The following is a 70,716-nucleotide window of genomic DNA, read 5'->3' on the forward strand; positions in this document are numbered from 1 at the left end:
GATGTATGTAAGCCCCTTTGGTCTGGCACCACATTTCATGTTGTGGAATCTTGTTTAAGTTGGTTCCTTATGCATGTCTCGCTAGAGCCGCCCTGGCCAGAGATATAGGCATCCAGAGCTCAACCTCGACTGAAGCCTTAACTGAAATAATTTTTAAATCTCATCTCCCAACACTAATATTCAGTGATGTCCAAACTCGATGGAGACTCTGGCTCTCACTGTTCTAGTGATTCCATGACCTTCATTCATCCTCATAAGGAAGTGGGGTGTGTTGACTCTACTTGATAGATGAGGAGGTGTACCTTCCAGATTCTGTGACGTGACTTAATCCTGCAGTGAAGGTGACAGTGCTCAGCCTAGCATGAGACGTGACAATCAGTGTATTGACCCTGAATTGATGGTCAGACGAATGTCAGTTCTGTACAAACCATTTGTCTATCGCATGTGTGCAACCTAGCACTCCAGTTTCCAAGAACTAATTATTTGGTTTCTCCCCAGGTGCCTGCTGTCCCCCTTGAACAACCTGTCAATAACCAACTGCTGGCTGACAAAATCAGACTCGACCCACCATTCCCAGAGCCCAAACATCAGTCAGCTAAAGGCCTGGACCTGAGTGGGGTCACCGTGACTGACTTTAGACCTGAGGTCCTCCACATTCTGCTGGAGAAAGTTGCAGCCACCCTGCAGGACTGACTGCACTTAGGTCTGTGTGGGATCAAGGACTCCCGGGTGGAGGCCATCTTGTCTGCCCTGAGCCAATGCTCCCAGCTCAGGCACTTCAGTCTGGGCAGGAAACCTCCTGTCCAGGCTGTCATGGAGAAGCTGGTCCAATACCCCACTGGGCTGCCCGGTTTAATGCAAGAGCATCATCCTGCCCCTCAGGAGAGTGACAGACCTCAGGGTATTTTCCTGGAAGCGAGACTTGCCGAGCTACGGGCTCAGCTGTTGGAGATACTGAGAGCCTCAGGATGTCCCAGGGCCTGTGGCTTAGCTTCAGCCCCGTCCTCCCTGTGGTGAGGATATCACGTGGTGCCCATTTTACACAGGTATACTGCCCCTGCCTAGAGCACTGGCTCCATCAGGAGCTTTCTTCTGTGTGCTTGGAAACTGAAATCTAAAACATGGGGATATCGTGGAGGGAAAACAGCATGGTTTCAGACATGTGCTCAATGTGGATGTGAAAAGGAACAGCGATCCTCGGGGACGGGGGTTGCTGTGGAAATGTAGACTCTGGAAGGGGTCGGACTGGCATGGACATGTGCTTCTAGAATCTATTATGACACCTGGATACGTGCTGGACACCCACATGTTGCAATTATCCTTGGGAAGATAGTTGTAAAGAAACTGTCAGGAAGAAAGTTATCTTCTTGGTGATCTAAACAGGAAGGAAATCTAAAACGAGAGTGGATAAACAGATCGATATGACTTATTTCGTTGTTAAGCAACAAACTAACATGACATTGTAATGCAAATCTACTCAATAAAAATGAATTAAAAGATAAGTAAATAAAGAGATGCTCATGGAAAACCAACTGCTGTCCTCCATGATATATTGTTCTGTGTGCGTGTGTGCATGCGTGCTTAGTCATTCCATTGTGTCCAACTCTTTAAGACCCATAAAGAGTAGCCTCTTCTGTTCATGGGATTCTCCAGAGAAGAATATTGGAATGGGTAACGATTGCCTTCTCCAGGGGACCTTCCCGATCCAGGGCTTGAACCCCAGTCTCCTGCACTATAGGTAGATTCTTTGCCATCTGAGCCACCATGTAATGTAAGCCTCCTGGGGCCAACTCTTACCTCCTTGCTTATTTCTTTGGCTGTTCAGTGGATTAATACACACAGAGGGTAACACAGCATCTGATGAACTATTGGAATGAAGACGTCTCTGCAGGGCTCTCCCTGCTGACTCAGGCCATGACCTTGGGCATGGGTATTCTTCATGCTTCTATCAGTCGGTGTATAAGTCACAGTTTCTTGCCTTTTTGGGTCCTTCACTCTCAAAGGCAAGGTCCTCAGTTCTGTTAAATTTTGCACACTGCCAACAAGATTGAGACTGGTTCTCACCGCTCCATGCCTGTCAGGGAGGAGGAGTTATAATCTATATAATCAATTATAGGAGTGATATATAGAAGTGATATAGGAGTGATTATAGGAATGATATAGGAGGAGATATAATTGAGTTGTGACCAGACATTCAAAGTCTTTTTAGTAAAATGCTAAAATGTAAAAAAAAAAAACTTGACATGGATTTTATTTCCACACCACATTCTAGATTTATATCAGTTTGGGTGGTTGATCATATCAGAATAGGTTGATAGTTTCTATTACAGTTCCAATCTCTCCCTATTAGGAAAGTCAAAGGTAGCTTGTCTGGACATCAGAATGTTCAAATGTAAAATAAATATATGTTATGTATTACATATAACACAGTCAGCTCTCCCTATCCTCTGTTCATCATCCCCAGATTCAGTCAACTACATATGATTTTTTAACTACTGTTAAAAAAATAAATCTTTGTCTAAGTTACCCTGAGCAGTTGAACCATGTGTTGTTCAAGATTCACCTTGTACAGACACATACATAGTTTCAGAAGAAGCTGACATGATTACAGACTCTATAGTCCCACTGTGGTGTTGAAGACTCTGGAGAGTCCCTTGGACTGCAAGGAGATCCACCAGTCCATTTAAAGGAGATCAGTCCTGAATATTCATTGAAAGGACTGATGCTCAAGCTGAAGCTCCAATACTTTGGCCACTGATGCACAGAACTGACACCTTGGAAAAGACCCTGATGGTGTGAAAGATTGAAGGCAGGAGGAGAAGGGAATAACAGAAGATGAGATGGTTGGATCAAATCAGCAACTCGATGGACATTAAGTGAGTAGGTTCTGGGAGTTGATGATGGACAGGGAAGCCTGGCGTGCAGCAGTCCATGGAGTTTCAAAGAACTGGACACGACTGAGTGACTGAACTGAACTCACAGTCCCACCATCTTCTATCTGTTGCCTAGAGAACTAGAAAAGGCTGTGGTATAATTCAGACCTAATCTTAGTGGTATTCACTTCAGTTCAGTTCAGTCACTCAGTCGTGTCCAACTCTTTGCGACCCCATAAATGACAGCACACCAGACCTCCCTGTCCATCACCAACTCCCGGATTTCACTCAGACTCATGTCCATGAAGTCAGTGATGCCATCCAGCCATCTCATCCTCTGTTGTCCCCTTCTCCTCCTGCCCTCAATCCCTCCCAGCATCAGAGTCTTTTCCAATGAGTCAGCTCTTCGCATGAGGTGGCCAAAGTACTGGAGTTTCAGCTTCAGCATCATTCCTTCCAAAGAAATCCCAGGGCTGATCTCCTTCAGAATGGACTGGTTGGATCTCCTTGCAGTCCAAGAGACTTGCAAGGGTCTTCTCCAACACCACAGTTCAAAAGCATCAATTCTTTGGCACTCAGCTTTCTTCACAGTCCAACTCTACATCCATACACGACCACAGGAAAAACCATAGCCTTGACTAGATGGACCTTTGTTGGCAAAGAAATGTCTCTGATTTGAATATTCTATCTAGGTTGGTCATAACTTTCCTTCCAAGGAGTAAGCGTCTTTTAATTTCATGGCTGCGGTCACCATCTGCAGTGATTTTGGAGCCCCTCAAGATAACGTCTGACACTGTTTCCACTGTTTCCCCATCTATTTCCCATGAAGTGATGGGACCGGATGCCATCATCTTCGTTTTCTGAATGTTGAGCTTTAAGCCAACTTTTTCACTCTCCACTTTCACTTTCATCAAGAGGCTTTTGAGTTCCTCTTCACTTTCTGCCATAAGGGTGGTGTTATCTGTATGTCTGAGGTTATTGATATTTCTCCTGGCAATCTTGATTCCAGCTTGTGTTTCTTCCAGTCCAGCGTTTCTCATGATGTACTCTGCATAGAAATTAAATAAGCAGGGTGACAATATACAGCCTTGACATACTCCTTTTCCTATTTGGAACCAGTCTGTTGTTCCATGTCCAGTTTTAACTGTTGCTTCTTGACCTGCATACAGATTTCTCAAGAGGTGGGTTATGTGGTCAGGTATCCCCATCTCTTTCAGAATTGTCCACAGTTTACTGTGATCCACACAGTCAAAAGCTTTGGCATAGTCAATAAAGCAGAAATAGATGTTTTTCTGGAACTCTCTTGCTTTTTCCATGATCCAGCGGATGTTGGCAATTTGGTCTCTGGTTCCTCTGCCTTTTCTAAAACGAGGAGTATCTCCTCACCGTCGCCCCTCCTGACCTTGACGTGGTATAGCTCCTCTAGGCCCTCCTGGGCCCGCGCGGCCGGCCACCGCTCCTTGGACGTGGGGTTGTTCCTCCCACCCGCCGCCCGTGGTCTTGGGCATGGGGGTAGCTCCTCCCTGCCGCCGCCCCTGGCCTCGTGCAGCTGTAGCTCCTCTCCACTTTTGCGATGTCGCAGCTTGGCATTCTTGGCTGCCGCCCCTGACCTCGGACTTGGGGTAGCTCCTCCAGGCCGCCGCCCCTGACCTCGGACGTGAGGTAGCTCCTCTCGGCCACGCTCTGTGCGCCACTGCAGCCGCCCGCACTCTGTTCTTAATGGTATCCTGCTACTGCTGCTAAGTCGATTCAGTCGTGTCCGACTCTGTGCGACCCCATAGACGGCAGCCCACTAGGCTTCCCCGTCCCTGGGATTCTCCAGGCAAGAACACTGGAGTGGGTTGCCATTTCCTTCTCCAATGCACGAAAGTGAAAAGTGAAAGTGAAGTCGCTCAGTTGTGTCCGACTCTTAGCGACCCCATGGATTGCAGCCTACCAGGCTCCTCCGTCCATGGGATTTTCTAGGCAAAAGTACTGGAGTGGGGTGCCATTGCCTTCTCTGACTTAATGGTATAATTCAGACCTAATCTTAAGGTTGAAAAGCAATGGAAGTGATGATGTAGCTCTAAGTCAAAACTAAAGATCTGAGAACCAGGGAGCCACTTGTGTATGTACTGGAGTTTCCAGGTTCAGGAGCTAGAAGCTCCAGTATTTATAGCCAAGAAGAGAGAGAAGGCGAACAATTGCCTTTGTTCCATCCAAGCCCCCAGATGATAAAGTGATGCCCACCCACACTGGTGAGGGCTGATGTCTTGACTCAATTACTGATTTCGATGCTAATCTCTCCCAGGAGTTCCCTTGCAGATTCTCCTAGTGTTAATCTTTGACCTGTGATCTGGTCATCTCAACTCACAGTGAAGTTGACACATGAATTTAACCCTCACAGTGTGTCTAAACTAATGGAGACAAATAAAAAGTTTCCTTGCTAAGGATTCAGAGGCTGCAATTGTTTCTGATCTGATGGAAGGGAATATAGGGCTTAGAGGACCTTAGGCAGATCTTTGGTTCCCCCACAGTGAATATAATGATGCACGTACAGTTTATGGGATTTTTAGTAGGATCCAACGAGATATTTGCTCTCGATTTGGCAGCACTATACTGAAATTGTAACAATACAGAGAAGTTTGTCATGGCCCCTGCACAAGGATGACACACAAATTCATGAAGCATTCCATATTTTTTAGGCTTCCCTGGAGCCTCAGCTGGTAAATAATCCATCTGCAATTCAGATGGGTTCAATCCCTGGGTTGGGAAGATCCCCTGGAGAACAGAAAGGCTAACCTCTCCAGTATTCTGCCCTGAAGAATTCCGTGGACTGTATAGTGCATGGGGTCACAAAGAGTCAGACATGACTGAATGACTTTCACAAAATGAGATATTGCCTGTTGAGAGCTGGGCTCTGGAGTTTTTGAACAAGAGCTCATTATTATGTAAGCACTTCACAATTTTTTTTTTTTTTTTAGTCTTCTCCCTCCTCATGAATAGCATGAGTCTTCATCCCTTGAACTCAACCACTGTTGTTTACAACAGAGGAAAGAAAAACCTGGATGCTGAAACTGGACTCACATATTACATGTGCTTACCAATGAGTCAGGATTCATCCAGACTGTTCCAGTAGCCAGTGCGGGGGTGGGGGTGAGGGTGGGGACTGGGGATGGGAGGGAGTAGGAGAGACTGGATTTATCTTCAGTGATAGACATTCTGAGCCTCAGGTCTCTAGGCCAGCTGCTTGTAGATCAGACCAGAGTGCAGGGGTTAATAGTCAGCCACCTGTTGCTCTGGCTAAGCCATGAGAAAAACCCCATGGGAAAAGAATAAAAGCAAAATATAGCAATGGGAGATGTGATCGGGGACACAGGACTGATTGAATCATAGCACAACAGACACTTTCTGTGTGCCAAGACACTAAAAAAAAGTGACCTGGCCCCAAAGAACAGGGCTCTTGATCCAAGAAGTCTTGAGTCCCCCCAGTTCCATCTTTGAAACTTTAATTCTGTCTCTAGTTTCTTTTTCCCAAAATGTGCATCAACCACTTTCAATCCCTACCTGCTTCCCTGGCCACAGCACCTCACAATAAAAATCCGTTTTGTAACCAGGACTGTATACTTTAGAATTTTCAATAAACCTTGCTGTCCTGGAACTTCCCTGGTGATCCAGTGGGCCCTGGTTCAATCTCTGGTCAAGAAACTAGATTTCATATCCTGAAACTAAGTATTTGCATGCCACAGCTGAATGATCCCTCTGATTCCCCAGGTGGCCCAGTGGCAAAGAATCTGCCTGCCAATGCAGGAGATAGAGAAGACATGGGTTCTATCCCTGGGTTGGGAAGAACCCCTGGAGAAGGAAATGACACCCTACTCCAGTACTCCTGCCTAGAAAATTCCATGGACAGAGGAGCCTGGTGGGCTACAGTCCATGGGGTCACAAAGAGTTGGAGCAAACTGAACATATACAGGCACACACACACACAATACCCACACACAGGGTCACAAGGAAGATCAAAGATTCTGTGTGCATGACTAAGACCCAGGGCAGCCAAAGAATTAAATAAATAAACATTTAAAAAACTGTGTCTTCCGGTAATATCATTGAGTATAAATATTTGCATAGTGCTTTATATAGAAAACACTCTAAAGTTAATTGAGGCAATATACTATTTTTAAGAAGTCATGTGGGTAATTTAAAAATATTGTACTTGCTTAGATGACTCAGAAAACAAATGTGATTTATAAACTGATTTTAACCATAAATGAACAAGAATTGTTTCTTTAAAAAATATGTAGATCAATAAAATTTTGAGTCGAAAGATTTCCAAGGATATTTTTAATAGTTCAGTTCAGTTCAGTTGCTCAGTCGTGTCCAACCCTTTGTGACCCCATGGCCTGCAGCACACCAGGCCTCCCTGTCTATCACTAACTCCCGGAGATTCCTCAAACTCATGTCTGTTGAGTCGGTGATGCCATCCAACCATCTCATCCTCTGTCGTCCCCTTCTACTGCCTTCAGTCTTTCCCAGCATCAGGGTCTTTTCAAATGAGTCAGTTCTTCGCATCAGGTGGCCCAAGTATTAGAGTTTCAGCCTCAGCATCAGTCCTTCGAATGAATATTCAGGACTGATTTCCTTTAGGATGTAGACATTATATTTAGAGCATTTTTTTTGTTCACAATATTATTGAATAGAAGGTATAGAAAGTTTTGTGAAATGAAGACATCTCTTGCCATTTCAATAAACAAGAAATGACACAGTCACCAGAGATTTCTGGCGTCCAAATGTGAATGAGGGATCACAGACCTCCAATCCAACAGATGTCACTGCTCCCCATGGTGATCTCTGAGGAGCTCAGGGAGTGAAAGAAGCAGCCATCTGGGGCATCTACCACTCCTTAAGTTGAACAAGGGAACAGGATTTGGCCCCAGAGAGCTGAGGTGCATATGAAAGGAATGAATTCAGTGAGCCCAGAGGCTTGCATCTTCCCATATGCAGTATGCTAAATTCCTTCACTTGAAATATGATTTTTCTTACAGCAGCCCCTGGAATTGCAAAGTCAGACTGAGTGACTGAACCACAACCATCTTTGATGTTCAGACTGCCTTCTCCCTTTTTACAAATATTATCACATGACTCCCCCTCCTGCCTTCTTGGAGCAGTTTTCTCAGAGCAACTGAGATTCTGTCTCCTGGGCTTGGGTCCTAAACACTGCTACCAAATAAAATCTCTCTCTACTTTCAGGGGGTGGCTAATGTTTTCATTGGCAGTTTCCATGTAACTCCTGGAACTCAGGTGAGTGGGGCCAGGACATGTGCGTTGGGAAAAGGTCTCAGAAGAGCATATCAAATGACAAATACACAACCTAAAAGGTGAGAAGTATGTTTTATTTGGTGACTACAGAGTATAGGCAGAAAGGTGGCTTCTCAGATAGCTCTAAGGAACTGTTCAAAAGTTATAAGGAGGAAAAAAAAATTATAAGGAGAGCCCGATGGGTCGCACAGAGTCGGACATGACTGAAGTGACTTACCTTACCTTACAGTATATAAGATCATTTGGTGTTAAAAAAAAAATCAGAAAATATCAAAGAATTATTGCACATGATAAAAATGATACATCTCACTAAGTTTCATGCACTTTAAATTTTATTTATTGATTTCTCTAATTTTTAAAATTTACTTATTTTGGCTGTTCCGGGTCTTACTTGCAAAGCACAGCCTTTCTCTTGTTGTGGCCAGGAAGGGCCACTCTCTAGTAGAAATGCACTGGTTTCTCATTTTGGTGGCTTCTCTCATTGCAGAGCATGGCGCCAGGGTGTGTGTGCTTCAGTAGTCACGGCTCCCAGGCCCCAGTCCGGTGCTTGTGGGGCTTGGGCTTAGTTGCTCTGCAGCCCGTGGGAGTTTCCCAGTCCAGGGATCTAACCTGTATCCCTTGCACTGAGTGGTGGATTCTTAATCACTGGACCACCCGGGAATTTTTTCTTTTTTCTTTTTCTCTGTATGGAAAGAGGCAGGAGTCTGGTCTTATTAAAGTCATCCATGTGACGTTCATGGTGCCACCTCAGGACACTGACTTCTTCTCCTCCTTGAACTGCCCTCAGGGCACACTGTCTGGGGCTGCAGTGGATGACGGCCTTTGGGCTGCAATAACCTTTGTTTACTGACATGGCAAGTGAAATAATTGTCTCCAAAGGAAAGTGTAGGAGAATACGGCAAGTGGAACCGAGGGAGAATGTCTACCGAGTCCCCGCTAGATGCGCCTGCTCGCTGGGTTACACAAGTGAGGCAGGGAAAGCATTGTTTCACCAAAATTTATTCAGGCTCGTGATCCTTCTCCTCAAATTATCAGACGGCTTCCTTGTAAAATCCAGTTTGAATAATAATTCTAAGTCAGTTCAGCAAAAGAACCCACTCTTGATATCTGTATAATCATAAAGGATTTGATTTAGGTCATACCTGAATGGTCTAGTGGTTTTCCCTACTTTCCTCAATTTAAGTCTGAATTTGGCAATAAGGAGTTCACGGTCTGAGCCACAGTCAGCTCCTGGTCTTGTTTTTGCTGACTGTATAGAGCTTCTCCATCTTTGGCTGCAAAGAATATAATCAATCTGATTTCGGTGTTGACCATCTGGTGATGTCCATATATAGAGTCTTTTCTTGTGTTGTTGGAAGAGGGTGTTTGTTATGACCAGTGCATTTTCTTGACAAAACTCTATTAGTCTTTGCCCTGCTTCATTGTGTATTCCAAGGCCAAATTTGCCTGTTACTCCAGGTGTTTCTTGACTTCCTACTTTTGCATTCCAGTCCACTATAATGAAAAGGACATCTTTTTTGGATGTTAGTTCTATGGTTTTTCCTGTGGTCATGTATGGATATGAGAGTTGGACTGTGAAGAAGGCTGAGGGCCGAAGAATTGATGCTTTTGAACTGTGGTGTTGGAGAAGACTCTTGAGAGTCCCTTGGACTGCAAGAAGATCCAACCAGTCCATTCTGAAGGAGATCAGCCCTGGGATTTCTTTGGAAAGACTGATGCTAAAGCTGAAACTCCAGTACTTTGGCCACCTCATGCGAAGAGTTGACTCATTGGAAGACTCTGATCCTGGGAGGGAGGCAAGAGGAGAAGGGGACGACAGAGGATGAGATGGCTGGGTGGCATCACTGACTCAATGGACGTGAGTCTGAGTGAACTCCGGGAGTTGGTGATGGACAAGGACCTGGCGTGCTGCAATACATGGGGTCGCAAAGAGTCGGACACGACTGAGCGACTGATCTGATCTGATCTGATCTTGATATCTGGTCTCCCCAAGAATCTGATCAAACTTCCTCACTGCCCACTATTAGTATCCAGTTCATCTGGGCTGCCCTCAGCAAAAAATCTACTTGTTTGGTTCAGCCAAGATCCTTTGCAGACCTGATTCCTCCTCATAGGAAATTACCAGCCAAGAAACACACTGCTTCTGAATTGTGAGTCCCTATCACCTGTATCTGTTGAAGCTGGATGACCTGAGATGCTAGGGTATCCTTATCTGTATTATCATTGTCCTAAATAAAATTTGATGTAGCCACTTACACCTGTGTCTATTTCTTATTTTCCTTGGAAACAACTCCCTCAGCTGAATACTGCTCAGGCAGGAAGCGTTCTACAAGTATCCCCCAGATTTCCACATACTCAAGGATGACCAGTTTGGAGTCTGACCAGATTTTTAGCTTCCATAACAGGCCTCGAGTTATTTTCAGAAAATTCATTTCAACTTTAAAACATTCTTCTTTTTGATCTCATAGTAACTGTGATCCCAGAGGAACATCAGCACCTTGAATTTTGAAATTTCCACATTTCCACTAACATCACAGCCTTTTCCAACACTTATGTGATCTGACAATTGAAGGAGTCCTTCTCATCCCTTCAGCTATGACAGGAATGGGCGAATTTAATTCAGATGACCATTATATCTACTACTATGGGAAAGAATCTCTTTGAAGAAATGTAGTAGCCTTCATAGTCAACGAAAGAGTCTGAAATGCAGTACTTGGGTATAGTCTCAAAAATGACAGAATGATCTCGGCTCTTTTCCAAGGCAAACCATTCAACATTAAAGTAATCCAAGCCTATGCCCCAACCATGGACATGTCCAATGATTGACATAAGTTTGAGAAAGCTCCAGGGGTTGGTCATGGACAGGGAAACTTGGCTGCAGTCCCTGGGGTCACAAAGAGTCAGACATGACTGAGTGACGGAACTGAATTGATGCCCCAACCGCTAACGCTGAAAACTGAAGTTGAACGGTTCTATGAAGACCTATGTGACCTTCTAGAGCTAAAAACAACAAAAAAAGATGACCTTTTCATCATAGGGGGGTAGAATGAAAATGTAGGAAGTCAAGAGTAACAGACAAGTTTGACCTTGCAGTACAAAATGAAGCAGGCAGAGGCTAACAGAGTGTTGTGAAAAGAACACACCTGTCATAGCAAACACCCTTTCCATTAACCCAAGAGAAGACTCTACACATGGATATCACCAGATGGTCAATACCAAAACAGGTTGATTATATTCCTTGTAGTCAAAAATGGAGAAACTCTATATAGCTAGCAAAAACAAGTGTGGGAGTTTACTGTGGCCAGATCATGAACTTCTTGCCGAATTCAGACTCAAATTGAAGGATGTAGGGAAAACCACTAGGCCATTCAGGTCTAACCTAAATCAAAAACGTGAAAGTCACTCAGTTGCGTCCGATTCTTTGAGACCCATGGACAATACAGTCAATGGAATTGTCCAGGCCAGAATAATGGAGTGAGGAGCCTTTCACTTCTCCAGGGTATCTTCCCAACACAGAGATCAAGCCCAGATCTTCCACATTTCAAGTAATTTCTTTACCAGCTGAGCCACAAGGGAAGCCCAAGAACACTGGAGTGGATAGCCCATCCCTTCTCTAGTGGATCTTCCTGACCCAGGAATGGAACTGGGTCTCCTGCATTGCATACAGACTCTTTACTAACTGAGCTATCAGGGAAGACTCATGATTATACAGTGGAAGTGACAAATAGATTCAAGGGAATAGATCTGATAGATAAAGTGCTTGAAGAACTGTGGACAGAGGTTTGTAACATTGTACAGGAGGTGGTGATCAAAACCATCCCCAAGAAAAGAAATGCTAAAAGGCAAAATGGTTGTCTGAGGAGGCCTTAAAAGTAGCTGGAAAAAAAAAAAAAAGAGAGAGAGAGAGAAGTGAAAGGCAAAGGAGAAAAGGAAAAATATATCCATCTGAATGCCGAGTTCCAGAAAAAACAGCAAGGAGAGATAAGAAATCCATTTTAAGTGAAAAACGCAAAGAAATAGAGGAAAATAATAGGGCATGAGAGACTAGAGATCTCTTCAAGAAAATTAGAAATACCAAGGGAGCATTTCATGCAAACTAATGTCTCTGCTTTTTAATATGCTGTCTAGGTTGGTCATAACTTTTCTTCTAAGGAGTAAGCATCTTTTTATTTCAGTGGCCATATTAACAAAACTCAATCAATTTTATGTAGTGAATCACTGAATAAGTCCTAGATTCCCCCTCCCCCAATTCTTTTTCTTTCATGAATGATGATCTAACTCAATCAATTCATCTGGAGACTGGCAGTAACCCAATCAGGATGAACCTGAGGGATGCTCTGGAATCCAATCAGGTAATGCCTACTGATTGGAAGTTAGCAGTTGAAAGTAGAAAAGATGTGGTTAAAAAGTTCCATAAAATGTCCCAGCACCAAAGAATAGACGCAGAAACTTCTCGCTCTGGAGTCACTCCTTGTGTTCTCCACCAAATCTGAGGTCTGAGCAGCACCCCAACCCCGACCACATTAGACCTGGTGAGTTAACCTCAGTGAGGGATGTTCTGCCAATGGCCAGCATGCAATGAATGGTATAATGCAGTTTGACATGGCATGGAGAGTTTACTTTTTTCTCTTCTTTAGGTTAAATTTAAATCTATCTTTCTGCCTCAAGGTATACTTTTGCTTCCATTCTAAACATTTTGATTTGTGCTTTGGTTTATAGCATTTAAAAGTCCTAACCAGCAGTTTTTCTTTTTAAAGACATCTGTTTGACATGCTGTTTCTTGACATTTAAGGTTTTTACTCTATACACAAATGGCATTCCCTTTACAAGTATCTCCTTAATCTTTCCCAGCTAAGTTGACTTTGGGAACTGAGGATGGAAGCTGTGTTCTACATGAACTCCTGTCCCCATAGTTTGGGCTTTAAGCAATAGTTCTTTTTTTTTTCACCATATAAACAAAGAGAGTCAGCTTTTTCAGTCTTCTGGTGCAGATGTGCAAGAGGGACATGCATTAAGGAAAGCAGTGGATGGAAACAGATGAGCCTCCATTTGGCTTTCTTCCTTCCTGCAACTTGTTAGATTCTTGCTCTAGTGGCAGGATGGGGAGAGCTCTGGCCTTAGGGACACAAACCCAGACTGGAATCCAGACACACCGAAGTCTTCCATTCTGATTCATCATTGCCAGAGCAATGACTGTGGGCCTGATTTGATTTCTCTGAAGTGTGGGGAGAGAGACTACCCTGATGGTTATGATTGTTCTGAGAAGGATGTCTTGTCTCTTTGCAGTTTCCCAGGATTCAATTCAGAAAAGAGTCAGGATGAGTGTTCACAACCCTCCCAGACTTGTGATCTTGGCAGCAATTGGCCTGCTGAGAGATGAGCCCTTAGCCATCTCTACTTTGGAGTTTCTGCCCACAGAGCTGTACCCACCACTCTTCATGGCTGCCATCTTTGGCCGACACAGGGAGACCCTGAAGGCTATGGTGCCAGCCTGGCCCTTTGTCCGCCTACCTCTGGGAAGCCTGATGCAAAAGCCTCACCAAGGAACCTTACAAGCAGTTCTGGAAGGCCTTGATGTCCTGCTTGCCCAGAAGGTTCACCCCAGGTGAGTCAGATCCAGGGAGCCTGGCAGGGTCTTGGATTCCTGGAAGAGACACATGGTGCCAGGCAGAGTGGATGACCAAGTGGTGACCAGAGGCTTCTGAAAAAGCTTAGAGGCTTTTTCAGAAGAATTGCTGAGATCACTTTGGGAAATCCCTTACAAATATATAATAGGAAGGATGGAAGAGGAAAAAGAGCTGGGGGAGAGGGAGCAAGAAAGGAAAGAACAGCAGGTGAGAGCAGGACTGTGAAGTCAGAGCACACATGGGGAGATGGAATGTTGCCTGAACATTCCATCCAGGCTGTGGGTTCATTCAGTGTGGATTTTGAATAATCTCACCCCACCCATCTGCTGTTTCCCCACAGGAGGGGCAAGCTGCGGGTGCTGGACTTAAGGAATACCGGCCAGGACTTCTGGAACATGTGGTCTGGAGGCAAGGGCCACATGCCCTCCAGCTCACTGCTGGTTCCAGTGGCTGAGGACATGTCCAGGAAAAGGCACCCCTTGACTCCCTTAGAAGTGTACATAGAACTTTGTCTTACAAAAAAGCCCCTGGAGAAATTCCTTACCTACCTCTTCAGGTGGGTGGAGCAGAGAAAAGCCTCCATACACCTGTGCTGTAAGAAGATGAAGATTATTTCAATGTCCAAGGAAAATATGAAGACAGTTTTCAGAATGGTGAAGCTGGACTGTGTACAGATGGTGAAACTGAGTTTCACCCAGAAGCTGTCCACTCTGGCCCAGTTTGCTCCTCTCCTAGGTCAGATGAGCAATGTTCAGTGTCTCATTCTCTCCCGCATTCGTGGGTCTGCTGTGGAGGAGCAGGACCATCAGGATCTTCTGCAATTGACCTCTCAGATCCTCCAGCTGCGGAACCTCCGGGACCTCCGCATGGAAGCTCCATTCTTCCTTGAAGGCCGTCTGGACCAAATGCTCAGGTGAGGCTCTGCCAGTAGCTGATTAACAGTGGACACAATGGTAGAATATCAAGGGAAGTGTCTCATCTGCTGCTCCACCATGAAACGCAGTATTACAGAAGCACAGCAATCCAGGTGGGGGGAATCGGTTAAAGCAGCTCTGAAAAGGGACACCATGTTGGGAACCACAAGTTAGGGGGCCTAGAGCTAGTGCAAGTGTGTATGTGATTTCTTCTTGGGGGAGAGATTTCTGTGTTCTGAAGATTTATGTATAGGTAAGCAAAGGGGGCATTGAAGAGGGAAAATCACATCAGCCTGAGCATTGTGAAAAGAAACTCTGTGGTCACTAACCTGTGACCACAAGGAGCCTGTTTTAAAGTCCAAGTCAGTAACAGGTGGCCTTTTGCTGCATATAAGGTAATTAATATATGGGAAATGCATGGTTCTGGACATGATGGTAGCAAAGCAGAGCCAAAAGAATGTAAAAAGTGATAGAAAGTTTGTAGATGTCATATGGCTGGGGGTCCCTAAAGACCGGCAGCCCCTTTCTGCATGTATGCCAAGAGCCTCACCTGGCCAGAGGTATATGACCATCAGCTCACCCACAGAGTGGCAATCTAAATGAAAAGCATTTTTTACCTCATCTCCCAGAACTAACACTCAGTGATGTCCACCCTGGTGGACACTTTGTGTCATGCTCTCCTCTGATCATGTTCTAGTGCATTCCATTATGTCTATTCATCCTGCTAAGGAAATAGAGTGTACTGTACTCTGCTTGACAGATGAGGAAAGACGGCTTTCAAGATCATGTGAATGTGATCCAGTCACACTAAGAAAATGGCAGGACTCAGCCTAGAATGAGACTGGACATTCTGGAATTTGAACTGTATCAGCTTTGGGCCAATCATTGAGTTCTCCTCTGGAACTCAACTGCTACTTTGCTTTCCCTCATCTAATTGCTTCTTCCCCCCCTCCACCCCAGGTGCTTGAAGACCCCCTTGGACAACATCTCAATCACCAACTGCCTGCTTACAGAATCAGACCTGACCCATCTGTCCTGGTGTCCAAAAATCTGTCAGCTGAAGGGCCTGAATTTTAGTGGCGTCACCCTCACCGACTTTAATCCCAAGCTCCTTCAAGTTCTACTGGAGAAAGTTGCAGGCACTCTGGAAGAACTGGACTTAAACCTGTGTGGGATCACGGACGTCCACCTCATGGGCTTTCTGCCTGCCCTGAGCTGCTGCTCCCAGCTTAGAGTCCTCACCATGTGTGGAAACCTCATCTCCATGGTTGTCCTGGAGAGTGTCCTGCGTCATACTGACAGGCTCCCTGATTTAAATCTAGAGCTTTATCCAGCCCCTCGGGAGAGTTACAGCTCTCTGGGTGTCCTTCACCGGGAAAGATTTGCTCAGATAAAGGCTAAGCTGAGGGTGATCCTTACATACTTAGAACGTCCCAGGAAGATTTGGGTTAGCCCCAGCCCCTGTCCTTACTGTGGTGATGACATGTGTGGTCATCTGAGTCCCAACACATAATTCTGTAATACACTGTGTAGTCGGTTGCTTCTATCAGAAGCTTTCTTCTGGACACTTGAAAACTGAAATCTAGGTCATATATCCATTATGAAGGGAAAACACAGCCCTGGTTTCTGATATAAGCTCAGTGTGATTGAAAAACCTGATCCAGCAGGGGTGCAGGATTCGAAAAGGGAGTGTTGACTTGAGGAATTGATGTGACTTTTTTAGATATGTGTTTATAGAGTCAAATATGAAACTGAGTTCCTGGAAGATTCAGTCTGAGACACACATGTTCCATTTATTTCTGTATGCACACTTATAGAAATGATCAGAAATAAAGAGAACTTCAGTGTAAATGATAAATGCCATCCATGATATTATTCTGCTTTCTGTATTTACATCTCATGGATCTCCAGTTCCTGGTGGAGTGGAAGCCCTCTGTTGTGTATGATCTGAAACTCCATCATTCCCTAGTTATCTTTTTTCTTCATGGTTTCCTTACTTAGTTCTGGCAGTTAATACAAATAGCAAAGGAAATACACTCAGTGGTCCTCAATAGCACATCCTGTCAAGAGTGGGTACTTACATGCATATTCCTATGAGAAAAATACTAAAATCATACAGGCATGAAATATGGTTTTGTTATGTTTATACCAGAAGTATATTTCAGAAGCATGTCTTTTGAAGCCTAGGTCATGTCAATAAGAGTTTTATTTTATTCCCATGCCTACTATTGTTCTTCCCTATCGAGGAAGACTAGTAGAGCATGTTTTGACATCAGCATATCAAGATGTATAATAAAATGTCTTTACACCATATAACTTATAGTTGGCCATTTTTATTCTCGGCTCCCTACTGTCTCCCTCAATCAGCTGCAGATTCATTATAAAATATTTCTTATGATTCTCTGGATCTCCTGTCTTACTAGTCTATAATGATGCAGAAAATATTTTTCCCTGTTCCCTCTTCTAGATATGTACTATTACAAATATTCTCTATGTGGTTTTAAATGTGATTGATAGCCTCAAGATATTTAACTATGTTAGAAGCCTGGGTTCCCCTTGGGTAGTGCAGGAGACACTATTTTATAAAGTAGATGGGCTATAAGGTATATAGCTCATTACATTTATAAATTCATAATACAGCGAAGAGAGATACAAGACATAAACCATTTGAAAACAAGTTAGAACAAATTAAATAATGATTAGTGAAAATCAATTGTGGTCTGGTGGCAGTAATTCATCAAGTCCACAGGGGAGCTAGAGAAGCCAAATTCTGGAGGAATGTCAAAAGAAGCCCATTTGGCAGTCTATTGTCATCATGCTGAATAAAATTTGTCTTCAACACTTAACCCCGTGTCTGTCTCTGATTTTCTTTGGCACAATGATGACAGCTCAGGCAGGAAAGGTCCTTCTGCATATCCCCCAGATTCCCGCATACCCGAGAATGACCAACTTGGAATCTGGCCACTGTGGCAGAGCTCCATATCAGCCCATGAGCTTTCTTCAGAGACTAATTTTCTGATTGATTGATTGATTTTGTTCTGGCTGTGCTAGGTCTTCCTTGCTGCATAGCTTTCTCTAGCTGTGGTGCACACAGCTGGTCTTCATCGCAGGGCTCGGGCTTCTCCTTGTGGTGGCGTCTCTCGTTTTGGAGCACAGGCTCCAGTCCACAGGCTTAACTTGTTGCTACACATGGGCCCATGGTTGCTGCTCATGGGCTTAGTTGCCCTGTGGCATGAGACATATTCCTGGGCCAGGGATTGAACTGGCATCCCCTGCACTGTAAGATAGATTCTTAAACTCTGGACCACCTCAGAAGTCCCAGGTTTTTTTTAAAAAAAGTTTTTACTGAAGTATAGTTAAATCATTGTGTTTTTACTTAAACACACAATTAAAAATAAACACAATTTAAACACACAATTGAAAATAATTTTAGTTAAATTATTGTGTCTCATCTTAACTGTAGGGCAAAGTGACTCAGTTACACACACATATATATTTTTTTCATCATGTTTATGTTTAAAATGTCATGAGTAGAATCCATTTTAATGCTTTTTAAGTAAAGGTCATGAGAGAAATATGGTGAAAGCAATCTTCCCCAAAGTGACTCAGCCAGAGAACACCCTTCAGGGAGTCTTCACCTTGGTGGTCAGAGGTGTATAAGAATTGTTCAGGCATCAAAAAACTGGGGTGCGTGAGAGGCATGGAAAATTCTTATAGATGGAGAAAAGGTCTCCCTTTGCATGTGACATTCAACTTCAAAGAAATCCTTGTATGATGTGTCTCAAAGTGGGAGTCATCCCTGAACGAGGTAGTATGCTAACACCATAAGAGCTTCGGTATTAAGTGCAGAAAAGATGTTGGTATTTATGAAGAGAAATAGCAGAATTTTATTTCTGGGCCTAACGATGTCAACTTGATCAGAATCTGTGTGGATTTAGCTAGGTCTGAGGAAACAATAATCATCTAAATGCAGTAGAAAAGTGGCCAGTGAAATTATGATTTATTTGACCTCTAAGACGCCTGAAAAATGGAGGGAGAAACAGCCATCTGGAAAGTGTCCTCAGTGAGAACAACAACAACAACAAAAAAACACAACTTAAAGAAAACCTCTGGACGGCAGGGTTACTGATGGCAGGATTATTGGGGACTGAAGCAGGTTCATTTCTTCTCTGATTCCAAGTTCCCAAAGAGCCCGCAGTGCCCACCCTCAGTGTGCTGTGCTGATCTCAACTCTCTGGGAAAGAACAGCCTCTAAGGTAACAGTGTCTCCTCTGAGCCTCTCTCTTTTCCTTGAAATTTACTGCATTTCTTTTTGTGGCCTTGGGTCTTCACTGTTGTTCCTGCTTTTCTCTAGCTGGGGCAAGGGGCTTGCTCTCTAGTCATGGTGTGCAGGCTTCTCATGGAGATGGCTTCTCACGGAGGTGGCTTCTCTTGTTGCAGAGCAAACTCTAGAGTGCTTGACTTTCAGTAGTTTCAGCTCCCAGGATTTAGAGCACAGACTCAACAGTTGTGACAAGCGGGTTTATATGCCTCATGTCATGCGGGATCGTCCCAGATCAGGGATCAAACCCATGTCTCCTGCATTGGCAATCAGATTTTTTACAACTAAATCAAAGGGAAGCCCAATTTTGCTATCTTAATATCACCCAGAGTAATGTATTTAAATTTACCTGTTTCTCAAAATAGAAATATGAAAAGGAAACTTTTACTTTCCATTGTTGGGATCATTTATGATGTCCCTTTAGGAATGCTCAGCTCCAAACTGTCCAGAACCACTCTTTCACTCACTGAGGTTTTGACCTGTCCACCTTCAGAGAAGGCTTGGCTTAGGCCTAGAAAACCAATCACATCCCCTAAAGCTCTTCCCTTGCTGCCCAAATAGGCTTAAAATCTCCTGTGTTTCCTACATAACACCTGAGTGAAAATCTCATACAAGAATGAGTGTATTTTGGTTTCTTTGATGACAACACTACTGCTTTCATGAGCTGTTTTAACTCAAGGACATTTTGCTAATTTTGACTTGACCAAAATTCCCCCAACAATGATTCTGTCAACTTTTGTTCTTTCTTGGCCAAGGGCAGGAATCAATAATCCCTTTCATGCTTGATCCACAAGAATATAACTGTCCATATTAGTAGAATACAGTAAATATTTGTGAAGTGAATCAGTGAACAGATCCTTGATTACCTGACTACTCCATCAGTCTCTGTTTGGTGATGTGTATATGATTCAATCAACTAATCTAGAGAAGTACGATGATCCAATCAGGGTCAATCCAATGGTCCCTCTGTAATCTAATCAGATATACTGTTCTGGTTGGGTTAGCAGTGGGACAGAGGGATGATAGAACAAAAAGACTTATAAAAGTCTTAAGCACTGGAGAAGAGGTGCAGAATTTCCTGGCTCTGGAGACATCAGAGGGGTTCTCACAGGGTTTGAATTGTGAGCACCCCACCAGGCACATTAGAGCAGTAAGTTTCCACCCTCATATAAGGATGCTCTTCTCTTACTAGTGGTGGTGGTTTAGTCGCCAAGTGGTGTCCGACTCTTGCGATCCCATGGACTGTAGCCTGTCAGGCTCCTCTATCCATGGGATTCTCCAGACAAGAATGCTAGAGTGGGTTGCCATTTCCTTCTCCAGGGGATCATCCTGACCCAGGAATCGAACCCGGGCCTCCTGCATTGCAGGCAGATGATTTACCAACTGAGCTATGAAGGAAGCCTTCTCTTCTCTTACTAGTGGTTAGCTAATCTTGAAGGGTGCCATGTATCCCTAGTGAAGGAAGAGTTGTTAAAAAAGTCAGTTCTTTCCAATTAACACGTTTCAGGTTTAATTTTGCCTCTCAGTGTAGTTTTGCCTGAACTCAAACATTTTAATTAGTGCTTTAACTTCTATCATTTAAAAATATCTTGTAAAGACATGTAACATATGTATTTAAAATATCTTTTTGGAGTTGTGTTTCATGAGTTTCACCTACACAGTTCTGACACACATGGCATTCATGTTAGGGGTAACTGAGGATGGAGGCTGCGTTGGTCCACATGACCTTCCTCGTATTGATTTAGGGCTCTAAATGATGCTCTGACGTCATTCCCTCATAAAGACTGGAGTGGGTTTTCAGAATTCCTGCTGCCCACTTCCAGGTGGGACTTGGATTAATCCAAGCACTGTATGAACTGAATGGGCTGGTGGTTGCCCTTCCTCCGGATTGGTACTTGTGAGAGGCTTGTTCTGAATCTAGTAGGGAAAGAGCTATATCATTGTGCCCTTGAGGCCTGAATGGCATGTGGCCTAACAGGCACGTCCACCCCTGCCAGAGCAGTGCTTAGTCCTGAGTAGATTCCTCTGAAGGGTTGGGAGATTGTCTTAGGTCTGCTCCTGCTTGGCCTGAGATGGATGATATGCTCACTGGCATTTTCCACAGGATTCCTCCTGAAGCAGAGTCAGGATGAGTGTTCAGAACCCCCGTAGGCTCCTGGACCTGGAGAGAATGCACCTGCTCAGGGAAGATGCCTTGGTCTATTCTTATCTGGAGTTTCTGCCCAGGGAGCTCTTCCCACCCCTCTTCATGGATGCAACCCATGGTAGACACATCAAGACCTTGGGATCACGGTGCAAGCCTGTCCCTTTGTCTGCCTCCCTCTGGAGGGCCTCATTGCCCTGCCTCATGTGGGTCCCTTATGAGCAGGGCTGGAAGCACTTGACGTCCTGCTGGCCCAGAAGGTTCACTCCAGGGGAACAAGATCCAGGTAGCTTGATAGGGTCCTGGGCATCCCAGAAGAGATTTCTAGGGTGGGCCAATTCGGCGACCCATGGACAGACCCGAGGGCTCTGAGGGTGGCAATGGAGAGGCTTAGAGGCCTTGGCTCAGTGTGAGAAATGCCTTCCTGATATGTAAGGGTGCCTAAGATGCAAGGGAGGTTGAGAGAATATGCCCCATCCCTTTCCCATGAGGCCTAATCCTACTAGAAGTGGAGACCTGGGGAGGAAAGGGGGAGAAAGGGAGCTGGAGAACAGAGAGGCACCGAGGGGAGCCAGTGAGGAAGCAGGTGACGAGAGAGACATGAAGAAAATGCAGAGGGCAGTCTGTGGTCTATTTCTGAGTCTGTGGCTGCAGTCTGTGTGGATAGTAATGCATCCCTGTCAATCTCCTGGTCCTCATAGGAGGTGCAAACTGCAGGTGCTAGATTCATGGAATACTGGCCAGAATTTCTGGAGCGTGTGGTCTGGAGCCAGCAGTCAAGGGGGCTCACACTCAGGAATGGCACCAGTGGTGGAGCAGAGCCCAAGGACACAGCAGGCCTTGGCTCCCTTAAAGGATACACAGACCTTTGTCTAAGTAAAAGGACCCTGGATAACTTCCTCTCCTACCTCCCTAGGTGGGTGGCACAGAGAAAAGCCTGAACACACATGTACTGTAAGAGGCAGATGATCTCTGCAGTGCCCCTGGACAGTATCACAAAGGTCCTGGATATGGTGCAGCTGGACTGTATCCAGGAGGTGCAAGTCACCTGGATCTGGCATCTGTCCATCCTGGCCACGTTTGCTCCTCTCCTGGGTCAGACGAGCAACGTGCAGAAACCCCGTCTCTCCCGCATTCACAGTCTGCCCGTGAGGAGCAGCAGGAAGTTTTTTGATTCCCCACTCAGTTTCTAAGCGGCACCATCTCCAGTCTGTCTATCTGGATTCTCCCTCCTTGTCTGAACCTGCCTGGACCAGATGCTCACGTGAGGGTGGACCACTGCCTGGGAAACAGTGAACACAACACTGGCATGTCAAGCACACTGGGTCCTTTGTGTTTCTATCCTGAGCTGTAGTATCACTTCACCTCGGAAATCAAGGGGGAGGAACAGAGACAACACACTAGAAATCTCTGGATGGGGCAGCTTGGATCCAATGAGGGAAGGCATGGGTTCTTCCTTAGGAAGGGAAAGCTATGTCAGATGACTAAGAAAATAGGTAAGTGAAGAGGGCATTAAAGAAGGGACACCACCTCAGACCCGAGCTATTTGCAAGACAAGGTCTGAGGAATTCCCTGGTGGTCCACTGGTTAGGACTCTTCTCTTTTGGGGCTGAAAGTCCAGGTTTGACCCCTGGTGGGGGAAGTAAATTTCACAACCTGTGCAGTATGGCCAGTAAAGAAAAATGAAAACAGAAAGTTCGGGAAAGAGACAGAGAGAAAAGCTCTGTGCTTACCAGATTCCTGAACACGATGAACTTGTCTGAAATCACTGGTCCCTAAAAGATTGCCTTTTGCTCCCAGTAAGTTAGTTAATATTTAAGAAATGCATAATTCTGAGAGGATCGTAGTGGAGCAGGAGCCAGAGATCATACAAACTGCAGGTGGTTTGCAGGTGATGCAGAGAGGTAGTGCCAGGCCAAAATGAGACAGGTCATTCTGGGTACTGACCTTCAGGAGGTGGTCAGTAGGACCTTGTCTTTGGGCAAATCACTTATCTCACAACTTTAGCTCAGCTGCCACCCTGATTTCTCAGACCTAATTGCTTGCTTTCTCCCCAGATGCCTGAGGACCCCCTTGGCCCACCCGGCAGTAACTAACTGGCAGCTTACAGAGTCAGACTTGCCCCATCTGTCCCAGAGCCCAAACTTGCATCAGCTCAAAGGCCTGGATCTGAGTGGGGTCACTACGATGGACTTTAGTCCTGAGATTCTCCATGTTCTTTTGGAACAAGTTGTTCTTTGGAACAAGCCACACTCTAGGAACTGAACCTAAATTGGTATTAGATCACAGAGTCCCAATGTGACTCCATCTTGTCTGCCCTTCAAGCTTGGGGCCTGTGTCTGTGTGGTAATCTCCTTTCTGGCCATCCTGGAGAAGCTTCTGAGTCACACCACTGGGCTGAGCACCTTAAGTGATGAGTTTGGTCCTTCCCCTCAGGAGAGCTGTAGCCTCATGGAGCCCTCCACCTCGGCTGACTCGTCCAACATCAAGATAAACTCATTGAAATTATGTGGGATTTAGGATATCCAAGCTCCATCTGGCTTAGCTCCAGCCTGTATCCTCACTAGGGCATTAAGGCATTCTATCCCGAGGAGCCTTTTCTGTACCACTGTTACCCTCCTCCTAGCTGGATGCATCTGTCAAAGTTTACTTCGGGTCACCTGCAAACTAAAATCTTGGCAGTAGATACATCAGGAATGGAAAACCAATCCGTGGTTTCAAACATCAGCTCAACGTGAATGGGAAAGGGAAAGATGATCCTATGGGGGTGCTGGATTGCAAGGGGAAATGTAGATTCTGGGAGGTGTTGGAACTTTTGGGGATATGTATTATACAATCATATATAAACCTCAATGTTTAGAGCTGCATGTGGGTTTGAGACGCACATGTTGGAATTTTCCCTGGGTAGATGTTTGTAAAGCAACTGTCAGAAATAAAGAAACTCTCGCTGAAAACCAACTGCTGCCTTCCATGGTCTTTTCCTCTCCTTTTCAGCTTATTCCTCAGCAATCTCCAGTTACTGATTCAAAAAAGAGCACTGAGTTGTCTATGATCCAATACCTTACCATTTCTGCACATTCTTTCTTCTGTTAAGAGCATCTCTTAACCCTTTGCTTATTTCTTTGGCTTTCCTATTCCTCACCATCTCCTGGAGTTTGTCAATTTCATGTCCATTCCATTGATACCATCCAGCCATCTCATCCTTTCATGCCTTCTTTTCCTACTGCCCTCAATATTTCCCAGCATCAGGGACTTTTCCAATAAGTCGGCTGTTTGCATAAGATGACCAAAATACTAGAGCTTCAGTGTCAGCATCAGTCCTTCCAATGAGAATTCAGGGTTGATTCCTTTTCAGATTGACTGGCTTGATCTCCTTGCAGTCCAAGGGATTTTCAGGAGTCTTTTCCAGCATCACAGTTTGAAGGCATCAGTTCTTTGGTGCTGCTTTCTTTACCGTCCAGCTCTCACACACACAGGTGATGACTGACAAGACCATAGCTTTGACTATGCAGGCCTTTGTCAGCAGAGTAATGCCTCTGATCCTCAACAAAATGTTTAAGGTTAGTCATAGAGCTTTCCTGACGAAAAGTAGTTGTCTTTTGCTATCATGGCTTGAGTCACCATCTGCAGAGATTTTAGAGTCCAAGAAGAGGAAATCTGTCACTACCTCAACCTTTTCCTCTTCTATCGGCCAGGAGATATTCTATTATGCAAGGAGAACCACTACACATGCTTGACAAGAGACTGGGCTCATCTGCAGTGTGGATGATGCTTCTAGGATGGAGGGTCTTGATGTGTGTAGTGAAGCCCTTTCCCAGCACAGAAAGGTCAGGGACTGGGACCTATGGTCCCACCAGGAGAACCCTGAGGACAGCTCACATACAGGGTCATGGGTACCCTAACGTAGGGCTCTTCGCTCCAATGACTCCTTGGCCATTGAGTATGTTCCCCTTGCTGTGTGTGCAGTAAGCCACTGAACAGCCACCGCAGTAAGCTAGGAGGTAGCGGATGTCTGAGACAGAATAGAGAACTAGTGGGAATAGTGGGATTTCTGAGCATAAACAATCCTGTGTGTTTGCTTTCATCACTACTTGGAGATTCCTGAGGTGAAAACAGACAAACACGATAATGTATCATGAACGGCACTGGATACAAATACAATGCAGGTTTCTTTATTTGTGACCATTTATTTCCAATCCCCACCCAAGGGTAATGCCACATGTGCATACAAGATTTCCTTCCGGAAATTAATTCATGTTTGTCATGCTATAAACCCATGTCTCTGAAGGTCCCATCACCAACCAGAGTCTGCATTTCCCCTTGCAGTCCTGCACCCCTGCAGTATCATTTTTCCTTTCCATTCGCGTTGAACTGATGTCTGAAACCATGGATTGGTTTTCCATTCCTGATGCATGGACTCACTCAGGATGGACTCATATTGGGACTCTGTGATCCAACACCACTCTAAGTTAAGTTCCTGGAGGGTGGCTGCAACTTGTTCCAAAAGAACGTGGAGGATCTCAGGACTAAAGTCCATAATGGTGACCCCACTCAGATCCAGGCCTTTGAGCTGATGCAAGCTTGGGCTCTTAGACAGATGGGGCAAGTTTGACTCTGTAAGCTGCCAGTTAGTTACTGCTGGGTGGGCCAAGGGGGTCCTCAGGCATCTGGGGAGAAAGCAAGCAATTAGGCCTGAGAAATCAGGGTGGCAGCTGAGCTAAAGTTGTGAGATAAGTGATTTGCCCAAAGACAAGGTCCTACTAACTACCTCCTGAAGGTCACCCGTCTCATTTTGGCCTGGCACTACCTCTTTGCATCACCTTCAAACTCCCTACAGCTTTGTATGATCTCTGGCTCCTGCTCCACTACGATCCTCTCAGAATTATGCATTTCTTGAATATTAACTAGCTTACTGGGAGCAAAAGGCAATCTTTTAGGGACCAGTGATTTCAGACAAGTTCATTGTGTTCAAGCATCTGGTAAGCACAGAACTTTTCTCTCTGTCTCTTTCCCAAACTTTCTGTTTTCATTTTTCTTTACTGGCCACACTGCACAGGTTGTGAAATTTACTTCCCGCACCAGGGATCAAACCTGGACTTTCAGCCCCAAAAGAGAAGACTCCTAACCACTGGATCACCAGGGATTTCCTCAGACCTTGTCTTGCAAATAGCTCGGGTCTGAGGTGGTGTCCCTTCTTTAATGCCCTCTTCACTTACCTATTGTCTTAGTCATCTGACATAGCTTTCTCTTCCTATGGAAGAACCCATGTCTGCCCTCACTGGATCCAAACGCCCCATCCATAGATTTCTAGCGTGTTGTCTGCTCCTCCCCCTTGATTTCCGAGGTGAAGTGATTCCACAGCTCAGGATAGAAACACAAAGGACCCAGTGTGCTTGACGTGCCAGTGTTGTGTTCACTGTTTCCCAGGCAGCGGTCCACCCTCTCGTGAGCGTCTGGTCCAGGCAGGTTCAGACAAGGAGGGAGAATCCAGATAGATAGACTGGAGATGGTGTCACTTAGAAACTGAGTGGGGAATCCAACAACTTCCTGCTGCTGCTCCTCACGGGCAGACCATGAATGCGGGAGAGACAGGGTTTCTGCACATTGCTCGTCTGACCCAGGAGAGGAGCAAACGTGGCCAGGATGGACAGATGCCAGATCCAGGTCACTTGCATCTCCTGGGTGCAGTCCCGCTGCACCATATTCAGGACCTTTGTGATACTGTCCAGGGCCATTGTAGAGATCATGAGCTTCTTACAGCACATGGGTGTGCAGGCTTTTCTCTAGTGAAAGCGGTGGTTTTTCCAGTAGTCATGTATGGATGTGAGAGTTGGATCATAAAGAAGGTTGAGCACTGAAGAACCGATGCTTTCAAACTGTGGTGTTGTGAAGACTCCTGAGAGTCCCTTGAACTGCAAGGAGATCAAACCAATCAATCCTTAAGGAAGTCAACTGTGAATATTCATTGCAAGCACTGATGCTGAAGCTGAAACGCCAGTACTTTGGCCACCTGATTGGAAAAGCTGACTCATCGTAAAAGACCCTGATCTCTGTGAAGGAAAGTTGCACAGCTCAAAATAGCCTGGAATTAAAACTCCCCTCCACGTCCTCTCCACCATTCTATGCAAAGCAAAGAACTCTCTCACCCAAAGAAAAAAATGGACACTAGGCCCAGCTCCCAGCCCATCCAGCCTCTGGCTGATCTCCAGAATTCCTTGCCCCAGCCTTTTAAGAGATAACTACTCTGAACAACCTTGGAGAACAGGCCCCCTTAAGACAGTAGCTTTCCACATCCATGCCTATATATACTTATTCTTTTCTTATGTTAGTGAAGCAGCTCACTAATCTGACTGCTGCCCCTTCTCACCTTATTAAAGGTGATTTGTTCCTGTAAAGTGCCGGTCTCGTTCTTTTTCTGAACCTCGCTTTCCTTAACTCCGTACATTACACCCTGTACACCCATGGCTGATTCAAAAAACAAAACAAAACAAAAAACCTGATCCTGGGAAAGATTGAGGCCAGGAGGAGAAGGGGACCAAAAAGGATGAGATGGTTGGATGGCATCACCGACACAATGGACATGAATTTGAGCAAACTGTGGGAGATGGTGAAGGACAGAGAAGCCTGGCATGCTGCATTCCATGGGGTCACAAAGAGACACACACGACAGAGCAACTGAGCAACAACTCAGTTCCAAACAGGACTTCAATAAGCCCAGACTCTTGCCTCTTTTCATAGAGAAAATCATGAAAAGGAACTTCCCTGGGGTTCCTGTGGTTAAGAATTCACTGGTCAGAGACAGGGATACAGGTTGGATCCCTGTCTAGGAAGACCCCACAGACTGTGGAGCAACTAAGCCCAAGCACCATAACTACTGAGCACCCGACGAGAGCCTGGGGGCCATGACCACTGATGACCACCCCCCGATCCCACACTCTGAGAGGAGACGCCGCCAAAAGGAGAAGTCAACACATTTCAACTCGAGAGTAGCCCCTGCTCACCACAACCAGAAAAGGCTGCACTCAGTCAGCAAAAGAGACCCAGCACAGCTAAAATAAGCAAACAAATAAATAAGATTATAAAAATAAATAAATAACGATTGTTTAAAAGCATGAAAATCATTAATTTGAGATGTATCATGATCATCATCCACAGTAATCTTTTGATGCTTTCTGAATGTTTTTTCAGCCCCTGACCATTTGTATTTTGGCTCCCCTTATAACTTTTGAACAGTTCCTCAGAGCCACATAAGAAGACACTTTTCTGGCTACGATCTTCTGTAAAATCACTGAATAAAGCATATGTGCCATGTTTTAGTTTGTTCATTTTTTTGTCATTTGACCTGCTCTTCCAATACCTTTTCCCAGCCCACAGTGTCTTGTCCCCACTCACCTGAGTTCCAGGGATTAGATGGAAACTCTCAACTCAAACAGGAGTCACCACCTGAAAGTAAAGTCATTTTACTTCTTGGGAGTATTTAAGAGCCAAGCCTGGGCTTCCTCGGTGGTTCGAGGGTAAAGAATCTTCCTGGAATGCAGGAGATCTGGGTTTGATCCCTGGGATGGGAAGATCTCCTAGAGGAGGAAATGGCAGCCTGAGAATCCTGAGAGGTGAGACCCTGACCCCTGCTTTCTTCCTGCTGCTGCCCCGCACCTGTCCTTCTACAGTGAAGGGATCAGAAGTGCAGGCTGGGCAGGTTCTGGGAAGGAAGGTCTAATGACGTGGAGCAGCCGGGTCCCACAGCTAAAGAGGCAGAAGTATCTCTGGGGTTGAGTTCTAGACTCCTGGCTTCAATTTCATTTCTAGAATAAAAGGGAGATGCTGTCTGGCAGGCAGTGAGCAGTGCTTCCTGCTTTCCTCCCTGAGTCTTTTCAACCAAAAATCTGTTTAGATTTTCCTAGAGGAAAGAAACCCACTTAACATTTTGTGGATGTGAATGAACTGTGAACAAGTCATTTTGGAAGCACTAAATCTTGTTCTTAAATTAGATCCTATAAGACTGGAGGTTTATTCCCAGTTCATGTATAGGTGAAGCAACAGATAAAAAGATATTTTAGTATTTTAACCAATGTTGTATTCTTCTATTAGAAAATTCAGAATTTTAGCCTATATTCATCTCATGTGTGTAATTTCCTGCCTGTTTCTTTAAACAGTTTTTATTTTGTATTGCAGTATAGACAGTTATAATTCTGTGGTAGGTCTTCCCTGTTGGTCCAATGGTTAAGAATCTGCCTTCCCATGCAGGGGACATGGGTTTGATTCCTGGTCCTAGAAGATCTCACAACTCTGGAGCACTAAAGCCCACGTGTCACAACTACTGAGCCACTGCTCTAGGGCCCTGCTCCAAACCCAGGGAAACCACCTCAGGGAGGAGCCCAAGCACTGAGTTGCCCCAGCTCCCCCTAACTGGAAACGTGTCCTGCACTGCAAGAAGACCAAGCTCCATGAAAAATAAGTAAATTAATCTGTGAAAAGAGAGAGAGAGAAGTTTTAATATTGTGGTAATTTCAGGTAAAGAGCAAAGGGGCTTGGCCATGAATATACCTGTGCCCATCCTTCCCCACACTTCCCTCCCATCCTGGCTGCCACACAAAATTGAGCAGAGTTCCATGTGCTCTACAGTAGTTCCCCAACTGTATATTCATGAGGAATAAAATGCCCCATTAAGACATCATGGATGAAGAGGAAGTCTCCAAATTCAACACTTTTCATATACAAGAACAATACTTGTATGATACTAATTGTCCATGAGAATGAAAAATGAAAATAGCCAGGAAAGTTTAGGAAAAAAAGTTTAATGAGATGGCATTAGATTTAAATACATTTTCAAATACATCAATAAACCAAAATAATAAAAATGTGTCATAGTGATAAATGAATTCCCAAAGAGTTTAGTATCTGTGAATTAAAATACTGACACTCAAACCATACAAGTCATAACATAATACAATTTGAGTGTATGGTAAAAACATGATTCACTTGTAACCTAGAGCAGGAGGAAGGGGTTGGGGCAGAAACCTGTAGAAATTCAGACATGGCCTGAAAACTCAGGGCACTGGGTCAAAAGAGGCTGGTTTTAAGGAAAACCTAATTCAGGTGGAGGGGTTACACATTTTTAATTTTGAGATTTTGATCATTGACAAAATCTCATGGACAGTTAACAGGGATGCACACACACATGGAAATGCTGCTGCCCACGTGCTGGCCCCACTTCCAAGGAAAGGAAGAGCCAGCTCCTTAGCTCAGAGAGAAGGGCCAGAGACATCAGGGCCTGACAGCTTTCTTTAAGGCAAGTCTCCCACTTCAGTCAATCAGATCTTCCCTCCCCAGATCACTGCCTGAGTCCTGAGGGACAGGGTCACAGAGAAGGGGCTCACCGACCCCTGGAGCCCCTAAAACTTCTGGCAGGCAGAGGGTGAGGAGAGCAAGCCTTTCCAGTTCAGGGAGCTCAGTCTAGTCCAGGGGGCCCCACAGCCCAGTCAGCTCAGGGTTTATTCCACGAGGCGTCATTGCATTGACTTTCTCTCAGGGTGAACATGGAGTGGATGGAAAAGCTAGAAATTACAGCTCAAGATGCCTTCTTTCCAAGAGGTCCAACTTTGTATGAAGAGGGAGGGAAAGAAGGAAGGCAATGAAAAAGCATGGAGAGACGAGCCCATGGACTTTTGCTGAAAGTTCTGTCCCTCCAGGTTGTGAACTAAACTCAGTTGGAATCCGAGTCAGAGGAGTCCCCTGAGGACGATGAGCTGGACCCGTGGTCCTCCGGCTCAGAATGTCCATCTTCATCCTCACTGCTGGGGGCTGAGGAGCGGCTGCCTTCCTCCTCTTCCTCATTTTCCTCTGATCTCCCTGAGGCAGGAGAATATTCGCTAATAATGTCTGATGATGCTAACTCTGCAGCCTGAAGCCCTGGGTCCTCTCTAAGCCTTCCTTGCAGATTCCCTGATGATGGGGACTGCAGACCCATCCTTCTAATCTTGGGGTTCGGGCCCCCCGTCACGCTCATGTTCTTACGCTTAGCACAGGTCGCCTCTCTGTAAGCAGCATATTCTTCAGGAGACAGAGTCCTGAGCCAGAGATCAAGGTCCACCTTGTACTGTGTCTGCAGTCCCTCCGCCTGCTTCTTATAAAGCTCCTTCTGGTCCTGGGGGACCCGCTGCCAGCGTCTACTGATCTCCACCATGCGCTCCCTCGGGGGCACCACTTTCAGCTCCCTGCTCGACCAGAGATCCTGGTGGAACTTGTGATAGCCATTCATCGGGGGCTTCTTGGGCTCTCCGTGGAATTTCCACTGCATGGGTAAACTCTTTTCTAGGGGAGACTTCACTTTTTGAACATTCTCCTGAAGCTTCTCTGGCACTTTCATTTCACTTCTTCGAGGGACACCAGATTTCTCAGGGTTTGGGACTAGATCAGGGTGCTGTGCTCTGAACAGAGCTATTTTCTCCCTAATATCCTTTGTCTCTTTCTCAAGATCCTGACTGTGTTTCACCCTCAGCTGCTCAGGCACCTTCCTGTGTTCCTCAGACAGAACCTTGGTCAGCTCCTGGTTGCTTATCTTGGGGTGTTTTTGGATATACTGGGGTCGCATCACTTGGGAAATGTGCCGGTAAGCTGTCAGGGACTTCTGGAACAAATAAGCATGTTTCTTATGTTTTCTGCTGTTTTCTTGTGTTTTCTTGTGTTTTTTGGAAGGATTGCTAACATTTTCCTTAGCTTCCAGGACTAATTCTTTCAGCGTGCGAAACTTTCTCACCTTATGGGAAACTTCTAACCATTTGAGTTTGCACATTTCCCCAGAAAAATCTTTAAAAGCTACTTTTTCCCAGTCCATCACTGACTGGGTTGTTTTGAACATGTGCCCGTCACTGGATGGAATGCTTTTCTCCATACTTTCCAGTAACTGCACAATGTCTTCCTTGGACCAGTCATCTTGGCGTTTAGGCATTGCCATTTCTAGGTCTTTGGGACACTTATGTGATCCCAGCAGTTCAGACACCTCAGTAGAATCTTCAGCTTCTTCACTCTCAAGATTCAGCAGGTGAGTTATTTCTGAAGTCCTGCAGTGTGTGCGATCCTCTGTTTCTGTGGAGAAAGAAAAGGAAAGTTACTCTTCTATGTGACACAGGAGAGAGCACAGCCTGCTTGAGATATGTCCCTTTTGTAATTTCATTTAGCCTCAAGAATGTAAATGAAAACCAGCCCAGCCTGTGAGTTGAGAGTCCTGTTGAGCATTATGAAGCTTCTTTTCACAATTAAAAATCCTCTGGCCTGAACCCAACTTGCCTTTCAGTCTAACCATGGTGAGTTTTACATAGAAATGAACAAGAGCCTGGGGATTGACTCAAGGGACAAAGGATGAGAGAGAAGGAAGGGAAGTTAAAAATAAAAATACCTGACAAGCAAGAGGGCTTTAAAATACCAATGAGATACCACAGCACATGGACAAGAATGGTCAAAATCCCAAAGAAGGACCAAGTACTGAGAGGGTGGAATATCAGGCAATTTGATTCATTTCGTAAGGCAATGAAAAACAGTACAAGCCTTCTGAAAGACAATAAGGCAAATTGTTACTAAACTAAATATCCTCCTACCACGTAAGTCAGGACTCATGCTCCTTTGTATTTGCCCAAATCATTTAAAAACCTGTATCCATAAAAAAGAAAAAAAGACCTGCAATGGGATTTTATAGCCACTTTGGTCTTAATCACAAAACATGAAAACAACCATAATGAATGGATAAAGCAACTCTGGTACATTAAGACCACGAAATAGTACTCAGTTCTAAAAAGAAATGAGTGATCAAGCCAGTAAGAGACATGGGGTATTCTTTTATTCATATCTCTAAGTGAATGAATCTAAGCTGAAAAACATACATATTTCATGAGTCCAACTATAATACATTCCAGGAAAAAGGAATATATGGAAAAAAAGAGAAATATATGAGGACAGTGAAATAAACCTTGCTTCCCAGCAGTTAGGATGATGGGACTGATGAATAGGTGATCACAAATGACTTTCAGCAGTCTAACCCTTCTGGATATTATAAAGCTGGATACCTGTCACTGTATATCAGTGAAAACTAACAGAATGCACAACACCAAGAGTGAACAGTAATGTGCATCCATAGACTTTGGGTGATAATGAAGTGTCAGTGGAGGTTCCTAAATCATAATAAACACACCACTCTGAGACATAATGTGATAACAGGGGGAAACGCCTGCTTATTCTGGGAGCACAGGATGTAGACAAGAATTCTGTACTTTCTGCTCAATGTTATTGTGAATGCAATCTTCTCTAGAACACTAACACTCCTTAGGATCCTGAGCATAGCTCCCTCCTAAGAAAAGTCCAGATGGCCATAGACTGAATGTGCAGTTGAGATGATAACTGATATAATTAATCTAAGAAAGCTGTAATAGATATAATTCATCTAAGAAACATGTCATAGAAGTACAAAGGGAAGATGAAGAGGGGAGAAGGGTAAACATGTGTATGTAAGGATTGAAAAAGAGTTTAAGTGGTCAATATTTCATTTCTGGGGAGGTCAATAGACATTATAATAAGGCATATTAAATACAACTGTATACAAGAAGACCCTTTCCTTTTGACTCAGCTGGTAAAGGATCCGCCTGCAATGTGGAAGACCTGGGTTTGATCCCTGGGTTGGGAAGATCCCCTGGAGAAGGGAAAAGCTACCAACTCCAGTATATGGCCTAAAGAAGTCCATCCACTGGATAGCCCATGTGGTCGCAAAGAGTTGGACACAACTGAGAGACTTTCACTTCACCACTTCACAATAAGCTAGGGACTCTCTGTTTTAGCTGAGATATAAAGATGACAAAACATGTCTCATCAGAAGCTCATAGAAATGAACACATAGGAACACTGACCTGTGAAGGAGGCGCAGGTACTTCAGGCACTGACAGGGGAAGCACGTGTCTCCTGCACTCACACAAGAAGAGTCTTCTGACTGCCTCTGACAGAGCAACCTGAGAAACAATGACACATCACACACAGTGTATCACACACAGTTATCTACACTAAACAAAGGTACTTACGTTCAGTGTTCTATTTTATTCTGTTAAAACTCAGTCCCTTCTATCTCTAATAAAAATGACTCTTAAGCATAACGTTAATTTTTGTTTAACTACAACTTTCAGTTCTGAGAACTCTAACAATTGAAGTTTCTCTTCTCTTTGACAATGTCACTGTTCAATTTAGGTGACCTTAATGTAAGGGGAATCCATTTCTTTGATCAGCACATCAACATACTCCCAATCATATCAGATTTGTTCTACTATCAGAAAAGTTTTCCCGTTTGGAAACATACAAATTCCGGGTTACAATAAGATCAGTTCTGGGACTTCCTTGGAGGTGCAGTATCTAAGACTCCATGCTACCAGTGGACGGGACCAGCATTTGGTCCTTCGTCAGGGAATGAGAGCCCACATTCCACAGAAAAGTGTTCACCTGCCAAGACACAGAGTGCCCGTGTGGGGACTAAGAGTTTGCATGTCCCATCTAAAGGTCCCTCAAGGTGCAAGAAAGATCTGGTGCAGCCAAATTCATCAAATCCATCAATCAATTAATACACAGTTCCTTCTAATATTGTAGTTGTTTAATCCCTGAGGCCTGTGGGACTCTTCTGCAGCCCTTGGACTGTAGCCCACCAGGCTCCTGTCCATGGGATTTTCCAGGCAAGAATACTGGAGTGGGTTGACATTGCCTTCTCCAGGGGCCCTTGAGACCCACAGATTGAACTTGTGTCTCCTGCATTAGCAGGCAGTTTCTTACCCCTGAGCCACCAGGGAAGCCAGCCATCTAATATATTGTGCTTCAAAATCAATGACTGAAGTTAATAAAAGTTTTCACTTCTATATCAGAGTGAGTGCAGACTTTCTTTTTCTTTCAGGTATTTGGTGTGTTACCAATGTTGTTTTCACAGCCATCATCAGGTCTGGGTTGCTATTGGACAATTTAAAGGCAGAAACTCCAAATTTTCCTTACAAATATATTACTCTTCATGTTCTACAGCACAGTTTCTCATTCAAATTTTAGGTATCATGCTAAATGGAAAAACTGTCTAGGACTTCCCATCAAGAAATTCATATTTTCCTTTTATATCATGGAATCATAAGTTCATAGAATTACTCATGTTCACTCACAAATTCCAATGATTTGAAGGTAAGTCTATAGTATCAGAGTGACATTCTAAGTAATAACATAATTCTTATGAACTAGATTTTTCATTTTCTTAAGAAATTCTTAAGCCTACTACTGCTGAATTAAAATTATTTTTTTTAATTTTTGAGGGAAAGAAATATGAAGCCATCTCCTCAGAACAATTTACTCACCAGAAAGTTGTAGATTTGGTCTCCTCAATGCTGGTGTGAAAATCAGTCCCATCCAGTCAGGAGTTCTGTGTTCTCTGGATGGGTCAGCAGCTGTAACTTTCAGAGCTGTCCACGGTCCAGCCACTCAGAACAACTCTGAACAGAAGAAACAGTGCATCTGAGATCCCACTATCAGGACCCTTGAGGCCCCTTCCTGATTAGATTACCACAGTCCCCTTGGACAAACCCAATCAACACTGTTGCTGCTGCTGCTGGTAAGTCACTCATAGTCGGCAGCCCACCAGGCTCCCCTGTCCCTGGGATTCTCCAAGCAAGAACACTGGAGTGGGTTGCCATTTCCTTCTCCAGTGCATGAAAGTGAAAAGTGAAAGTGAAGTGGTTCAGTCGTGTCCCACTCCTAGCGACCCCATGGACTGCAGCCTACCAGGTTCCTCCATCCATGGGATTTGCCAGGCAAGAGTACTCGTGTGGGTTGCCATTGCCTTCTCTGCCAATCAACACTAACTACACTAAATCTCTCTCTAATCTCTATATGTTAATAAAATCTACAACTGAAGTCCTAGTCCTCATCACTGATTTTATATTGAATACCCATTCCTCTCTGATTTTAAGGATCTTGCATTCTCCTTAAATTCCCTCCATATTTGATTTTAGTTTATTAAGACATTTGAATATGTATCCTTCCATGTTTTGATCATTTCTGACCTTTATTCACAAGCTCTAGGGTTTAACAACATATCAAATTTACAGTGGTCATTAAAACCCTTTCAGTTCTATATATTCTATCTATAGAATAGATAAAAATATGAATAATTATTGTAGATTAGTTTGGGAATTTGAGAAAAGAGGCTCCAAACTCTGGCATCCAAGATTGATCTAATTCTGATTTTAGAGTGATTAAACAGGAACATTGCATTTTACAAAATACAGTTGTTTGTTGAGAACAATTTGATTCACCCAACATGGTCAAAAGTATATCTAGCTTGAAATGACTAGTTATTAGACCAATAACAGATTTCATAACAGTCTTGAAATTGATTTCTTCTATTTCCTAAATTATATATAAATATACTTTTAAACTAGTACTTGTGAAACATGTAAGAGTAAGATATAATTTGGAAAACCTAAATCAGTGAAATATTTTGATACATAGCTTCAAATAATGGTAAATAACTGGCATCATTGTGGGTATATACTTTTACTTATGAATGTGCACAGGCAAAGCTGAAATCATATATCAAAATATACACTGGATTGCTAAAATTTTTAGAGGATTCATGGTAGTTAGTAGACGGGATTTGCTAAAAATAAATGTTTCATCTCTATACATATAATTCATAGATTTTGATGAACTGCTCTTGAAAAATCACAGTGATTTTTATTACATATATGGCATTCACATAAACAGTTTGCAGAGGTCAGTAGTTCTAATTAGTTTAAATATAATATTTTATCATCATAAAAATTAAGGGAGTCAATTAATGGTGCATTGTTTATAACACAAAATTAAGATTAAATATTAGCAGATTCACTATTAGAGAAAATAAAAACTTCTAAAACGTTCAGGTTCCAAAGAGGGAACGGAGCACATGAAAGCTGTATACTGTCACCCTGATTATTTAACTTCTATGCAGATTACATCATGAGGAACGCTGTGCTAGATGAAGCACAAGCTGGAACCAAGATTGCTGGGAGAAATATCAATAACCTCAGATACCCAGATGACACCACCCTTATGGCAGAAAGCAAAGAACTAAAGAGCCTCTTGATGAAAGTGAAAGAGGAGAGTAAAAAAGTTGGCTTAAACTCAACATTCAAAAAACAAAGTTCATGGCATCTGGTCCCATCACTTCATGGCAAATAGATGGGGAAACAGTGACAGACTTTACTTTTCTAGGCTCCGAAATCACTGCCGATGGTGACCCCAGCCGTGAAATTAAAAGACGCTTACTCCTTGGAAGAAAAGTTACGACCAACCTAGACTGCATATTAAAAAGTAGAGACACTACTTTGCCAACAAAGGTCCATCTAGTCAGAATGATGGTTTTTCCAGTTCGTGGAATCACTCATGTTCGTAGAATCACTCATGTTCATAGAATTACTCATGTTCATTCACAAATTCCAATGATTTGAAGGTAAGTCTATAGTTTCAGAGTGAATTCTAAGTAATAACATAATTCTTATGAACTAGATTTTTCATTTGCTTAAGAAATTCTTAAGCCTGCTACTGCTGAATTAAAATTATTCTTTTTAATTTTTGAGGGAAAGAAATATGAATCCATCTCCTCAGAACCATTTACTCACCAGAAAGTTGTAGATTTGGTCTCCTCAATGCTGGTATGAAAATCAGTCCCATCCAGTCAGGAGTTCTGTGTTCTCTGGATGGGTCAGCAGCTGTAACTTTCAGAGCTGTCCATGGTCCAGCCAACTCAGAACACCTCTGAACAGAAGAAACAGTGCATCTGAAATCGACTATCAGGACCCTTGAAGCCCCTTCCTGATTAGATTACCACAGTTCCCTTGGATAAACCCAATCAGCACTAACTGCACTAACTCTCTCTAATCTCTATATGTTAATAGAAATCCACAGCTGAAGTCCCAGTCCTCATCACTGATTTTATATTGAACACCCATTTCTCTCTGATTTTAAGGATCCTGTGTTCTCCTTAAATTCAGTTTTTCCAGTAGTCATGTATGGATGTGAGAGTTGGACAGTGAAGAAAGCTGAATGCTGAAGAATTGATGCTTTTGAACTGTGGTGTAGGAGAAGACTCTTTAGACTTCCTTTGATTGCAAGGAGATCCAACCAGCAAATGGACTTTACAATGTTTTGTATATATGCATTCAAATCCTTAAAAAGTATATTTGTCTTTGACCCAGTAATTCTAACCTTGATAAAACTTCAAAGGAATTCATTGGACAAAACCTCACAAATCTGAAACTTTGCTTTAACTATTTCTTTCTCTACTGCATGTAATCTATGTATAAAGCAAGGAAAAAATATTGAGGTTTTTACTTTCCCCAGAAAAATCTGAGACCTCTTGAATTTAGGACAGCATTCTTTCATTCTGTTCATGAAGTAGTGAGTTAATGCACCCATTGTGCTAGTGACTCAGTTGTGTCCGACCCTCTGTGACCACAAGGACTGTAGCCACCAGGCTTCTCGGTCTATGGGATTCTCCAGGCAAGAATACTGGAGTGGGTTGCCATCCCTTTCTCCAAAATGTGCCCCTTACCAAATTATGTCTAAGTCTCAACAGCCAGTATCTCTTTAACTTTATTTTTAGAATAGAGTCTGTGCAGACTCTGCATGGCGAAGGTACCATGATGAGACCATCCAGGGTAGAGAGTGGACCCTAAATCTGCTGACCAGTGTCCTGATGAGAGAAAGCAGAGGGATGTTTTAGATGTACCAGAAAAGGTCTTGTAAGGAAGCAGAGATTCAAGTTCAATGTCATAATTTGAGGATTTCCAGGAGCCACCTGGCACTGGAAGAGATAAAGACAAATTATTTTAGAGATTTTGAAAGGAGTATGGCCCTGCCAACGCCTTGATTTCCAGCCTCCAGATGTGTCAGAGAATACACTGTTTTGTTTTTTTTTTTTAATTTTATTTTATTTTTAAACTTTAAAATATTGTATTAGTTTTCCCAAATATCAAAATGAATCCGCCACAGGTATACATGTGTTCCCCATCCTGAACCCTCCTCCCTCCTCCCTCCCCATACCATCCCTCTGGGTCGTCCCAGTGCACCAGCCCCAAGCATCAAGTCCTTAAGCAACCCCATGTGGGGTCGGGTGTTGCGGAAGCCCTAAAAAACTGATTAAAAAAATAGTGACTTCCAGGGACAATGGAGGGAGAAGGCAATGGAAACCCAATCTAGTACTGTTGCCTGGAAAATCCCATGGATGGAGGAGCCTGGTAAGCTGCTATCCCTGGGGTGACTAAGAGTCAGACACGACTGAGTGACTTCCCTTTCACTTTTCAATGGAAAACATTTTCACTCCAATGTTCTTGCCTGGAGAACCCCAGGGACAGGGGAGCTTGGTGGGCTGTCATCTATGGGGTCCCAAAGAGTTGGACACGACTGAGTGACTTAACAGTAGCAGGGACAATGGCTAGGCCTTCATTTTCTCAACTTTGAGGTCCTTCACCACTTCTTCAGTTCAGTTCAGTCGCTCAATAGTTTCTGACTTCTTGTGATCCCATGGACTGCAGGATATCAGGCTTCTCTGTCCTTCACTAGCTTTTGGAGCTCACTCAAATTCATGTCCACTGAGTCTCGGGTGCCATCCAACCATCTCATCCTCTGTCATTTCCCTTCAATCTTTCCTGGAGTTGGAATCTTAACTAATGAGTGACTTCTTCACATCAGTTGCCCAAAGTATTGAAGCTTCAGTTACAGCACAAGTCCTTCCATCGAATATTCAGGATTGATTTCCGTTAGGATTGACTGATTTCATCTCCTCTCAGTGCAAGGGACTCTCAAGAGTCTTCTCCAACACCACAGTTTAAAAGCATCAATTCTTTGGCACTCAGCTTTGTTTATGGCCCAACTGTCACATCTGTACTTGACTAGTGGGAAAACCATAGCTTTGACCTGATGGACCTTTGTTGGCAAAGTAATGTCTCTGCTTTTTAATATGCTGTCTAGGTTGGTGATAACTTTCCTTCTAAGGAGTAAGCGTCTTTTAATTTCATGGCTGCAGTCACCATCTGCAGTGATTTTGGAGCCCAAAAAAATAAAGTCTGACACTTTCCACTGTTTCCCCATCTATTTTCCGTGAAGTGATGGGACCAGATGCCATGATCTTCATTTTCTGAATGTTGAGTTGTAAGCCAGATTTTTCACTCTACTCTTTCACTTTCATCAAGAGTCTCTTTAGTCCTTCTTTACTTTGTGCCATAAGGGTGGTGTCATCTGCGTATTTGAGGTTAGTGATATTTCTCCAGGCAATCTTGATTCTGGCTTGTGTTTCATCCAGCCTGGCATTTCACTGATGTACTCTGCCTGTAAGTTAAATAAGCAGGGTGACAATATAAGGCCCTGACATACTCCTTTCTCAATTTTGAACCAGTCTGTTCCATGTCCTGTTCTAATTGTTGCCTCTTGAACTGCATGCAGGTTTCTCAGGAGACACGTCAGGTGTTCTGGTATTCCCATCTCCTTAAGAATTTTCCACCATTTGCCGTGATCCACACAGTCAAAGGCTTTAGTGCAGTCAGTGAAGCAGAAGTAGATATTTTTCTGGAATTATCTTGCCTTTTCTATGATCCAATGGATGTGGCAATGTGATCTCTTGTTTCTCTGCCTTTTACAAATTCAGCTTGAACCTCCGGATGGTCTCGGTTCATGAAGCCTGGCTTGGAGAATTTTGAGCATTACTTTGCTAGCCTGTGGGGTGAGTGCAATTTGTGTGGTAGTTTGAACATTTTTGGCATTGCCTTTATTTGGAATTGGAATGAAAACTTATCTTTTCCAGTCCTGTGGCCACTGCTGAGTTTTCCAAATTTGCTGGCATATTGAGACCAGCACTTTAGCAGCAGCATCTTTTAGGATTTGAAAGAGCTCAGCTGGAATTCCATCACCGCCACTAGCTTTATTTGCAGTGATGCTTTCTAAGGCCCACTGACTATGCACTCCAGGATGTCTGGCTCTAGGTGAGTGATCACACCATCATGGCTATTAGAGTCACTAAGATCTTTTTTGTTATAGTTCTTCTGTGTATTCTTGCCAACTCCTCTTAATATCTTCTGCTTCTGTCAGGCCCATACCATTTCTGTGCTTTATTGTGCCCATCTTTGCATGACATGTTCCCTTGATAGCTCTAATTTCCTGAAGATTTCTATTTTTTCCCATTATGATTTTCCTCTATTTTTTTTGCATTGATCACCTAGGAAGCCTTTCGTATCTCTCCTTGCTATACTTTGGAGCTCTGCATTCAGATGGATATATCTTTCCTTTTTTTCTTTGCCTTTTGCTTCTCTTCTTTTCTCAGCTGTTTGTAAGAAGTGACCATGTTCCTGTAGAACTATGGATGGAAGTTCATAACATTGTACAGGAGGCAGTGGTCAAAACCATCCCCAAGAAAACTATTTTTAGGACTTGGGTTAACTCCTGTTATATGGATTAACCATTTTAGTATTCTCAGCAATATTCACTAACTTTTACCCCCAGTTTATAAAGAGGCTACTTGACATACTGTGGGTAAAATGTTACTTTTCTAAAAATCACATATGGAACAAATGTTTGATGCAGGGCTTCAAAATAGATATTACTGGAAAACAAAAAAAAAATTAGCTTTTCTATCCGTGATTACCATTAAAGTTTCATTTTTAATTGAAGAAGTGAAGTGAAGTCTCTCAGTCATGTGTGACTATTTGCGACCCCATGGACAGTAGCTTACCAGGCTCTGCTGTCCATGAGATTTTCCAGGCAAGAATATTGGAGTGGGCTGCCATTTCCTTCTCCAGGGGATCTTCCCAACCCAGGGATCAAACCTGGGTCTCCTGTATTGCAGACAGACGCTTTACCGTCTGAGCCACCGGGAAGCCGTTTTTAACTGAACATAGCAAAAATTCATCGTACCTGGATCAGAACTCACCTCAGTACTGTTACAGAGGTCTTCTCTCTTGTTCAGTAAGTAACTCTGTTAAATTCAGTTCAGAGTTTAGGTGCTCACTTCCTGGTGGCAAACACCTTCAAGTCTCCACAGTCCAGTCAATTCCAAAGGCAACAGCTCTGGGCTCTGGAGAAGAATGAGCTTGGATTTTTGCTGGATGCCTTATATATCCTCTGAAGACCAGGTCCACTTCCTCAAAGTGATAGTGTTATCAACCCTGTACAAAGGTGCAGTAGCACGAGATTAGATTTGTCAAGAATTGTAAACACATCTAGATGCCAAGGATTGAAGTCAAACCTTCCGAAATTTACTTAATCCAAACACCATAATCTAATCTCAGGTAAAGAATCACAGGTTGAGTTCACACTTCCAATCCATGAAGTCTGGTTAATAAATGAACTCTTTAATTATAAATTTCATATCTCCATTTACAGAAGTTTATTATAGTCCTAATTGAAGCAAACCACTAGTTTTGGTTACCTGTCTGAATTTGCCTGAATTACTCCCTGGATATTCCTTCAGGAAGAGGAGTTCTTCACATTCTGTCTTTCAACCCAGAACAGTCAAACTCCCCAATAATACTACTTACTACTCTTGCCTTCTGCTGTTTGATGGATGTGTTCAGCCCCTTCAGAACTAAAGCCTCTTAAATGTTATTCTTTTCATCCAGTTTTCTGTGAAATTCTTCCCTCCGAGGCTCGTTTTGGTTACACACTATTGTTTTGCTCTGGTTAGAACTGCAAACAGAATAGTGGATAGTGGTTATTCTCTAAGACTCTGTTCTTTTTAGTCATTCCCTGCATATCATCTCATACCCTTTCATTCTATTATTCAATATGTATCTATATTTGAAATACTGATGCTAGGTTGTGAAGTTAAGGATTATTGCATAGTTGTACAGTGCAAGATAGACTAAAAAAATCATAGAAAATCTGTGAAAGAAATGTGATACTGTCTATGAAGTTTGGACAACTATCTTTTAAGATTTTGTTTATTTTGACTCTGCTTCCATGCTATCCCTCAAAACATTTTCATATTTAATCAAAGATGGGTCATGGTGCTCCACTCAGAGAAAGATACTGGACGGGAAAATTTCTTTACTTATTTGTAATTTCTTTGAAATATAAAGTTGATGTAAAATATTGTGTTAGTCTCAGGTGTATAGCAAAGTGAATTATATATATATATCTCACCGTCGTTTTCCATACTGTTCATGAGGTTCTTGAGGCGAGAACACTGAAGTGGTTTGCCATTCCCTTCTCTAGTGCAACACGTTTTGTCAGAACTCTCCACCATGACTCGTCCATCTTTGGTGGCCCTGCAAGGTATGACTCATAGCTTCCTTGAATTACACAAGCCTGTGATCCATGCAATCAGTGCAAGAAGGCAAAGTGCTTGTCCAAGGAGACCTTACAAATAGCTGGGAAAACGAGAAGCAAACACAATAGAGAAAGGGAAAGAGATACCCAACTGAATGCAGAGTTGCAGAGAATAGCAAGGAAAGGTAAGAAGTGAAAAGAAATAGAGGAAAATAGGAAAGACTAGAGATCTCTTAAAGGTAATTGGGGATACCAAGGGAACACTTCTTGCCAAGATGGACACAATAAAGGACAGAAATATCAAGGGCATAACCAAAGCAGAGAGATTAAGGAGCAGTGGCAAGAATACACAGAACAACTATACTAAAAATGTCTTAATGACCTGGATCACCACAATGGTGGGGTCACTCACCTAGAGCCAGACATTTTAGAGTGTGGAAAAAGTGGGCCTTAAGAGATAGGAACAAAGCTAGTGGAGATGATGGAATTCAGGCTGAGCTATTTAAAATCATTAAAGATGGTGAAAGTGCTGCACTCAATATGCCAGCAAATTTGGAAAATTTATGGTGGTCATGGGACTGGAAAGGGTCAGTTTTCCTTCTAGTCTGAAAAAAAAGAAATGGCAAAGAATGTTCAGACTACTGTGCAACTGTAATCATTTCATATGCTAGCAAGATTATGCTAAAATCCTTCAGTTAGGCTTTGGCAGTTTGTGAACAGAGAACTTCCAGATGTGCAAGCTGCATTTAGAAAAAGCACCCCACTCCAGTACTCTTGCCTGGAAAATCCCATGGACTGAGGAGCCTAGTAGGCTGCAGTCCATGGGGTCGCTAGGAGTCAGATACGACTGAGCGACTTCACTTTCACGCATTGGAGAAGGTAATGGCAACCCACTCCAATGTTCTTGCCTGGAGAATCCCAGGGACAGGGGAGCCTGGTGGGCTGCTATCTATGGGGTCGCACAGAGTCTGACATGACTGAAGCAACTTAGCAGCAGCAGCATCAGCAGCAGAGGAATCAGAGATCCAGTTGACAACATCTTTTGGATTATAGGATAAGTAAGAAAATTCCAAAAAAGAATTACATCTGCTTCATTGACTACTCTAAAGCCTTTGACTATGTGAATCAAATAAAACTGTGAAAATTCTTAAAGAGATGGGAATGCCAGACTGACTTACCTGTTTTCTAAAAAGACTGTATGCAGGAAAGGAAGCAAGAATTGTAACCAGACTAGGAACATGAGAGTGGTTCAAGATTGGGAAAGGAGGATGTCAAGACTGTACGTTGTCACCCTGCTTCTTTAACTTATATGCAGAGTACATCATGTCAAACGCCATGCTGAATGACTCACAAGTAGAGTTAAGATTGCTGGCAGAAATATCAGCAACCTCAGATATATAGATGATACCACTTTTACAGCAGAAAGCAAATAGGAACTTAAAAGCCTCTTGATGAGGATGAAATAGGAGAGTGAAAAAGCTGGCTTAAAACTCATCATTCAAAAAACGAAATCCTGGCATCCGGTTCCATCACTTCATGGCAAATAGATGGGGGAAAAATGGAACCTGTGACACATTTTATTTTCTTGGGCTCCAAAATCTCTGCAGCCAATAACTATAGCCACAAAATTGGAAGCCACTTGCTCCTTGGAAGAAAAGCTATGACCAACCTAGACATTGTATTAAAAAGCAGACACATCACTTTGCCAACAAAGGTCCCTATAGGAAAAGCTATGATTTTTCCAGTAGTCATGTTAGAGTTGGATCATAAAGGCTGAGTGCCAAAGAGTTGGTGCTTTCAAGCTGTGGTGCTGGAGAAGAGTCTTGAGAGTTCCTTGGACAGCAAGGAGATCAAACCAGTCAATCCTGAAGGAAATCAACCCTGAATATTCACTGGAAGAACTGAAGCTGAAACTCCAGTACTTTGCCCACCTGATACAAAGATCTAGCTCATTTGAAAAGACCTTAATGCAGGGAAAGATTGAAGGCAAGAGATGGAGGTGACAGGGGATGACACACTGAGTTGAATGGCATCACTGAGTCAATGAATATGAGTTTGAGCAAACTTCCGGAGATAGTGAAGGACAAGGAAGCATGGCATGCTGCAGTTCATGGGGTTGCAAAGAGTTGGACATGACTTATTTCCTGAATATCAATAATAACTCTTTTTTAAGATTATTTTTTATACACATCATTCCCAAGTCTTCACTTGAGTTCCCTGTGCTATACAGTCAGTTCAGTTCAGTTCAGTCGCTCTGTCATGTCCGACTCTTTGCAACCCCATGAATCACAGCACGCCAGGCTTCCCTGTCCATCACCAACTCCCACAGTTCACTCAGACTCACATCCATCGAGTCAGTGATGCCATCCAGCCATCTCATCCTCTGTCGTTCCCTTCTCCTCCTGCCCCCAATCCCTCCCAGCATCAGAGTCTTTTCCAATAAGTCCACTCTTCCCATGAAGTGGCCAAAGTACTGGAGTTTCAGGTTTAGCATCATCCCTTCCAAAGAAATCCCAGGGCTGATCTTCAGAATGGACTGGTTGGATCTCCTTGCAGTCCATGGGACTCTCAAGAGTCTTCTCCAACACCACAGTTCAAAAGCATCAGTTCTTCAGTGCTCAGCCTTCTTCACAGTCCAACTCTCACATCCATACATGATCACAGGAAAAATCATACCTTTAACTAGATGAACCTTTGTTGGCAAAGTTATGTCTCTGCTTTTGAATATGCTATCTAGGTTGGTCATAGCTTTCCTTCCAAGGAGTAAGCGTCTTTTACTTTCATGGCTGCAGTCACCATCTGCAGTGATTTTGGAGCCCAGGAAAATAAAGTCTGACACTGTTTCCACTGTTTCCCCATCTATTTCCTATGAAATAGGTCCCATCTGATCATGGGACCAGATGTCATAATCTTCGTTTTCTGAATGTTGAGCTTTAAGCCAACTTTTTCACTCTCCGCTTTCACTTTCATCAAGAGGCTTTTTAGTTCCTCTTCACTTTTTGCCATAAGGGTGGTGTCATCTGCATATCTGAGGTTATTGATATTTCTCCCTGCAATCTTGATTCCAGCTTGTGTTTCTTCCAGTCCAGCATTTCTCATGATGTACTCTGCATATAGGTTAAAGAAGCAAGGTGATAATATACAGCCTTGATGTACTCTTTTCCTATTTGGAACCAGTCTGTTGTTTCATGTCCAGTTCTAACTGTTGCTTCCTGACCTGCATACAGATTTCTCAAGAGGCATGGATACATATCCATTAACTGCTATCAATGGCAGAAGGATAAGGAGGGTTGTTTTAGGTGGAATATGAACAAGACTCTGTGGCAGAGGATTGTGTCAGAAATGGATGAGAGCTGAATCCCTGATGGAAAAGCTGTGTCTGACAGTATCCTGACTGTCAGGAGGGCACTTGATTACCCAGCATCCTCTTTCCATTGCATGCAATACGTCACGTGTCCTGCTCTATACACTAACAGGTTGCTATGAGTGGGAAGTAAGTCTCATGCCCCTTGATACTGTCTGTGGTTTTTAAAAGGCACTCTTAGAGCCCACAGCAACATAATGTTCTTTCTTTTTTCTTTTCTCTTTCAGAAACATGAGTTCCAAAAGCCTCTGGAATGAAGTCACCTGTTCCATGTGTGTGAAGTGTTTCATAGACCTGGTCATGCTGGGCTGTGGGCACAGGTTCTGCATGCTGTGTCTCTGTCTCTACTTGGAGGAAGGCCAACGGCCTCCTTGCTACCCTATGTGCAGGGAAACACCCCATCAACTGAACCTGAAAGCCAACACCAATTTGAGGAAACTGGTACTTCTTGCCAGACAGAAAGGACCTTGTGACTTACCACATCCTGAAGAAGAGATATGTGAAATATACAGATATACCAAGAACTTCTTCTGTAGAGTCACCAAGGATGTGCATTGTTCACTCTGCTGTATGTCTGAGCAGCAGGGCGCTCCCAGGCATGGTTCCCTTCAGTGGACGGCTGAGGAATACCAGGTAAGCAAGGGCTAAGAGGGAAGTTTGAATCTGGGGGACTTTCTGTCTGAGAGTGAATGCTAAAGAAAATGAAGATAGCTTCCTTGGTGGCTCAGACAGTAAAAGCATCTGCCTACAATGTGGGAGACCCGGGTTTGATCCCTGGGTTGGGAAGATCCCCCTGAGAAGGAAATGGCAACCCATTCCAGTACTCTTGCCTCGAAAAATCCCATGGACGGAGAAGCATGGTAGGCTACTGTCTGTGGGGTCACAAAGAGTCGGATACGACTCACTGACTTCACTTTCACTTCACTTTCATTCTTCACTCATGTCAAAAATAAAGCAGAGACTAAGTAGCATTGTGGCCCAGGTCCTAGGATAAACTATTTAAGAAAGGACATCCTCAATCTTAAGCAGTTAAGGTTTTACATTATAAATTCTTACAATTCAAGCTGATGGTGAGGATGAGGTTAATTGTGTTTGGATTTGTGCTATGTCTGTGTGAGACCAAGGTGGGCAAACTTGCTAATTTCAGTGAGCCTTGTGCCCTGCACGTGCATAGTGATTACTGTGTGTGAGTGCAATAGTCTAATCTAAGAGAGTCTAATCAGAAACCCTGCCTTTTAGCTAGAAGAACAGAGTAGTAGGAGATGAGAACTAGCAGCAGGACAACTGAAATCTGAGATGGAATTTGCATGATAAAAATTGGCGAGGTGAAATAAAGTTCGAGAGCCAGTTTTCTCTATGGAGAAGCACGCTTTTCAACGTTTTCTCTCTTCTCTAGTTATAAACATCCTACACAGTAGCCTTGTTTTTTAGTCACTCAGGCATGTCTGACTGTTTTGCAACTCTCTTGACTGAGCCTGCCAGGCATTTCTGTCTATGGTATTTCCCAGACAAGAGTATGAGAATGAGTGTGTCCTTCTCCAGGGGATCTTCTCTACCCAGGGCTCAAACCTGCATCCCCTGCATTGTCAGATGGATCCTTTACCACTGAGCCACCAGGGAAGCCCACACAGTAAATACTTGGGCTTCAAAGTGAAAGAAAATGGACACTGTCCCTTCTCCAGCGATCACCTGTTATTCTCTGCTATCCTTCTTACTCTAGGATCTGAAAAATTTCACTACCAACTTCTCTGATAATCAAACTGTTGGTTCTTTTGCAGCAAAAGCTTCTGAACATAATGAGGTCTGTGTGGGAAAAGATACAAGAAAATAAAATAAATCTGAACAGAGAAACCAACAAAATCAGAACATGGGATGTAAGCACGAAATTCTATTTCATTCAGCACAAACGTGGGACACATGATGTTTACTCTAAACCTATGTTTGAACTAAATATTCTAATGTTTATGTTTCAATATGGGTGGCCAACCAATTACAAAAGGCTTTCCTGTAATCATGTGGAACGGAGTCCATCCCTTTGTAGGATTTCTTTCTAAAATCAGAATATCAAGCTGAAAGATCTTACTTCCTAGCTAACACCATAACATACCAACGGTTATAGAAAAATCACAGTCATAATTTGTCAATGAGATAAACCCAGGGCTTCTCACAGGGAAATTTTTTGAAACTTCAGGAAGACAGCTCTAACTATTTGGATAGAAAAGGACAAATTGAAGTTGGAAATGTATGCGGGTGCCAGGCAGGTAAACATGTGAGAGTTGAAGACTATAAACTAGAGGAATCATGTGAATATTGAGATTCTACAGAGTTCATGTAGGTTGACACATGTATTTCATTAGAGACGCAGAGCTGAGAGATATGGCTGGAAATGGAGGATAGATGAGATTCAAACGTGACCTAAATTCATGGCAGAGAAATTTGGATCTATCATTTGTTGATTCAAAAACGTGAATTGAGCACCCTACATAAAAGTGGTGAAATAGCAGTATATCTAGATTCTCGAGTAAGTAAACATTTAATGATGTGAAATATATAAACGAGCAATATTAAAAGACACTTCTCACCACCATAAAGAAAATTTAAATTGGGCTGTGTGAATGACAAGGAGATATAACAAAATTATCTCAATTATTCAAAGATGATATACTTAAGGTTATAGTTTACAATGTTTGTTCTTTGAAACATTGAGTTGCAGATATGTCATGATAACTGTTCTAAGCCAGTGTAGAAATAGATGAAAGGGACAGATTTCCTTGTACTTACAGATCAAATGGAGTAATGGAGAGAGTCAATTGACAATTCTATACATAACATTTGTGGCACGATCCATTGTGGTACTTTTGAGAATAACAGCAATAAAGCTAAGTAATAAAATTTTGTAATTTTATTTAAAAAATTAATTTTGACAAAATTGAATTTTACATATGATCAGAAAAGATTTACTAAGCAAGATCACGTTTAGGCAGAGATTTGCTTGAGGGTAGAAGTCAGGGCAGGGGGCTTTCTGTGGAAGGAGGTTTTTTAGGGAGAGAGAACTAAATCAACATGTCTCAAACTAAACTTACACTTTTCCCACAGCACACCTGCCATTGTTTACTCTATCGTGTCAACCTTGATACAAAGGGAAATGAGAGAGCTTAGAGACATTGGAAGCCAGATCTGAAAGTTGAGAAATTCTTAAAGGAAAGTTTAGGAAATAATTACCCACAGATAATGAGAAATGATAGAATTCAAGAGATATTCTTGATGGTAGAGAAATGTCAAAAAACAGGAAGCACTTGATGTGTAATGTTAAGAGGATAAAATTTAAAATCTGAGACCTAGTTTCTGCTCTGAAGGTGGGGCATCATTGAGGATAGAAACAAGGAGGAAGTGTGATTTTGTGTTAAGAAAATATTAGAGTTTGAGACTGTGAAACTGAGTTTCTGGCAGGTATTCTAACACAAATAGGTAGTATGCAACTGGGTGAACGAGGATGGACCTTGTGTGAAAGACTTGGTCTGGACAGGAACATTTCACAGTTTTCTGCATATTCTAGGCATAAGATGGAGATCACAGTAGTGTTTTAAGGATGAAAAGAAAAACATTTTTACATCAGGAGATAACTGGAGGAATCTCTGTATTAACGGGTGGTCAATCAGGGAAAGAAGAACTGGTTAAAGTAGACTGATAGAGGGAAACAAGAGAAGGGGGTTTGTTTGAAGCTCAAGGTGTATAGGTTTAATAAAGGAAGGATTGGGGTAATAGGAAGAAGTTCTTAGAAACATGCAGAGTAAAAACTATGGGGACTCAGCAAAGGAGGTTCCTGATAAGAGGAATGTGGTTACATTAATAAAGATTGAGTTCCACAAATGAGTACTGTGAACATACACTCATGATCAAAAAATCTGCCCATTGAAAGTAAAGGCAATACAAGAGAGAATCCAGTGAAGACTTCGGTCAATGGTATATGTCTTGTTTTTCTTAAGTATGAATCATTTTTAAAGTTTAAAGGAAAGAAGGAAAATAGACAGTGGGGAAAAAAAAGGAGATGATGGGAATTAAGACTAGAAGGTAGTTGTCTGTTGACTGGTGTCTCTTAGGATAGGGTGGAAGCCAGTTAAGGTGTAGAGTGTTCAGCATCAGACAGGGAAGTCAAGCTACACTCATGTACATGAGGTTCTGCTTTGCATGCAGTTTGTGGACCCGAAAGTAAATAGTTTACAAAGATGTTATCTAGTTCTCTGAATATTTGCTATTATTTCTTTATAGCAAAGAGTCAGTCTATAGGCAAATATGTGAGGGTAAGATAGACTCAGTAGTTTTAGTCATTAGTGTACCCCATATATTATATAAAACAATTATTAAATCACAAATTCACATTTTTAAGAAGTGTGGATATTTGTGGCAGTGTTTAGAGTCAAAATGTTGATTTCAGGTTCAATGAAATAAAAAGCAACTGTGTGTTAAGTAGTTTCAGTCGTGTTCAACTTTGTGCCATCCTATGGACTGTGTGGCCTGCCAGGCTCCTCTGTCCATTGGGATTCTCTAGGCAAGAATACTGGAGTGAGTTGCCATGCCCTCCTCCAGGGGACCATCCGCACTCAGGGATTGAACCTGTGTCTCTTACATCTCCTGTATGGCAGGCAGCTTCTTTACCACTAGAGCCACCTGGAAATGCTCCCCTCACCCCTAAAAAAAGGATTCCTAGATATTTTTTTTAATGAACATACCAAAATTTCTAAATGTTGGAAGATAAATGGTGGGTAACAGTCATGGGTGTGACCTGATTAATTCATTGTCACCCCAGAGCTATGTGAGTATGTGGAAGAAGATGAAACACACTGAATATTGGAAGGTGTTTCACTTAGTCTACCATGAAGAGAAGCATCATTTAGAGAAAACAGAAGAGGAAAGTGAGGAGATTTTTCAACAACTCAAAGAAAGTCAACACAATATGGACCTGAAGCAGAAACTTTGAGGGCAGATATATGAGGAGCTCAAGGAATTGTGCCATAAGCCAGACATGGAGCTGATCCAGGTAAGGACAGAGAACTGGAGAGTCATGGTGTTCCCTGGATAATACCCACCTCTTCTTTGCCTTCCATCTAGTGTCTGAAATCATGTTTTCTGTTGCTGTGATAAGAGTTTTATCAGTCCAAGTAATGCTAATGACCAAGAGCCTTTTGGCCAAACACAAGAACTGCAAAGCTTCATGGAGAAGTAGGCAAGAAATCGAGAATAATTCTTCTTAAATTCTCCTAATATACATTTGATTACTGAACAACTGCCTCAGAGAAGGTGTTAAAAGATGTATGGATTGGTACCTGGACCTGCAATAATGAAACATTTGGGAATCCCTATAACTCGTTTCCCCTCCTGTTTCTGTGTGCTGCTGCTGCTAAGCTGTTGCTAAGTCACTTCAGTCATGTCCGACTCTGTGTGACCCCATAGACAGCAGCCCACCAGGCTCCCCCGTCCCTGGGATTCTCCAGGCAAGAGCGCTGGAGTGGGTTGCCATTTCCTTCTCCAATGCACGAAAGTGAAAAGTGAAGGTGAAGTTGCTCAGTTGGGTCCGACTCTGTGTGACCCCATGGACTGCAGCCCACCAGGCTCCTCTGTCCATGGGATTTTCCAGGCAAGAGTACCAGAGTGGGGTGCCATTGCCTTCTCCGCTGTTTCTGTGTACATGATACAATTTGCTGAAATTTGGGCTAACGCATCCTTGGAAATGAGCAACTAAATCTTCACTGTGAATCTTGTGAAGTGTATTAACACGTTATTTTTGTTGTTTCTCTCTGTACAGCATTATGAAAACATGTCCAAAAGGTAAATTGCCCTCATTTTCAAGTTTTGGTAATTGTGACTGTGATCAGTCAGTTGATGCTAAAATGGGAGCATGAGTTATCAGGACACTAAAACCTCTTTCTGGGTGTATTTAGATTCCCCTTTCTCCAAAGGTAGAGTTTTGTGTGTTGCTTTACCCAGGGTGGAGCTGGGCAGGGGAATTACTTGCAGGATTTTGTGCAAAGATCTCATGACAACAACTACCATTGCTGATTTTAATTTTTAGAAAAAGAAAAACACCAACAGAATGTACCCAAATTCATGACAGAATAATGTGGAAGAAGTAAGGATTGTATAGAAACCTAATGTGGAATCAGGGAGAGAATGGGCCAACAGAGGATCATCTGGGTGCAGGGTTTCCATGTTTAGCACATGGGGAGTTGAAAACGAAAGACTCTATGATGCGGTTAGGAAAACTGGGTCCCAAGAATTGGGATTGCTACCCAGGCTAATCTCCCAAACCACTAGCTGTGGTTGTACAGACACTGAGCATTTCTGTGATGACTAGAGTGTATTAAAAGTCAGAGTGTCCCTCTTGAACGTCCTTCATTTCAAGTCATTTTGTGTCGCCCTGAGATTGGCTGCGAGGAATCAGATATGGTCACGACTGATTTGAATTGCATGCTAGGATTTCAGTGTTGGCAAATGGGATAGAATTTTATTTGATTTTCATAAAATAAATTGGTCACATTCTCTAAATTAGGGAATTACTTTTATGGGCCTGGAATCTAATTATGAAGATTTAACGGAAATCCACAGAAGTGTGTAGACATAATTATTGTGATGAAAATATGAGCTCCAAAAGAGTAATGAAGTGTCCTTTCTTGCAGGGGTGAGTCAGTGCAGCTGCACATGTCCCAGCCTGTAGTCCCACAGCTCACTGCGTGGCCCATCCCTGGACTCATAGACTGGCTCAACCAATTCCAAGGAACAGGCAGCCTTCTGTTGCGGGTGGTATACACTGGCCTCTGTTACTGTCCTATGGGTTACCTTTCCCCATTGTCCAATCTGTGGACTATGCTGGAAATTTTAATATCCACACTTACCCTTATAGGAGAATATTGTATATGGAATAAAACTAAATGGCATCTGGAAAAAAGACATTTATAATGAGTGGTAGTAAGCTATCTTCCCTGGTGGTTCAGACAGAAAGCGTCTGCCTGCAAGGAAGAAAATATAGGTTTGATCCCTGGGTTGTGAAGATGCCCTGGAGGAGGACATGGCAACCCACTCCAGTGTTCTTGCCTTGAGAATCCCCATGGACAGAGGAGCTGGCATGCTACAGCCCATGGGGTAGCAAAAAGTAAGACGTGATTGAGCGACTAAGCACAACACGGTAAGCCATCTGGGGGGTAAACAACAGGAAAAGACAATTGACACTTGCGGCAGACTGAGGTATAGTGTTGACTTTTCACATGAAGCATGTACTCTGCAAGTACATTCAGTACATCCCAAGTTTTAGGTAAGGGAGGTTATCAATGGTTGTGTGACGCTTAGAGAGTTTTAAGCGGGTTTATAAAACTCTTTGTAGGTTAATTACTTTACAATATTGTATTGGTTTTCCCATACATCAACATGAATCCGCCACGGGTATACACATGTTCCCCATCCTGAACCCCTCTCCCACCTCCCTCCCTGTACCATCCCTCTGGGTAAACTCCAATTAAAATAAATAAATTTATATTAAAAAAATAAACTCTTTGTAATAAATACAAAGCATACTTCACTCACATCATACAAAAATCCTCTCTATGGTCAAGTTTATTATAAACATAAAAGGAATGCTCAAAATTCTCCAAGCCACACTTCAGCAATATGTGAACCGTGAACTTCCTGATGTTCAAGCTGGTTTTAGAAAAGGCAGAGGAATCAGAGATCAAATTGCCAACATCAGCTGGATCATGGAAAAAGCAAGAGAGTTCCAGAAAAACATCTATTTCTGCTTTATTGACTATGCCAACGCCTTTGACTGTGTGGATCACAATAAACTGTGGAAAATTCTGAAACAGATGGGAATACCAGACCACCTGACGTGCCTCTTGAGAAATTTGTATGCAGGTCAGGAAGCAACACTTAGGACTGGACATGGAACAACAGACTAGTTCCAAATAGGGAAAGGAGTATGTAAAGGCTGTATATTGTCACCCTGCTTATTTAACTTATATGCAGAGTCCATCATGAGAAATGCTGGACTGGAAGAAACACAAACTGGAATCAAGACTGCCGGGAGAAATGTCAATAACCTCAGATATGCAGATGACACCACCCTTATGACAGAAAGTGAAGAGGAACTAAAAAGCCTCTTGATGAAAGTGAAAGTGGAGAGTGAAAAAGTTGGCTTAAAGCTCAACATTCAGAAAACGAAGATCATGGCATCTGTTCCCATCACTTCATGGGAAATAGATGGGGAAACAGTGGAAACACTGTCAGACTTTATTTTGGGAGGCTCCAAAATCACTTCAGATGGTGACTGTAGCCATGAAATTAAAAGACGCTTACTCCTTGGAAGGAAAGTTATGACCAACCTAGATAGCATATTCAAAAGCAGAGACGTTACTTTGCCAACAAAGATTCGTCTCGTCAAGGCTATGGTTTTTCCTGTGGTCATGTATGGATGTGAGAATTGGACTGTGAAGAAGGCTGAGCACCAAAGAATTGATGCTTTTGAACTGTATTGTTGGAGAAGACCCTTGCAAGTCTCTTGGACTTCGAGGAGATCCAACCAGTCCATTCTGAAGGAGATCAGCCCTGGGATTTCTTTGGAAGGAATGATGCTAAAGCTGAAACTCCAGTACTTTGGCCACCTCATGCGAAGAGTTGACTCATTGGAAAAGACTGATGGTGGGAGGGATTGGGGGCAGGAGGAGAAAGGGACGACAGAGAATGAGATGGCTGGATGGCATCACTGACTCGATGGATGTGAGTCTGGTGAACTCCGGGAGTTGGTGATGGACAGGGAGGCCTGGCCTGCTGCGATTCATGGGGTCGCAAAGAGTTGGACACGACTGAGCGACTGATGTGATCTGATACACAACACTGGCAAAGTAAGCTGACCACTTCTTTTGTCAAAAGAGTTTTCCCTTTTCTTTTTAAGGTGTGCTGACAGAAAATTCTCAGAAAGAAACCACTTCAAAAATTACAAGGTTTTGTTTCATTTTAATTTTTGATTAAATTAGTGGAAATTTATTGTTGTCAGGAAAAGTGATCAGAGTTTTATTACTATTATTTTTATTAGTGTGTATTTTCCATGGAGATAGCAAGCGACTTTTGTTTCTGACAGTGAAGTTTTAATTAATTGCCAATTTCAAGTGTTCCATGGAAAATAATGACCAAAACATAGCAATAGGTCTCACAGACAGAAATTATGACTTCTCCCATTTGGTCTGGCTCAATTTGTGTTCTCATGAAGACAGACCTATAGATCTTGGATTGCAAAAGATTTCTCAAGTTCTCTTGCTGTTCTTCCTCCAATTTCTAGTTATATGTTAGGAAACTCAGACACTCTACAGAGCTCATGTCCATCAGGAATTTATAACACTAGTTGCTAATGTAACTTTTCCTTCTTCCTTCAGTGTACATTGGGTTGGATAATGAAAGAGTCACTCGTCATGTCCCTGTGTTTGAAGATCTGAGACGTGTTCAGGCTGGTCCTGATGGTCCTGGGGTTGACTACACTCCACCAAATCTAAATATTTTCTTGCCTAGGGAGCTGAGTCATTCACTTCCGGTCAGCACTACTGGGAGATGGATATGGCGGGCTGTTGCAACTGGGCCATTTGATTTTGAAATCATTCTTGGGCAAGAGACAGTGACATGGTCCTTGACTCAGAGGGAATTTTTCTACTTCTCTGTATCAGAGAGAACAGTCAGTGCAGTTTCTTTACCACCTCCCCACTGTCACATCAATATGTCAGAAAGACTCTAGGCTGTGTGGGGGTGTTCCTGGATTATGATGGTGGTGTTGTGAGCTCTGTGAATGTGCCCAGAAGTGCCCTCATTTGTAGTTTCCTCTCCTTCTCCTTCTCTTTCCCTCTCAAACCTTTTCTGTGCTCTGGATACCCATGATCAAGGGCACGTTAGAAATTTGAAAACAAGTATCAGAAATGTCAATAAGTGGCATCACTAATTTGTGTCTGTATGATTTTCTATAATTTCACCTTCCTTTATGAAATGTATTGATTTATTTTTAAAGGGTTGATATGTTAACTATAAATTTGTATAAATATTTAAATAAAAATGATATATCTTGGATACTGTACGCTCATTATTCTACGTCTTCTCTGGTCCTTTAATTTCTAAGGTAACTGGATGTCAAAAAACACCTTGCTCTGTTTACCCAGCTTAGTGGGATAAGGCAGAATTGGAGTTCTCTTTTCCCTGCTCATATTACTTCATCAAGTCTCAGTTTTAAAATTTCTTTTTCATGATGTTATTTGTAAACCTTCTGAACTACATGACAGCATCTTGTTGGGCTGACTCAGAGCATCTTACATATTTCTTTGTAAAATTCATGACCTAATATTGGTAATCCCACCTAGTTTCCCCTCTGGTAGAAGGTTTGTGTCTGCAACATGTACAGATAAATCCCAAATAAATAACATGAACCTACCTGCTTGAAATAAATCTGCTTTAATAAGTTAATAGGTGTACAAACTCATAACAAAAAGATGTTTCACCAATGTTAAAAGGCTTATTATATGTTTAGTTAAGTCTCTCAGTCATGTCTGACTCTTTGTGACCCCATCAACCGCAGCATGACAGGCCTCCCTGTCCATCACCAACTCCCAGAGTTTCCTCAATATCATGTCTATTGAGTGGGTGATGACATCCAACCATCTAATCCTCTGTCATCCCCTTCTCCTCCTGCCCTCAATCTTTGCCAGCACCAGGGTCTTTTCAAATGAGTTAGCTCTTCGCATCAGGTGGCCAAAGTACTGGAGTTTCAGCTTCAGCGTCAGTCTTTCCAATGAACACCCAGGACTGATCTCCTTTAGGATGGACTGGTTGGATCTCCTTGCAGGCCAAGGAACTCTCAAGAGTCTTCTCCAACAGCACAGTTCAAAAGCATCAATTCTTTGGCTCTCAGCCTTCTTCACAGTCCAACTCTCACATCCATACATGACCACAGGAAAAACCATAGCCTTGGCTAGATGGTCCTTTGTTGACAAAGTAATATCTCTGCTTTTTAGTATGCTGTCTAGGTTCATCATAACTTTTCTTCCAAGGAGTAAGTGTCTTTTAATTTCATGGCTGCAGTCATCATCTGCAGTGGTGTTGGAGCCCAGAAAAATAAAGTCAGCCACTGTTTCCACTCTTTCCCCAGCTATTTGCCCTGAAGTGATGGGACCAAATACCATGATCTTCGTGTTCTGAATGTTGAGCTTTAAGCCAACTTTTTCACTCTCTTCTTTCACTTTCATCAAGAGCTTTTTAGTTCATCTTCACTTTCTGCCATAAGGGTGGTGTCATCTGCGTATCTGAGGTTATTAATATTTCTCCTGGCAATCTTGATTCCAGCTTGTGCTTCCTCCAGCCCAGAGTTTCTCATGAGGTACTCTGCATAGAAGTTAAATAAGCAGGGTGACAACATACAGCCTTGACGTGCTCCTTTTCCTATTTGGAACTAGTCTGTTGTTCCATGTCCAGTTCTAACTGTTGCTTCCTGACCTGCATGAAGGTTTCTCAAGAGGCAGGTCAGGTGGTCTGGTATTCCCATCTCTTTCAGAATTTTCCACAGTTTATTGTGATCCACACAGTCAAAGGCTTTGGCATAGTCAATAAAGCAGAAATAGATGTTTTTCTGGAACTCTCTTGCTTTTTCCATGATCGAGTGGTGCTGGGGACCAGCCCCAGCTGATCCAGGGTATTCGAAGGAGAGAGGGCCTAGGCGACTATTTATATGCTAATTAGAGATATAAAGAATAATAGAATGAGGATAGCTCAGTAGGAAAATTCAGTGGAGAAAAGAAGCTGAGTAGCTTGGTTTACGCGGGAGACCAATAAAACTTCAAGACAAGAAGTTTGCACCACTTACATAGGCCGCAGGCACCCTCTCGAATAGCGGAAGGTGCCTCACCCTAGACACCTTCTCGAGTGGGTCTTAGAAGCCCAGGCATAATTAGTAAGCGTGGTGGGTTCCGCGCTCCAGATGGAGACTCAGCTGGAAGTTAAAGGGAAGAATGACATGGGGAGACCAAGCGCTGGTGAGCAAGGCCCGTAGCTTTATTTTCAACAGGGGCTTTTATACCCTAAGTTACACATAGAGGATAATAGGGGATGCAAAGTCAGCAGTTTTTGACCCTTATCAAAAACCAGGGTTTCTTTCCTGCAAATTTATCGTATACAAATGGTTTAGGTGATTTACATCATCTTCTGGCCAGAAGGCCTACTAACATTTTATGACTCTTGACAAGGACTTATCAACAAAGACTTATTTTCTCTAAGAGTAATTATTTTAAGGTTTGGCGCCGTCTTCCAAAGATAAAATTGCATTCCTATAGGGCGGATGTGTAATGGGTTTACAACAAAGGAAAGAATTTATTACCTTAAGGGTCTAAAGTTACTAACACCAAGGCCACTACTTATTTTTTACTATATACCAACTATTAATTAATACACATTCAAGGATACAATTCAGGGGATGTGAAAACTTGGCAACAAGCATTGACTCATCAATGAAGTCCTTTACTAGTTTATTCTGACAGTTTTTAACTCTCTGAGAGGCTCTAAGCTATTTGAATATCTTAAGCTTCCCGTGCCTCTGGAGGCTAGGAGACTGTAAACAATCGTATGCATAGCTGTAGGAGTCTGGGTAAACTTGTAGGCGAGTTAGAGAGCCATCTGAGGGGTTTGGATTTAAACACTCCTAATTGCCCAGGAACTTTATTAATTGGAGCTGTAAGTTAACTTCTTGACAGAGAGAGCGAGATAGTGGTAGGGGACAGCCCCCAGTAGAGTCAGAGGTGAGAGCACAAAGCAATAAAGTAGGCAGACTCTGGTTTTTTGGGGGAAAATGCTTGAGAATATCCGGGCGGACTCCTGAGGCTCGATCCCGCCTTTGCGTATGCCGAGCCTCCTTCCTCATGACCTTTGTCACGAGTGGAATGCCTCACCGGTTCCCGGCAGAGTGGATGTTGACAATTTGATCTCTGGTTCCTCTGGCTTTTCTAAAACCAGCTTGAACATCAGGAAGTGCACGGTTCACATATTGCTGAAGCATGGCTTGGAGAATTTTAAGCCTTACTTTGCTAGCATGTGAGATGAGTGCATTTGTGCGGTAGATTGAGCATTCTTTGGCATTGCCTTTCTTTGGGATTGGAATGAAAACTGACCCTTTCCAGTCCTGTGGCCATTGCTGAGTGTTCCAAATTTGCTGGCATATTGGGTGCAGCACTTTCACAGCATCATCTTTCAGGATTTGAAATAGCTCAACTGGAATTCCATCACCTCCACCAGCTTTGTTCATAGTGATGCTTCCTAAGGCCCACTTGACTTCATGTTCCAGGATGTCTGGCTTTAGATGAGTGTGAGTGATCACACCATCATGAATATCTGGGTCATGAAGATTTTTTTTTTTTTTTTTGGTATATTTGTTCTGTGTATTCTTGCTACATCTTCTTAATATCTTCTGCTTCTGTTAGGTCCATACCATTTCTGTCCTTTATTGAGCCCATCTTTTCATGAAATATTCCCTTGGTATCTCTAATTTTCATGAAGAGATCTCTAGTCTTTCCCATTCTATTGTTTTTCTCTACTTCTTTGCACTGATCGCTAAGAAAGGCTTTCTTATCTCTCCTTCCTATTCTTTGGAACTCTGCATTCAAATGGGTATATCTTTCCTTTTCTCCTTTACTTTTCACTTCTCTTCTTTTCACAACTATTTGTAAGGCCTCCTCAGAGGCTTTTTTTTTTTTTTTTTTTTTGCATTTCTTTTTCCTGGAGATGGTCTTGATCCCTCTCTTCTGCACAATGTCATGAACCTCTGTCCATAGTTCATCAGGCACTCTGTCTATCAGATCTAGTCCCTTAAATGTATTTCTCACTTCCACTGTATAATCATAAGGGATTTGATTTAGGTCATACCTGAATGGTACAGTGCTTTTCCCCTCTTTCTTCAGTTTTAGTCTGAATTTGACAATAAAGTATCCATGGTCTGAGCCACAGTCAGCTCCAGGTCTTGTTTTTGCTGACTGTATAGAGCTTTTCCATCTTTGTCTGCAAAGAATATAATCAATCTGATTTTGTTGTTGACCATCTGGTGATGTCCATGTGTAGAATCTTCTCTTGTGTTGTAGGAAGAGGGTTTTTGCTATGACCAGTGCATTCTCTTGGCAAAACTCTATTAGCCTTTGCCTGCTTCATTCTGTACTCCAAGGCCAAATTTTCCTGTTACTCCAGGTGTTTCCTGACTTTCTACTTTTGCATTCCAGTCTCCTAAAATGAAAAGGACATCTTTTGGGGGTATTAGTTCTAGAAGGTCTTGTAGGTCTTCATATAACCATTCAACTTCAGCTTCTTCAAGAATACTGAAGTGTTTTGCCATTCCCTTATCCAGTGGACTGCATTCTGTCAGACCTCTCCACCATGACCCGGCCTTCTTGGGTGGTCCCACACAGCATGGCCTAGTTTCATTGAGTTAGACAAGGCTGTGGTCCATGTAATCAGATTGGCTAGTTTTCTGTGATTGTGCCACAATCACCACATGAAGCTATTCTTTATAAATGTGAATTCTCTCCCTTGTTTTCTGTCACTATCAACAATATAGTTCACTAACTAATGATCCTTCTCTCAGAAATATCAGGATAATCATTCCCAAAATTTCCTTCTTCATTTTGAATTTTCTTATAAAAACACAAATCTTTGGTTTACAATTAAAAATAGGTGCTATATATATATATATATATATATATATATATAGGATTTATATATGAACGAAATTGATGGAATGTAAAACTATGCTGGAACTTTTCCATCTTCCAACAATTCCATTGTGTCATCAAGCTTCCTGCATGTCCCATTCCCAACATCAGCCTGAACAGGGCATCCAGGATGTGACAGCACCTTAATGGAAAAATTTAAGGGATTTTTTTTCTCTTAAGTCCCAATTTTATTTCACTTAGTATCTTCCCATTTTGACTTCCCTGGTGGCTCAGCTGGTAAAGAATCTGCCTGCAATGTGGGAGACCTGGAGCCCTGGGTTTGCTCCCTGGATTGGGAAGATCCCCTGGAGAAGGGAACAGCCGCACACTCCAGTACTCTTGCCTGGAGAATCCCATGGACTGTGTTATATCATTCATTTGGTTGCAAAGAGTCGGACACGACTGAGCAACTTTCACTTTCATCTTCCCATTTTAGCACAAACTCTGTAGAGTTAGAGCCTTGCGACTTAATGGGATATGTTGGGGTTCAGTGAATATTGCCTTGGAAGAGTTCAGGAAATTGTAGAACGTTTCTTTAAAAAGAGTTTACAGTTTGGTGTGAAGTGTTCAGTTCAGTTCAGTCACTCAGTCGTGTCCAACTCTTTGCGACCCCATGAACTGCAGCATGACAGTCCTCCCTGTCCATCACCAACTTCTGGAGTCTACTCAAACTCATGTCCGTTGATTCAGTGATGCCATCCAATCGTCTCATCCTCTGTCATCCTCTTCTCCTTCCGCCTTCAATCTTTCCCAGCATCAAGGTCTATTCAAATGAGTCAGTTCTTCGCATCAGGTGGCCAAAGTATTGGAGTTTCAGCTTCAGCATCAGTCGTTCCAATGAATATTTTCAGTACTGTTTTCCTTTAGGATGGACTGGTTGGACCTTCTTGTAGTCCAAGGGACTCTCAAGAGTCTCCTCCAACACCACAGTTTAAAAGCATCAATTCTACAGCCCTCGACTTTCTTTATAGTCCAGCTCGCAGCATGTGAGGTGTAATTAGAAACAAAACCTAAATGACTTAGAGTCAGGGGGCTGTTGTATCCTGGTAACAGAGTGGAACCCAACTAGAAGAAAGACTACTTTCCTAACAGTTAAGCCAATGAAAACCCAAAGAATCTTTCCTGACCATAGCCTTTCCACTTCTTTTTCCTCTCTAAAGGAGAGCTTTCTTAAACAGTAGTAAAATATTATTTTTTCTGTAGCTCATGAGGATGACCTCATGTATGGAGTTTTCAGGCAACCAGTCAGATTCCTGATTAATCCCTTATCATTTGTGTCCAGTATAAAAGAAAGGCCTGGCAGGGACATTGAAGGACTCATCTGAGTAGAAGGAATTCTTGGCGACATTCAAGAAACCAACACCTCTCCTTCAACATCTAGGAATACACCAACCCTGCCTGCTCGCAAGTTTTGCTACGGAATGAAAAACACATTGAATGGGGGTGGTGGGGGTGGAGTCAAAAGACTGTGGGACATGTTCTTTCTCACAGGTAAGAAATGCATCTGGATTCAGTGTTCCATCTTTCTTATCTCTGAGTCCTTGCCCAAAACTGGAGCTCAGTCCCAGAAACACACTAAGTCCTGCTCCCGCTGATGTTGTAGAAGAGAAGGTTGAGGCTCATCCTGGAGCTACTAGTTAGAGCACTGAGAACTCAGAAATGCATCTTGACAGTCATGTCTACACTGGTAACTTCTCACATTTTCAGACAGCCTGTGATTGTAGTTGGTTACTTTATTTTAGGAACTTTACACAATTGAAACAGAATAAGAGTTCAATAAAAGTCAATTTTATTTTATTTTTTGAAGTATTTTTCATACAAATTTATTTATTTTAATTGAAGGTTAATCACTTTACAATATTGTATTGGTTTTGCCATACATCAACAAGAATATGCCACAGGTATACACGTGTTCCCCATCCTGAACCCCCCTCCCTCCTCCCTCCCTGTACCATCCCTCTGGGTCATCCCAGTGCACCAGCCCCAAGCATCCAGCATCATGCATTGAACCTGGACTGGCAATTCATTTCATATATGATATTATACATGTTTCAATGCCATTCTCCCAAATCATCCCACCCTCTCCCTCTCCCACAGAGTCCAAAAGACTGTTCTATACATCTGTATCTTCTTTGCTATCTTGCATACAGGGTTATCATTACTATCTTTCTAAATTCCATATATATGCATTAGTGTACTGTATTGGTGTTTTTCTTTCTGGCTTACTTCACGCTGTATACTAGGCTCCAGTTTCATCCACCTCATTAGAACTGATTCAAATGGATTCTTTTTAATGGCTGAGTAATACTCCATTGTGTATATGTACCACAGCTTTCTTATCCATTCATCTGCTGATGGACATCTAGGTTGCTTCCATGTCCTGGCTATTATAAACAGTGCTGCGATGAACATTGGGGTACACGTGTCTCTTTCCCTTCTGGTTTCCTCAGTGTGTATGCCCAGCAATGGGATTTCTGGGTCATAAGGCAATTCTATTTCCAGTTTTTTAAGGAATCTCCACACTCTTCTTGGAGAAGGCAATGGCACCCCACTCCAGTACTCTTGCCTGGAAAATCCCATGGACGGAGGAGCCTGGTAGGCTGCAGTCCATGGGGTCGCTAGGAGTCTGACACAACTGAGCGACTTCACTTTGACTTTTCACTTTCATGCATTGGAGGAGGAAATGGCAATCCACTCCAGTGTTCTTGCCTGGAGAATCCCAGGGACGGGGGAGCCTGGTGGGCTGCCGTCTATGGGATCGCACAGAGTCGGACACGACTGAAGCGACTTATCAGCAGCAGCCACACTCTTCTCCATAGTGGCTGTACTAGTTTGCATTCCCACCAACAGTGTAAGAGGGTTCCCTTTTATCCACAACCTCTCCACCGTTTATTGCTTGTAGACTTTTGGATCACAGCCATTCTGACTGGCGTGAAATGGTACCTCATTGTGGGTTTGATTTGCATTTCTCTGATAATGAGTGATGTTGAGCATCTTTTCATGTGTTTGTTAGCCATCTGTATGTCTTCTTTGGAGAAATGTCTATTTAGTTCTTTGACCCATTTTGTGATTGGATCGTTTATTTTTCTGGAATTGAGCTGTAGGATTTGCTTATATATTTTTGAGATTAGTTGTTTGTCAGTTGCTTCATTTGCTATTATTTTCTCCCATTCTGAAGGCTGTCTTTTCACCTTGCTTATAGTTTCCTTTGTTGTGCAGAAGCTTTTAAGGTTAATTAGGTCCCATTTGTTTATTTTTGCTTTTATTTCCAATATCCTGGGAGATGGGTCATAGAGGATCCTGCTGTGATGTATGTCGGAGAGTGTTTTGCCTATGTTCTCCTCTAGGAGTTTTATAGTTTCTTACGTTTAGATCTTTAATCCATTTTGAGTTTATTTTTGTGTATGGTGTTAGAAAGTGTTCTAGTTTCATTCTTTTACAAGTGGTTGACCAGTTTTCCCAGCACCACTTGTTAAAGAGATTGTCTTTAATCTATTGTATATTCTTGCCTCCTTTGTAAAAGATAAGGTGTCCATATGTGCGTGGATTTATCTCTGGGCTTTCTATTTTGTTCCATTGATCTATATTTCTGTCTTTGTGCCAGTACCATACTGTCTTGATGACTGTGGCTTTGTAGTAGAGCCTGAAGTCAGGCAGGTTGATTCCTCCAGTTCCGTTCTTCTTTCTCAAGATTGCTTTGGCTATTCGAGGTTTTTTGTATTTCCATACAAATTGTGAAATTATTTGTTCTAGCTCTGTGAAAAATACCTTTGGTAGCTTGATAGGGATTGCATTGAATCTATAGATTGCTTTGGGTAGTATACTCATTTTCATTATATCGATTATTCCGATCTATGAACATGGCATATTTCTCCATCTATTAATGTCCTCGTTGATTTCTTTCACCAGTGTTTTATAGTTTTCTATATATAATTCTTTAGTTTCTTTAGGTAGATATATTCCTAAGTATTTTATTCTTTTCGTTGCAATGGTGAATGGAATTGTTTCCTTAATTTCTATTTCTTTTTTCTCATTATTAGTGTATAGGAATGCAAGGGATTTCTGTGTGTTGATTTTATATCCTGCAACTTTACTATATTCATTGATTAGCTCTAGTAATTTTCTGGTGGAGTCTTTAGGGTTTTCTATATAGAGGATCATGTCATCTGCAAACAGATTGTCTTTGCCATAAGAGCTTCTTCCTAGAATCTACCTGGATAAGAAAAGTAGGCTTAGACTCATAGACAGTTCTGGCTGGAAAATGTCAGACCCAAGCCCTATAAGCAAAACTGCAGTAGAAGCTACATCTAACCCCAGAGAACAAACTTGCTAACATTTAGACATTATAAAGGACTGTTTGTTTGTCTTTTGTTTGGTTTGATTACACAGTATTGCTTTTGCTCTGGCTGTTACTGCACACACAATAGTGGATGGTGGTGATTCCCCAAGACTCTATTCCTTTTAGTCATTCCCGGCTTATCATCTCATACCCATCATTCTATTATGCAATCTGTATGCACATTTGAAATAATGATGCTACCTTTTGAAGTTAAGGATTATGGCATAATTGTACACTACAGAATAGACTAAAAGAAATCACTGACAATCTGTGAAAGAAATGTGATGGTGTTTATGAAGTTTGACCACTATCTCTTAAGATTTTCTCTATTTTGACTGTTTGCATTCTATTCCTCAAAACATATTCCTATTTAATCAAAGATGGGCCATCATGCTCCACTCAAGGAAAGATATTTATTTTTAAATTTTTCTGAAGTATAGTTGATTTACAATATTGTGTTTAGTTTCAGTTGTACAGCAAAGTGAATCAGTATGTATATATATATATATATATATATATATATCTCCACTCTTTTTTTTTTTAATTTTATTCTTAAAAGTATTTTTCTTTTTTTTTAATTTTATTTTTGTTTTTAAACTTTACATAATTGTATTAGTTTTGACAAATATCAAAATGAATCCATCACAGGTATACATGTGTTCCCCATCCTGAACCCTCCTCCCTCCTCCCTCCCCATACCATCCCTCTGGGTCATCCCAGTGCACTAGCCCCAAGCATCCAGTATCGTGCATCGAACCTGGACTGGCATCTCGTTTCATACATGATATTTTACATGTTTCAATGCCATTCTCCCAAATCTTCCCACCCTCTCCCTCTCCCACTGTTTATGGGGTACTTGAGGTAAGAATACTAAAGTGCTTTGCCATTCCCTTCTCCAGTGGATCACGTTTTTTCAGAATTCTCCACCATGACTCGTGGTGGCCCTGCAAGGTATTACTCATAGCTTCCTTGAGTTACACAAAGCTGTGATCCATGTAATCAATGCAAGAAGGTAAAGTGTTTCTGAGGAGGTTTTGCAAATAGCTAAGAAAAGCGGAGAAGGGAAAGGCAATGGAGAAAGGGAAAGATATTCCCAACTGAATGCAGAGTTCCAGAGAATGGCAAGGAGGGATAAGAAAGCCTTCTTAAGTGAACAATGCAAAGAGACAGAGGAAAATAATAGGATGGGAAAGACTAGAGATCTCTTCAAGAAAATTGAGGATACCAAGGGACCATTTCATGCAAAGACGGACCCAATAAAGGACAGAAATGGCTAGGTTTTATCGTTATGCTTATAAACCATTTGATTTGATTTTTTTTTTGTGGATGATTTGTGCTATTTATTAGAACTTTCTGGGTTTTTTTGCAGTTAGTGTTAGTATAATTTTTTGAAAAGATTATGCTTTCTTCACTAGATTCCTTTTACCTTTATTTTATTTTATTTTTATTTTTTAAACTTTATTGGGTTAGGATTGACAAATAATCATTGTGTGTATTTAAGACATAAAAGCATGATATTTTGATATACCTATACATTGTGAAATGATGCCCATGTTCATCCATAATCCCCTGTCTTTACCTTTATGTGTATGGTGAGAACACTTAAGATTTAGCAAATTGCAAGTATAAAATGCATTATTAACTGTAATCACCATGCTGTGGATTAGATCTCCAGCATATAGTTAGGACAGTCTGTTTCACCTTTATTTTAAAAAATCCATTTTCACATACACAGAGGTGTATTTCTGAGCTCTTTCTTTTTGTGCCATCGATTTAGCTATTTCTTTGCACATCAACACCACTGAGTTGTGATTACTGTGGCTTTAAGTAAGTTTTGACATTAGGTAGTGTTACTCCTCCAATTATGTTCTTTGCAGTAACACAATAATATATTGTCATTGGGAGTCACGTTCTATAAATGTCCATTAGGGAAAGTTGGTTTATAGTGTTGTCTTGTCCTTCATGATCTTCTATTTAATCTATGGATCAATTTGATCTATTGGTCTATCAATCTATGGATTTCAGTGTTCAAAGAGATATTAAAATATCTATTGAAATCTCAGGTTACAATTTTCGTTTCTCTTGGCAGTTCTATCGATTTTAGCCTTATGTAATGTGAATCTCTCTTATTAGGTGCATGAACACTTAGGTTTATTAAGTCCTCTTGATTATTTAATCCCTTTATCACTTTGAAATGACCTGGTAATAATGTTTTTATTCTGAAATTTATTGTTTCTAATATTAATATAGGCATTCCTGTTCTTCTTAAAATAGTGTTAACATGTATGACTATTTAGTTGTTTTAATTTAGCCAATTTGTGTATCTATATTTTGAGTTTTTAGATAACATATAGTTGTACCTTGTTTTTTTATCTATCAGAAGACATTTGCCTTTAACTGGAATGGTCCCACCACTTATATTAAATATGATTATTGATATGGTCAGAGAAGGAAATGGCAACCCACTCCAGTACTCTTGCCTAGAAAATTCCATGGATGGAGGAGCCTGGTGGGCTACAGTCCATGGGGTCATGAAGAGTCGGACAGGACTGAGCGACTTCATGACTTCACAACTATCAGTTAGTCTATCATTGCTGCTATTTTTTACTGTTTTCCCACATGTTGTCCCCCTTTCTTCTCTCTTCTTGTCTTTATAACATATTGTTTATGATTCCGTTTCATCAGCTTTGTTGGCTCATTAGTTGTGACCCACAATTTAAACTTATTTTAGTTGTTTGTAAAAAGTTTATAATATATATCTTTAATTGATCATAGTCTATAGATATATATGCGATATCTCACCACTTCACAAATACTAAAATAACCATATTTTATGTTTAAATAAATATACATATATGTATTTCTCCTTCTAAACTCTGTAATATGTTTGTCATATATTTTACATTTATATAGATAGTAAAAGGTTCATAATATTGTGACGTTTTTAATAATTGTCATATTGCTATTTTATTATCATGTTTTTATTTTCAACATATAATCCATTATCTTCAAGAGTTTCAAATAGCAAAATAAAGCCTTATGTATTTACCCACATAATTATAATTTCTGGTGCTCTCCATTTTTGTGTTTATTTTCTTTGTTATGTGCTTATACATCTAAAAGCCATGATTTCTTGCAGTTTTGGTATCATGCAAGAAGAAAAACCTAGTCTCTATTTCTCCATTTTAAGAGGTAGAAGTCTCCCTTTGTGTAACTTTTGTGAGCAGTAGTAAAAACTTTATAATGAAAAGAAAATTGATTTTCTATTAATTTTCTTTTACTACAGTTTTAGTGTTTTAAAAGTTAACTGCTTCTGGATTGCTAGTGAAAATATCTTACCTTGCTTATTTGGGACATGAACACTTGAGAAAATATTAAATTAAGATGCACCAGTGGGAGACTGGAAAACATTGTGATTGTTAACAATGACTTCTATCTAAGGTGATATTATTACAAACAAACGTGCAGCTATGTATTTTGAAAAACATATGGAAAATGCGTTTATTTTACTTTACTGTTTTATATAATCCCATTGTCTCTGAAAAAAATTAATATTGAACATTTAACTGTAAATGCGCCAGAGTTTTGAGGTCACTGAAACACTTCTTACTTCTTTTTCATTTTTTAAATAAAGCTAATTTTCCCAAACAGTTTAAGTTTACAGCAAAACTGAGCGAAGTAAGGGGATTCTGATAAACCCCCTCCCTCACACATGCATAGCCTCCCCCACAAGCAAAATCCTGCAGCAAAGCGGAACCTTTGTGGCCTTTGCAGACTGCCTTCCCTCGCTTATTCATATACAATCAGGCTTCCTTTCTGTCTCCCTGTGGTTTGATAGCTCCTTTCTTTTGAGCGCTGAGTAACATTTCGGGGTCTGGATGTGCCATGGTTTACTCATCCCTTCACCTAGTGAGGGACGTCTTGGTTGCTCCTATGTTTTCACAATTATGAACAAAGTTGCTACAGACGTCTGTGCACATGTTTTGGGTAAGCAGACATTTTCTACGTCCTTGTGCAAATAACAAAGAGTGAGATTGCTGGACAAACACATGTTTAGATTTGGCAGAACTGCCAAAGTTTATTCCTAAGTGTCTGTGCCATTGTGCATAGCCAACAGCAATAAATGAGTTTCTGTTACTCCACATCCTTGTTGGCATGTTTTCTACTCCTTTATATTTTGCATGGCAGTCAGCAGTTGTTGGTACATGTTTATTTGAAGAAATAAATTTAAACAAACAGCATGATATTCAGAGTTGAAAGCAAACAAATAAACAGGAAACCCCAGCTGTATTTATCTCAGAGGAAAAAGGCCAGTGCTAGGAGCACACTAGGGCTTCTCAGGAGGCTCAAGAGTTAAAGACTCTGCCTGCCAACGCGAGACACAGAAGACACGCAGGTAGGACGCGGGGTAGATGCTTGACCAGGGACAATCCACTGGAGGAGGAGACGCAGTCCCCTCCGGAATTCTTGCGTGGAAGATTCCATGGACAGAGGAGCCTGGCGGGTTGCAGTCGTCCTCGGGGTCCCCAGGAGGAGGAGAAACTGAGCGCACACAGGAGCTCCGGAGCTTCCCTGTCCACGGCCGGCTGCGCCTGGCCTGGGAGGTCCTGTAGCCCCGGGGATCCTCCTCTCAGGTCGCCCTGGACACAGAAGTCCCCCGCGGCCTCGCTCCGCGCACGGGGCCCTCGGCGTCCTTGCCCGCGGAGCCGGAGGTGAGGTCGCGGCCACAAAAGTCCGCGAATCTCCTCTGGGGCTTCGTGGCCCGGCGCGCCCCGT

The 70,716-nt window shown here is 42.4% G+C and overlaps 3 protein-coding genes, 1 long non-coding RNA gene and 1 other non-coding gene across 10 annotated transcripts; 4 read left to right on the plus strand and 1 right to left on the minus strand.

Moving 5' to 3' along the window:
- The first annotated feature begins 5,447 nt into the window (after positions 1-5,447).
- Positions 5,448-5,554, plus strand: LOC147342604 (U6 spliceosomal RNA). The gene has a single exon (XR_015158185.1). It is a non-coding gene; the product is annotated as a U6 spliceosomal RNA (small nuclear RNA).
- Positions 5,555-12,581: 7,027 nt separating this feature from the next.
- Positions 12,582-17,025, plus strand: LOC147342605 (PRAME family member 8-like). 5 transcript variants are annotated; one of them, XM_086383202.1, is made up of 4 exons: positions 12,582-12,703; positions 13,458-13,776; positions 14,139-14,711; positions 15,673-17,025. In XM_086383202.1, the coding sequence occupies exons 2-4, from the start codon at positions 13,490-13,492 to the stop codon at positions 16,223-16,225; spliced, it is 1,413 nt and encodes a 470-aa protein (XP_086239328.1). In that variant the 5' UTR covers positions 12,582-12,703; positions 13,458-13,489; the 3' UTR covers positions 16,226-17,025. The 5 variants fall into 5 exon arrangements, with proteins under 5 accessions (XP_086239328.1, XP_086239329.1, XP_086239327.1 ...); XM_086383203.1 differs by lacking the exon at positions 13,458-13,776 and having other exon boundaries at positions 12,611-12,703; XM_086383201.1 differs by lacking the exon at positions 12,582-12,703 and having other exon boundaries at positions 12,710-13,776.
- A 12,543-nt stretch (positions 17,026-29,568) lies between these two features.
- On the minus strand, positions 29,569-42,276 carry LOC147342606 (upstream-binding factor 1-like protein 1). Of its 2 annotated transcripts, XM_086383207.1 has the most exons (3): positions 42,139-42,276; positions 37,838-37,973; positions 29,569-32,261 (listed from the first exon to the last, which is right to left on the minus strand). In XM_086383207.1, exons 2-3 carry the CDS (start codon positions 37,887-37,889, stop codon positions 30,880-30,882), a joined length of 1,434 nt encoding a protein of 477 aa, XP_086239333.1. In that variant the 5' UTR covers positions 37,890-37,973; positions 42,139-42,276; the 3' UTR covers positions 29,569-30,879. The 2 variants fall into 2 exon arrangements, with proteins under 2 accessions (XP_086239333.1, XP_086239332.1); XM_086383206.1 differs by lacking the exons at positions 37,838-37,973; positions 42,139-42,276 and adding an exon at positions 35,534-35,667.
- LOC147342607 (tripartite motif-containing protein 43-like) lies at positions 31,159-53,782 on the plus strand. The gene is made up of 6 exons (XM_086383208.1): positions 31,159-31,475; positions 47,067-47,472; positions 48,618-48,713; positions 51,647-51,877; positions 52,643-52,665; positions 53,514-53,782. The coding sequence occupies exons 2-4, from the start codon at positions 47,071-47,073 to the stop codon at positions 51,815-51,817; spliced, it is 669 nt and encodes a 222-aa protein (XP_086239334.1). The 5' UTR covers positions 31,159-31,475; positions 47,067-47,070; the 3' UTR covers positions 51,818-51,877; positions 52,643-52,665; positions 53,514-53,782.
- LOC147342608 (uncharacterized) lies at positions 32,104-42,144 on the plus strand. The gene is made up of 7 exons (XR_015157402.1): positions 32,104-32,217; positions 32,354-32,479; positions 35,092-35,134; positions 35,238-35,363; positions 35,492-37,668; positions 40,861-40,935; positions 41,017-42,144. It is a non-coding gene; the product is annotated as an uncharacterized LOC147342608 (long non-coding RNA).
- Positions 53,783-70,716: the final 16,934 nt, after the last annotated feature.

The sequence above is a fragment of the Bos grunniens genome, chromosome 29, assembly GCF_055505025.1.
Source record: "Bos grunniens cultivar Pamir isolate PY7600 chromosome 29, Bosgru_T2T1.0, whole genome shotgun sequence".
Classification (NCBI taxonomy): domain Eukaryota; kingdom Metazoa; phylum Chordata; class Mammalia; order Artiodactyla; family Bovidae; genus Bos; species Bos grunniens.

Excerpts from the sequence above, each read along its gene's own strand:
- LOC147342605 (XM_086383201.1), top strand. The coding sequence starts at position 13,415 with ATGGTTATGATTGTTCTGAGAAGGATGTCTTGTCTCTTTGCAGTTTCC. Across the intron at positions 13,777-14,138 it reads GCCCAGAAGGTTCACCCCAG|GAGGGGCAAGCTGCGGGTGC; the intron begins GTGAGTCAGATC and ends GTTTCCCCACAG. Across the intron at positions 14,712-15,672 it reads CGTCTGGACCAAATGCTCAG|GTGCTTGAAGACCCCCTTGG; the intron begins GTGAGGCTCTGC and ends CCTCCACCCCAG.
- LOC147342607 (XM_086383208.1), top strand. The coding sequence starts at position 47,071 with ATGAGTTCCAAAAGCCTCTGGAATGAAGTCACCTGTTCCATGTGTGTG. Across the intron at positions 47,473-48,617 it reads GGACGGCTGAGGAATACCAG|CAAAAGCTTCTGAACATAAT; the intron begins GTAAGCAAGGGC and ends GTTCTTTTGCAG. Across the intron at positions 48,714-51,646 it reads ACAAAATCAGAACATGGGAT|AGCTATGTGAGTATGTGGAA; the intron begins GTAAGCACGAAA and ends TTGTCACCCCAG.
- LOC147342606 (XM_086383207.1), bottom strand. The coding sequence starts at position 37,889 with ATGGGACTGATTTTCATACCAGCATTGAGGAGACCAAATCTACAACTT. Across the intron at positions 32,262-37,837 it reads ACCAAATCTACAACTTTCTG|AAACAGAGGATCGCACACAC; the intron begins GTGAGTAAATGG and ends CTTTCTCCACAG.